At 41.4% G+C, this 72,089-nt stretch overlaps 3 long non-coding RNA genes across 3 annotated transcripts in view; all 3 read left to right on the top strand.

The window, feature by feature from the left end:
* The window catches only part of LOC104689762, a 5,625-nt gene extending 4,978 nt beyond the window's left edge, over nucleotides 1-647 (top strand). Inside the window, exon 3 of the long non-coding RNA XR_002045523.1 lies at nucleotides 1-647. This exon is cut by the window's left edge and continues 3,014 nt beyond it. This is a non-coding gene — a long non-coding RNA (uncharacterized LOC104689762).
* Nucleotides 648-27,947: 27,300 nt separating this feature from the next.
* On the top strand, nucleotides 27,948-50,428 carry LOC104689763. The gene is made up of 3 exons (XR_005603837.1): nucleotides 27,948-28,207; nucleotides 49,482-49,716; nucleotides 50,355-50,428. It is a non-coding gene; the product is annotated as an uncharacterized LOC104689763 (long non-coding RNA).
* Nucleotides 50,429-62,540: 12,112 nt separating this feature from the next.
* Nucleotides 62,541-70,442, top strand: LOC120411503. The gene is made up of 3 exons (XR_005603836.1): nucleotides 62,541-62,663; nucleotides 65,951-66,076; nucleotides 69,792-70,442. It is a non-coding gene; the product is annotated as an uncharacterized LOC120411503 (long non-coding RNA).
* The last annotated feature ends 1,647 nt before the right edge of the window (nucleotides 70,443-72,089 follow it).

Genomic DNA, 72,089 nt, shown 5'->3' with positions numbered 1-72,089 from the left:
TTGTTTAAGAGAATCTGTCCGTTGCATTCCTCTGGTATTTTTCAGGTTCTAGCAAACTTCAAGAATTTAACTCTTTTGACAAGAAGTATTACCAGCATAATGAGATGTTGTATGAGGAGCTACCTCTTCAGGATTATTTTGATCCTGGTCTCTCATTTTTCATGTAATACTTCTTGGAAGTCATGGTGACCTGGTGATCGCTCTTGAAGAGCTCACTTTCTTTTGCAGCTTCCATGTGACCTCACACATCACTTCTAAACATTCCCAGTCTGCTTTAGCCACTCTATGCTTTAGATATTTGAGAGCTTTTCAACAGCTCAGCAGAACAGAGATATTTTTCCTACTTCTGTCTTCGGTCCCTTTCTTGTGCTGTGGTCTCTGGCCAAAAAAAGGCATACAATTCTAAAGAAGATAACAGAAAATTACTGTTTTGCAAGGTGTCTTTCTGTGTGAATGAGTGTTTTAGGTTGCTCACAGAATCACCAGCAAAGGTACTGGCAAAAACAGTTTTAATATAAAAGTGAAATCATAATGAATAATAAAAAATTGGACTGAAACGTAAGATCAATTAATCTGAAACTAAAATCAACCAATGTTGGGGTCCCTCCCCCGCCGTGTAGCCCTGGGAGAGGGGTCCTGAGGGCACAGACACGGGGCTTCCCTGCCCCTGCTCAGCCTCGTTCCCATGGGTTGGTTTGTGTTCCCTGCGCGGGCAGAAGGACCCTTGGTCCCGTGACTGGAACAGTTCCTGGCAGAGCTCCGGCCATGCGGCTGGAGAAATAAACATCTCTGAAACAGCTCAAGAATCTGTCTGTCCATATATATTTCCTTTCCACGGGACTCCTGGTTTGATATATGCGTGTTGCAGTATCCCCACTGCAACAAATGGTGGAGAATTGAGAGCAGAACGATCCCCGATCCCTAAGCGACTGATTTTGTGTGAGTAAACCCTGGAAACTTTGGATTCCTCTTCTTGGTTTTGCTTTGCTATTCCGTATCTAAACTATGGAGGAACGGTGGGAAGACTCTTGGCTCTCAGAGCCGCATATGGACATTTATCTTAAACTTAAAATGATTCTTGAACAACGATTTGTAAATTTTAGCTTGATTCAAGCTCAAAAAGAACTGAAACACTTCCTGGCATGGTTGTTTAAGAACTTTTTCTATGTTTCTTGGGATTTAATTCTTACCAAGGGCTTTTGGAAAACCGTTTGGACACAGTTAATACTGGAGTCAAAATATATGCCGATGGAAGAATATTTTCGTGAATATTATTTAGTTACCGAGACTGTTGAGCAATGTCAGCTGTGTCCTGGCGAAGGGAAGCCTGGCGCAGGGACCGTGCGGCCCAGGCCACGTGCACCGAGCGCTCTGCGAGCAGCAGCGAGGCAGTTCCCGCGCGGGCGGAGCCACGCGAGCCGCAGTGTCGGTGGCGGAGCGAGGCGGCGGGAGCGGCGGGACCCGGCGGTGCCCCCGGCCCGCGCAGCGCGTGGTGGAGCGAGCCCCGTGAACGCCCGCCGAGAGGGCGGCGCGCGGGCGGCGGGGGGGTGGCGGTGGAGCGGAGCCGCGCCCAGCCGAAACGCGCGCTGGAGCAGGGCGCGGGGGGTCGTCGCTCGGGGGCCCGGCCGAGACGTGGGTGCAGCGCCCGGCAGCGGCAGCGAAGCTGCGACCAGAGGAGGCGACGCATGGAGAACTGAGCGGCGCGGCCCGGCCCGGCCCGCGCAGTCCCGAACGCGACCCGCGGGAAGAGCGCGCAGGCACCAGCAGCCCCGACAATTCCAACACGGGAGCGACCAAAGGAGAGAGGCAAAGACGCAGCGAGACAGAAACAGCAGCCACTCGGAAAAAGGAAAAGATCATAGTAACTAAGACCTTAGGGATAGTAAAAATGGTATAATGTTAAGCAAAATTATGGTTTTATAACAAGGTGTGACAACCAGCAAGACATATTCGTGCATAGAACTGCTATTAAAAAGAATAACCCTGAAAAATGCATCCCAAGCTTGGGAGATGGAGAAGTCGTGGAATTCAAAATTATACGAGGTAGAAAAGGGTTACAAGCATCGCAGGTCACTGGGCCCTGATGGTGTTCCTGTAAAAGGCAGTATATATGCAAAAAATCGTAGTCATGTTTAGACAATATCTCCATTGTAAGCCTCCCCTACAGTCTCCCTTTCCTAATCCCACCTTTCCCTTTTACCCTATGTCCTATTACCCCCAGTGTATTCCCAATCCGTTTTTTCATCCCATGGTTTCCCTCACAAAACCATGCTTTTGCCAATTGTTTCCCCAAAAATCCCTTTCCAATGCCGAGTGGGGGATGAAAAGGGGGAGGAAGAAGTTAAACCCTCTCCTGCCTCAGTTTCCCCACAAAGCATGCTCAGAGAGTTTCTGTCTCCCTTCTGTCAGCCCTAAGATGTTCCACAGAAATCTGTTTGGACATTTAAAGACTCAGGAGGGTGGCTTGTTTTGTTTTGAAACTGTTCTTGTTATGTTTATCCAGTTGTTTTCATTCTCCTTTTATTAAAATAAAACGGGTGAGGTGTTGGGGTCCCTCCCCCGCCGTGTAGCCCTGGGAGAGGGGCCCTGAGGGCACAGACACGGGGTTTCCCTGCCCCTGCTCAGCCTCGTTCCCATTGGTTGGTTTGTGTTCCCTGCGCGGGCAGAAGGACCCTTGGTCCCGTGACTGGAACAGTTCCTCGGCAGAGCTCCGGCCATGCGGCTGGAGAAATAAACATCTCTGAAACATCTAGCAAGAATCTGTCTGTCCATATATATTTCCTTTCCACGGGACTCCTGGTTTGATATATGCGTGTTGCAGGATCCCCACTGCAACAAACCAAAAATTATCTATGTGGAGCCTGGGGATGGAAAAGGGTAAGGATGGGAAAGGGTAAGGATTCAAAAAACAAGGGAGGTCATGCCACTGAGTCAGATGGCTCTCTTCTGTGCAAAACCTCGCCCTGGACTTGAACAGTAGTTTGTGCCTAAAGAGTTTAACAACACTAAAACAATGATCTAATTTAAACAATTTACAAAAGATTCTACAGAATTTACTTCAAGCCCTGTTTATAGCCCTAACTTACCTACCATCCTAAAGTACTTAAGAATCTAAGGTTCCAAGTAAATTTTCTGTAGCATATTCACACAGACCTAGAGTATGTACAAGGTACCTGTGAAAATTCTCCCTCAAACTCGGTGAAGTGCTCATGTCAGATGTCTTTGCATCTTCTCAACAGGCAAAGGGTTGAGCCTCAAGGAGTGGGGGTATCAGCCCAGGGTCTGTCATCGTTGTTCAACAGTGGTCATGCAGGTGCAGCAAATATGAGAGTTCTCTGGCTCTGTGAGTCCTTACTCAGATGGAGATGCTGGAAGTCAGAGGGTCTCACTTAGGACCTCTGTTTATAGGTTCATAAGAACGCTGGCTTTTAACACATTGACATCCTGGCCACAATCTGAGTTGGTAACTTTCTATTAAAGTTCAATAACAAAAATGTTATTCCTCTTGGGTTGTTATTCAGGTGAGAAAAATAAGTTTCCAATGGTGTTTGTTAAAACTAGGAGCTCATTAGACAGCACCAGTTCGTGGGAGCAGACCATGTTTCTCATAAACTCAAATGGAGCTAAGCTCAGGTGCTGTTCATCAAGACTAAGGCCTAATGAGCATTTCTGAGATCGTAGTGTGGCCCGAGGTTAAGGACAGTGAGAGATGTTACCAGGCTTTCTAATGCTTCTGGGGTGTTTTTTTTTCCAGTGGGTTTTGAGCATTTTTAGGTTTGAGTGGGTTTTAAATTGCTGTTGCTTTTGCTCTAATGGAGCAAAACTAACTTCTAACCTCTAATGGAAGAAAATTTGTGTAAAGGAAAACATTTTTCAGCCCTCAGTTTCCTTATTTTGATGGAAAAAAGAGACTATGGGCTGGAATACTGTATAATCACTTACAGCAAAAGAACTATTTTAAATGCTTTTTGCAACTTCAGAAGAAATTTTGCAAATGTTAGTTGAGGAATTTCCAATATACAGATTGGACTTGCTGTCATGTAAGCATCTGTTTTCTGTCAAATATTCCTTGACACACCTTCTGTCCATAATTAATCTCATGAATAGAGCAAATGCTAAAAAAGTGTTCTGCTTACAAGACAAAAGTCAGAAGTCTTGCACTAGTATAAACAATCTTCAAATGCAATTCAAACAACCATTTTCAGTAATCATCATTTTAATTCATAATGCAGTAGTAGAGTAAAATGCAAAATATTAGATATTATTATTATATTCACTTAATTGAAATGGAAAATTACAAGGGAAAATGAAATATCATTCTGATCTTTTTTATACTGTCACATCTAAAAGATTTTGTCCCTAATTACAGCAAGAAATATATTTGGAGAACACTATTTTGATGTCCTAAGCATCTTCACCTATGTATAAGGTTGATTCCTTTGCCAGATTCTTAGTCAGTTTTGTTTCCCCAGTCCAAAGTCCTCCTTTGTGGCAATCTTCATTTTTCCAGCCTATCTGGAATTCCTTATTACTGCCCCATGGGTTTTCACCAAACGTGGTCAGCACCTTTCAGAAGGACTATGCTCCAAGCAGATACACTTCTCTTAGTATTTATGCTAAGGCTTGCTGAAACAGAGTATTAGTCTTTTCCCCATCAGTGTTGGCTTTTCCCCAGCAGTCCAACACGACTCATGAAGCTTCATAGCTCCCAGGCTGCTTCAGACTTTGCAGAGTCTGGAATGGCACTGTGGTATTGTCCCCCCTGTTAGTTCCACTGGATGATTGTTTTGGGCCCTAGTCCATGTTCAAAGTCTTCCTTTGTTCATCCTTATCTGCTGGAATAGGAGGCGTGCTACCACAGATAGCTATCCTGCAAATTAGAGGACCAATAAACTTTGGTACTTAGTGGCAGGTGCTGATATGGGTCCTAATAGTAATTTTTGTGCCCCAGAAGACCCTTCCTATTCCCAATCAAGCCACCTGAAAGCTTCAGGGATGCTCAGAGTGCCATGGTCTAATGCACTGAAAATGCCACTTCTGATCCCTGACTTCTGCTCTTTGTCTGTTTACTGGAGATGAGCCTATAGCAACTACAGTGGTGAATGTGAATAGTTTAACAGATCATCCTGATGATGTGTGTGACTATTTCAAAGTAGACAGTTGTCTGGACATGCTTGGCATTGTTAATTGCTGTTTTATATGCCTAGAACAGATGTTATGCCTCAGAGCAGCAGCCTGTAGAAATAGAAATAATTAATCCACCTGCAGTATCCCAAGAATTGCCTGCAGCGTGTCCACAGAGCCCCAGGGCTCCATGCTGCTCCCATCAATACCTGGCTGTGAAGATAACATGCTTATAAATTGCAACCAGTTTGAGGCACCCACACTGAAATGCAGTGCTTAAGTGAAGAGAGAGGAGGGCATAAAGAGCAGTGGGGAAAGGCAATTTAAAAGGATGAAGTTGCTCTTGAACTGCTTGATTTACTTCTTTTTTTAGGGGTGAATTAGATTGAAGAACAGACCCTACAAGCCTTTTGCTAGTGTACGTCAGCATAAACTCCAGCCCTGAACCTCTACAGTGCAACAGCTTTTAAGCTGTCTAATTCCTCTGCCTTTCCTCTGGTGTGGTATAGCCACGTGATGTATGCACAGGACCAGCTGTCTGCTCAGGATTGCTCAGCTGTTGGGGACAGCTGTATGTATCCTGTGGCACAGGCAGGTGTCCTCATGGGTTTGCATTGCAGCATGTTATCTGGCACTACTCTGTTGGCCTCCACCAGGTCCTGCCACTGCAGTAGAGCATCAAAGTCTTTTCTCCTGCAAGGCCGCTCCTTTGTTTTCCCTTGACCAAATGAGGGTTCTCTTCCTAGTCATGGTCTTGAGGGAGTAGTACCAGGCCCTCCTACATTTGCAGGATCAAATTAACTCTGTTAATATTACCTGTTCTGTGGAGTCATATCCATTTTTGTCTCATCTGTGTAAGTTTAGTTAATCTTTATGGACTGTGAAGGATAGATTTCACCAGCTAGGGAGGACAAATTATGTGATGGTTAACTAATGTTGGTGTGTGTTAAGACTGAACCCTGTGCCTTACCAATAGCATTAAAATCCTTGTTTTATTTCTTGAATATTCTGATTTCAGACAGCTCCTCAGCTTGCATGAGAGGAGCTGTTTTCTAAAAGCATATAAGAAAAGGATGCAGGGGTCTCTCTTGAGCCTCTGAGCTGACATGGGAATACCAAGTGAAATGGATCCATAACGGACATAGTGCTAGACAAAGCAACAAACTGATTATAGCTTGTTGTTGTTTGGTGTTTTTTGCAAATATAAAACTACATCTCATACTCCACCCACAAAAAGATGTTAGTCCTTGTCAAAAATCCCTGGAAAAAAGGGAAATCATGCTGTTTTAATTTTTGCTAGTTGACCATTGCTTTTATTTATATAGGATAGAAAAGCTAGAGGTTGGAGAAATAAATGGGAATCATTATTTGTATAAAGCTGGTGAGCTGAAATTCCCATTGACTCTATTTCATTTACATTTCTTTCCTCCTCTTTTATTGCCCATTGTTTCTAGATTCAAAGAAAAGGCAATGTAGAATGAAATACTGCTAGTTCTGTAAGAAATACGTCATCCAGACCACAATGGATTAGAGGGACTATTAAGCTACACATGCTGGAAAAAGCAATTAATCTGCTGAGAAGTAATTTTCCAAGTGCGACATTTTTCACTGACTGCATGTTTTAAGAGGTATCTCATTATTTAGGTCTCCTATAGGTTAGCATGCTTCTCTCTTTATTGTAAATAAAGAGAGGCAGCCTAGATTCAGACTGTACACATTCCTCTTCCTGGAACTTAAGGAAAACTTCGATGCGTTGGAAGCACTTTCATTAACTGATTTTTTCTCAGAGTTTCTGCTGCTGACTCTGTGTCCTCCTTTCCATGGAAATTCAAGTCAGTGGTCCAGTTTGTCATGCTGTTAGTTTAGGATCATGTTAAGTCAGCCTCTGTGTCCTGACCTACATGTCATCTCACTGCTTCCTTCAGTCATCTAGAAGAGGCAGCCACAAAGCTGTTCTTTGGTTCTCCTTCTGTGTGCTGATTTGCCACTAATGAAGGTGTGTGGTGGTGTGCTCAATTCCAAGCCAAGTGTTTTCCCATGATTACTACCCTGCCAGCCCAGCTGTCTGCCTGCACCTGCTCTGTGTTCAGGCCGCTGTATTCCTCCTTCTGAAGCTTCCATTAAGTGTACTTTGTGAGAAGCTTTTTGCATCCGTGGTTTGGAGCAAACTTGCAAAAATGTATCTGGGGGCAGAGAATAAAAAGATGGTGAAGGGTACATCAGTCTTAATCAACCTGCTTTGGTCTGAACCAGCTCCAATCAACCAGAACTGGTAGTTTCCCCTCTCTTTCACTCAGTATAACTCACAGCAGGCATGCTGAACAGTCAGTGTACCACTTATTAACAGTGACTAGGCCAGGCTGTGACCTTTCACTGCCTGCATAAATGATACAACCAGGTCTCCAGATGCAACAAAAAAGGGAAGTTGCTTCTCTGCTCCAAGCTTCCACATTGTGTTAGAATTGGCTTTAGACAATCAATTCAGGGAGATCATAGCAAGAAAGCTTAAGGACTCCTGCTGAGAGAATGGGCAGTAATTTTGCTCTCTCTGTGAAAACAGTCCAGCAGCACTGTCAGTTCCCAGTACAGTCAGATGCGTAACACAAGTGTGTTCTCCTAGACAAATATGCATGCCTAGAGTGTTCCCTTTCTGTGGATGAATTTTTCTCAGTGCTTTCCTCCATCGTCTTTGGACAAGACAACTGCCTTATTCCTGTTGGTACTTTATGCATTCCATCATGTCCCTCCCAAATCAAATCTCATATCAAGATGTGGAAGGTGGAAGCAGGAGGGGCAGGCTTTAAACCCCTCTCACAGCTATGCCAAAAGCACTGGGCTATCTCAGCATTGTACATAGCAGATAAATTTTACAAAGAAAGAAACAAAAAAGTCTGGAATCACAGTAAAGGAATCACTGTAAGGGATCTCATGAAGAAGTTTCTGTGCTACCTGTGGACCAACTCCTCAGAGTGAAGACATCAAAATTCAGAGTAATAAATTACAAAAATTGCTGATGAGGATGTTCACATGGCATTTAGGTATGCAAGATGTAGCTAGTGAAGTTTTCTCCCCTCTGGAAGACAAATAGCATTTCCTTTCTTGTTCTGCTGTACAGAGTGAATCTGCTGTACTGGAAAGAAGTCCTGATTTCACGTCATCTTCCCAACATCAGAGACTTTAGACCTAGAAACCCTAAATATCTGTTGGGGTCCCTCCCCCGCCATGTAGCCCTGGGAGAGGGGCCCTGAGGGCACAGACACGGGGATTCCCTGCCCCTGCTCAGCCTCGTTCCCATGGGTTGGTTTGTGTTCCCTGCATGGGCAGAAGGACCCTTGGTCCCGTGACTGGGACAGTTCCTGGGCAGAGCTCTGGCCATGCGGCTGGAGAAATAAACTTATCTCTGAAACATCTAGCAAGAATCTGTGTGTCCATATATATTTCCTTTCCACGGGACTCCTGGTTTGATATATGCATGTTGCAGGATCCCCACTGCAACAAATGGTGGAGAATTGTGAGCAGAACGATCCCCGATCCCTAAGCGACTGATTTGTGCGAGTAAACCCTGAAAACTTTGGATTCCTCTTCTTGGTTTTGCTTTGCTATTCCATATCTAAACTATGGAGGAACGGTGGGAAGACTCTTGGCTCTCAGAGCCGCATATGGACATTTATCTTAAACTTGAAATGATTCTTGAACAACGATTTGTAATTTTAGCTTGATTCAAGCTCAAAAGAACTGAAACACTTCCTGGCATGGTTGTTTAAGAACTTTTTCTATGTTTCTTGGGATTTAATTCTTACCAAGGGCTTTTGGAAAACCGTTTGGACACAGTTAATACTGGAGCAAAAATATATGCCGATGGAAGAATATTTCCGTGAATATTATTTAGTTACCGAGACTGTTGAGCAATGTCAGCTGTGTCCTGGCGAAGGGAAGCCCGGCGCAGGGACTGTGCGGCCCCAGGCCACGTGCACCGAGCGCTCTGCGAGCAGCAGCGAGGCAGTTCCTGTGCGCGGGCGGAGCCACGCGAGCCGCAGTGTCGGTGGCAGAGCGAGGCGCGGCGGGAGCGGCGGGACCCGGCAGTGCCCGCCCGGCCGCGCGCAGCGCGTGGTGGAGCGAGCCCCGGGAACGCCTGACCGAGAGAGGCAATGCGTGGGCGGCGGCGGGCGGCGGTGGCGGTGGAATGGAGCCGCGCCCAGCCGAGACGTGCGCTGGAGCAGGACACGGGGGAGTCGTCGCTCGGGGCCCGGCCGAGACGTGGGTACAGCGCCCGGCAGCGGCAGCGAAGCTGCGACCAGAGGAGGCGACGCACGGAGAACTGAGCGGCGCGGCCCGGCCCGGCCCGCGCAGTCCCGAACGCGACCCCGGGAAGAGCGCGCAGGCACCAGCAGCCCCGACAATTCCAACACGGGAGCGACCAAAGAGAGAGCAAAGACGCAGCGAGACAGAAAACAGCAGCCACTCGGAAAAAGGAAAACATCATAGTAACTAAGATCTTAGGGGATAGTAAAATGGTATAATGTTAAGCAAAATTATGGTTTTATACAAGGTGTGACAACCAGCAAGACATATGCGTGCATAGAATGCTATTAAAAAGAATAACCCTGAAAAATGGATCCCAAGCTTGGGAGATGGAGAGGTGGTGGAATTTAATATTGTACTAGGTAGAAAAGGGTTACAAGCATCGCAGGTCACTGGGCCTGATGGTGTTTCTGTGAAAGGCAGTATATATGCAAAAATCGTAGTCATGTTAGACAATATCTCCATTGTAAACCCCCCCTACAGTCTCCCTTTCCTAATCCCACCTTTCCCTTTTACCCTATGTCCTATTACCCCAGTGTATTCCCAATCCCGTTTTTTCACCCATGGTTTCCCTCACAAAACCATGCTTTTGCCAATTGTTTCCCCAAAAATCCCTTTCCAATGCCGAGTGGGGGATGAAAAGGGGGAGGGAAGAAGTTAAACCCTCTCCTGCCTCAGTTTCCCCACAAAGCATGCTCAGAGAGTTCTGTCTCCCTTCTGTCAGCCCTAAGATGTTCCACAGAATCTGTTTGGACATTTAAAGACTCAGGAGGGTGGCTTGTTTTGTTTTGAATCTGTTCTTGTTATGTTTATCCAGTTGTTTTCATTCTCCTTTTATTAAAATAAAACGGGTGAGGTGTTGGGGTCCCTCCCCCGCCGTGTAGCCCTGGGAGAGGGGCCCTGAGGGCACAGACACGGGGTTTCCCTGCCCCTGCTCAGCCTCGTTCCCATGGGTTGGTTGTGTTCCCTGCGCGGGCAGAAGGACCCTTCGGTCCCGTGACTGGAACAGATCCTCAGCAGAGCTCCGGCCATGCGGCTGGAGAAATAAACATCTCTGAAACAGATATCAGAATCTGTCTGTCCATATATATTTCCTTTCCACGGGACTCCTGGTTTGATATATGCATGTTGCAGTATCCCCACTGCAACAAATATCCTCAGAGATTTCTTGAGCTGTATAGCACCCTCCCTTGCCAGGGCTGTGCGCAAGAGTGCAGCGTCTGTTGCTGTCCATTTCTTTTTGATAACTTCATATGCCAAACAGCTGAAGGGGTAAAAAAAATATTTGTTGATTTTTCCTGAACTGTGGTAGTTCATGCTGCACATTCCTTCAGTGGCTCTTTGGCATAGTGATGGCAAATTGAACTTGGTGTTGCTGGTATTTCCAAAGTGGAAAACAGCTTTCATTGCTTCAAATAGTTTTCAGTGTGCTTCACAGAAGGGCAATTTAAACAGAATGCAACGTTGAAATCAAACCAATTCTTCCACTGAGCACGACCACAAAGAGTAGAAAACACATCATGACTTTTCTGCTATGCACTGCCAGCTCTGTGCCTCATCTAGACAAACAGGAATCTTCTTTCTCTCTCAGAGAACCAGATTTTTTCTGCTAGACAAACTCCGGACATCATCTTTAGCAGCAACAACACACCTGTTCCTGGGATACAAATCACGTTAACCAGTTGTTGCCTGTGTTTCATGCTGTGTTGGGTTTGATTTATAATATCTGCATGACACAATTCATCCAAGTCATGAAATAGGTACAGTGAGTGCACACCATAAAATTGAACATGCCATCATTCATATTTCTCAAAAAGTCTGCACAAAACCTTCTGAAGGAACTAGCTGACCTTATGTGGAAAGAGGTTTAAACCGGAGTAGCACATTCATTGATGTGTGTGGAGAGAGTAAAAAAGGAAACTCAGATGAGTCTATGCAGTTTTCCCAAATTTTCTGAGGTTTATTCAAGGCAATACTTAACTCTAAAAAGGAAGTATAAAATTATTTTAATTTCTGGTAAACATTATAGAGCAAATAAAATTCTGTAGAAACACAGAGAAATGTTCCTGTCTTAAACCTTAATAATGCTAGCAAACAGCCCCACTCTTATCATCATGTCTCATCCATGTAATAGCCATGTGGTAAAATACATTTTTCCATGAGCGATGCAGTTGCTGTCTGCAACTTCCTTGGAAGATCCCTTTAGACTACATAAAAAAGTGGAGGGGAATTATGCTGAATAAAAGGTGATGTTCTTCTGAAAAACAACAGATTAACAGGGCCTTTTTGTACTTTAACAATCCACTTTAAATCTGCAGTCTTCTTTAGTTGGAGGCATTCTCCTTGATGACTGCAAGAGAAGCAGCCCTCAGATTGCTTGCTCACAAAATGAAACTTGTTTCTGTGCTGCAGAGGTACATTGGGTGGAAAGCCACAATGCTGAAGTGCTCTCATTGACTGCAGTTCTGTAGCCTAAGAGTGACTACAGAAGGGTGTGCAGAGAATGGCCCAGAACCTTGCCACCCTCCCTGACCATGTTAAAGGACAAATTGTAACAAAAAAATTCTTATAAATCATAAAAATTCAAAACAAAAATGAAACCAAAACCCTCAAGGTGTTATAATTGCAGCAATCATACCTACTGACTCTGGTCCTGTCGCTGAGCACCACTGAAAGAGCCTGGCTCTTGTTTTTAGCTTCCCTTCAGGTTTTTGCATATTGATGGAGGCCCTGCTGAGCCTTCTCTTCTGCAGGCTGAACAGTCCCAGCTTTCTCAGCCTTTCCTTGTAGGACAGGTGCCCCAGTCACTTACTCATCTTTGTGGCATTTTGCTGGTCTCTCCCCAGTACTATCGTACCCCTTACACCGGGGAGCCTACAACAGGACTCAGCCCTCCAGGTGTGGCCTCACCAGCGTAAGGAAAGGGGAGGGATCCTCTCCACTGACCTGCTAGCAACATTCTTTCCAGTGAAGCCCAGGACAACATTACCCTTCTTTGTTCAAGAAGTGCAAGAGTGCACCACTGGCTCATGTTCAGCTTGGTGTCCACCCAGAGCCCCAGGTCTTTTTCTGCCCAGCTGCTTCCCAAATTGTGCGGCTCTCAGCCTCTTCTGGTGCTTGGGGTTTTTTGTCCTCAGGTGTAGGACTTTTGCACTTGTCCTTGGTGAAATTTGTAAGGTTTCTGTCAGCCCACTTCTCCAGCCTGTTACCATCTCTCAGGATGCCAGTACAATCCTCTGGCATACCATTACTCCTCAGTTTTGTATCACTTGCAAACTTGCTGGGGATATACTCAGAGCCATCACTCAGATCACTAATGAAGATGCTGACTAGGATTGAACGTTATATTGACACCTGCGGTGCACTGCTATTTACTGACCTCCAAATACACCTTGTTCCACTGATCTCCATGTTCTTGACCTGGCCCTTCATTTGTTTTTCAATGCATCTCATTGCCTTTTCATCCAGCTTATACATTAATATCTTGTCTAAGAGGAATCTATGGGAGATAGTATTAAAAGCCTTATTGAAGTTCAGGTAGACAATATCCATTGCCCTCTTTTCTTCTACTGAACAGTTTGCCATCCTCCCATACCACTCCTCAGTCTTGAACTGAATTTTCCTCCTTGCTTCACTGATACCACATGCTAACAGCTGACTTCACATGAAAGGTTGTATCTTATTCATAGCAGGTGAGTGTAAATTGGTGTTTCACCACCAGGACAGTAGGGCAGCTCTGTTTACAAGTAAAATAATTTTTATCTGAAATCATTCAGCCAGACACTGAATAACAGACTAGTGTTGACCTGAATTCCTCCTTGGGTTTGTTATTCTTGCTAGCTATTGGAAGGACTGGCTGCGGAAGGTACCAGCAGCAGGAAGTAGTCTGTCTATCCCCCTTTAATTCTGATGACCAAACCATCTTTAGTACGGAATGCCGTACTTCCATGTACCTCTGCACTTCATAGCAACAGAGAAGCCGAAGGGAGGAGGAAAGCCAGGAAGATCTCAACAGGCTGTTAGCAGGAAGCTATGATGACTAAAGTGCAGATCAGACACAGGAGGGACACTGGTTTCAAAAGAAGCCTGGGTGCTGTCCAACCACCCTTTACCCTGTGCTGCTCCTTCTGAGGTAAGGGATTTGGCTGATACAAATTTCTTTGCTGCCTCCCTTAGTGTGAAGAAGAATCAAGAATGCAAATGTTCCCCCTCAAAATGACATTCCAGGGAAGAAATGAAACTGGATGCACTGTAGTTGCCTTGCTTTCATCTTTCATGAAGTCTTCATCTTTCAGGAAATTTCCCCATTGAAGGGGAAAAGTTCTCCAGCTGAAAAAACGTTAAGGAAGTTCATTTTCTTTTATGAACTACTGCCACCATGTTTGAACACTCTCCCCCCTCCACATAATTTCTTGAGATCATATCACAGCTTTTCATGAGACCTATTTTTGACTGGTGTCATGGTTTAGCACAGTTAAAGAGGGCCACGGAAGTGATTCTTTGCAAAGAGGTGCTTACAGCTTCCTCTATGACCTGACAGAACCAATCAATTGGCCAGTTTGAATATTGGCGACTTTTTAAGCCACTTAGGAAGCTTGACACGCCTCTGTGATCCACATTTAAGAATGAACAAAGCACGGGAAAGCTCTCTTGCTTCTGGCTTTCAGACAGGTAACTGGGGAGCCTGTGCAGCCCAGCGGGGCCGGGCCAGGCCCTTATTCGGCCCAGGCCGGCCAGGAGAGCCATCCTGGAGCCGTGCGGCCCTGCGCCACCCACAGCCCCTCAGTGCAGGCCAGGCCCGCGGCCCTGCTCCGTGCGGGCTCCGTGCGGGCGGCGTGGCCCGGCTCCTCACCCCTCCAGTGCGGCCGAAATTCATCTCAGGCCGCTGCCCGCAAAGAGCAGGTGACCAACAGCGATAAGGGAATTCCAGCTGCGGGGCCGGGTGACATTAACCCTTGTAGGGCTGCAAGCTCCCTCCAGAACAGATGACGCCTGCAGACATCAATCCTCTCCCAAGTCGGAGGAAGAAGAGAGGTGGAGGCAAGTGAAGAAAACACCATAAAGACACCAAAGTCAGTGAAGAAAGAAGAGCTGAAACTCTGAGAGAGGAGAAAGAGGAGATGCTTCAAGCCTAGAAGCTGAAATTCTGTTGTAAAGCTATGGTGATGGACTATGACACATCAGAGTACCCGTTGTATGAAAGCATGGGGGGGTGGAGCGTTCAAACTGCAATTGTGAGCAAAAGTACCTGTGCTGAAACCAGCAAATGATGAAGTAGCTGTGATTTGATGAGAAGCTTGAACAGAGAGAGATGAAAGTGATGAAGACCCTTGCTCCCAGGGAAGAAGAAGACCTCTGTTCCTAGAGATGAAGAAGCTCCCAGAGATAGGTGAAGAGAACCTTTGCTTCTGAACAGCTCAACCTTAAAATGGTACCCCATCAGCTCAAGATTGAACCCTTGAAAGCAGTTGTGGGGAAAGCTGTAAGACAAGGGAAGGGACTTTCACATGCGAGCAGAGAACCATCCTGGGTAGCTGTCTGGCTGTGACATTGAAGCCATGAGAGAACTGTTTCTTGTGGAGATGTCTCCATAGCATGAGCAAGAGAGACTCCTCTCCCTAAGTGAACTGAAAAAGGTTATTATGGAGGTGGTAAACTGACTGAAAATCTCTTGTCTTTTTACATTGTCAGTGGGAGAAGGGAGAAAGGTGGGGGGCAGAGAAGTGTTCTGAAGGTTTAGTCTGACTTTTTTTTCCTTTCTTTTAGGTCTGTTAATAAACTTCTTTATATTCTTTTAAGTGTTGTGCCTGCTTTGCTTTCTCCTAATTCTTATCTCACAGAAGGAAAATAAGTAAGTAATGGATATTTTGAGCCAAACCACTACAACTGTTTTCATTATAACAAGATCGTATCAAGTACAGTCACAGGGATAACTGGGTACCCTAACTGATGGCCTCAGCTAAGTTCAGTAAGTATTCTGTTAATATGCAGTGTGTGGCTGCCTATATTCATAACATTTATAATCAGATCAAATCCTCTTTTACAGTTGTAATATATTCACAGGAGGGTATTTAAATAGAAATTCCCTGGAGAGTCTTTGGGTTAATGTTATAAATAAAAAGGACTCATTCTAATAATATTGTTCATTGTGCCTTCATTACTTACATAAATCTTTTTCTTCCCCAACCACTTTTAGAGAACATTTTGTCTACATAAAACATTGATTTTATTTGGTGGTCTTACATCCTTTATAAAGGTTGAAATTTTTAAAATATTACTTTTAATATGATATTATAAAATTGTGAGTTGATATTACTGTGTATTGCTCGGCCATTTACATTTTGTGCTTGAGATCAGGCCCCCCCTCAGGACAAGATGTTGATCTTGTGTTCAAAACAGCTCTTGGGAGAATGGTTAAGAAACTATCAGACAAATGCCATAGGATTTTCAGAGTCTTCTCACACAGCCTGTGAAAACTAGTGTAATTTTCTCTCATCTTCATCTGTTTCAATGGATTGCCCAATGAGGCACCAATATGTGTAGTGACAGCTCTCATGGGTGTGATCCAGTTATTGTAAATATATGTTAATGGAGAGAGAAAAAAAATGGACACACCCAAGTTCCTTGTTAGACTGCAAGGGAACCATCCTGGTTATTCCTCCCCTCTCAATGAGTTTCTTGGTGATTTGGATTACATATTTTTCTAACGTCAGATGATCAGAAAGTGTTGGCTCTTTCTGTATTACCATGGCTGAGGGAAAGATATAATGGATGATGTATATATTGAGATCAGAAATCTTATAGCACTTGAGAATCTAGTCCATAATGAGGCATTAAAAAGATTCAAAAGCTCTGTTACCCTAATAGAATTATGAGAGGATATTTAACCTTCTCTCCTTCCCGTCCTGGTCTTATCTTTACTGAATGCTCTAGAATCACTGAGAATCTTTCCCACTTACCCTCTTCAAAGAGCACTAAAAAAAATTGCTATGTACTTTGACAGAGTTATAAATGTAATAAAATTGGCTTTAGAAATGTCATGTTTGTCTATAAAGTCTGCATTACTGGGAATATTTATTCTTGGAAAAAAAACCCAAAAACAAAGAGGAAGAGAAAGGAAACCAAATTACATTTTAAAAATAATCCAGTTTCATATGAGGTACAAGCTCAATCTTCTTTTATATGGAATTTATATGTTAATTCATTAATTTGTCCTAGGGCCTGGTTCAGCCAAGTTTAATATCCTCTAATTCTACATGCTTTAGTAGTCTTGCTAAAGTCTACAGGAATCAGTTATTTCATTGTAGATAAACTCTGTTTAATGATTTGTTAAGTTGGGATAGAAAGTACAGAATCAGACAGAAGAGGGCTGTAAAAGGGACATGTGGCCTACCTTTGTGTCTCACTGAAGGACTAACTCTAACACATCCTGGCACATCATTGCCTAGGTTGTCTTTAAAAGCTTCCAAGGGTGAAGATCACAATTCTCTACAGCACACTGATTTCCCTTAGTGCCTAACACACAGCTTCCTTATGTTGATTTAATTCCACTGCTTCCTGTCCTATCCACTTTGTACATAAGAAATGTTATTCTCTGCCTCTTTACAGCAGCCCTTTATGTGTCTGAAGCTGTTGGTGGAGCTCCTTTCAAGTCTTTTTTGGGAATCCCAGTTATGTAAACATCTGCTTGTTCTTTCTGCTTGCCTGAAGTGCTATATATATTTTTCAAAATGTCAGGTAATAATAATACTATAAATAGTATTCCTGCTGAAGCCTTAGTTGGAATTACATCTTGCTTTCTCTAGTCATGCATCTCAGAAGAGATTTTGGTTTTTAATGTTTAATTTTTTGTCAGTATTTAATCTATGGATGAGATGAAGCATTTATCATGATGTGGAAACAACCAGCAATTTGTATGTTACCGCTGATACAACAGTAAAATGCTGAGTTCCCTATAAGCTGGTTATGGCAGGCAGAATGGGAACTGTAGACAAATTTTATCAGAGAAAACCCTCCCATTGAGTCATGAGGTTCAGAAAGGACCCTCCTGCTTTCTAAAGTCCTTCTCACTTAGGATCCACACTTAGTCCCAGAAGGGAGAATTTCCACTGTAATCATATCTTCATGAGCATGTTTGAATCTAGACAGAAACTTTACCTTTCAAACATCTCCATATTCTTTAACACAGGTCCAATAAGTATAAAAAAAGGGAAAGCAGCAAGTGTAGGGAGCTTCCTTGCTCCAAACTCTCAGTCATAACGACAATAGAAAACGCCATTCTCTGGAAATTCTATCTAAAGGCATGAAAATTTTTTCTTTATTGAGAGGGTGGTCAAACATTGTCATAGGATGTCCAGAGAGGTTGTGTAGTCTCCATCTATGGAGATACCCAAAACCCAATTTGATACAGTTATGGGTAACCTGCTCTAGCTCACCCTGCTTCAGCAGGCAGGCTGGACTAGAGGATCACAAGACGACCCTTTCAAACTTAATTGTTCCGTGGTTCTGCAAATGAATGAGCTCTGTTCTGTGCCTTAACTGCCTGTTGCCTTTTGGTGCTGCCAGTTTTAGTTGGTTCTGACCCTTCTGAGCAACAGACTTGGATTTTACTTCCATTTTGCTGAGGGAAAAAGGCACTTTTCTGTTTAAATCCATGAACATTTACTGTTCATTGCTCCTTGCAAATTGTTGCTATTCATTGTCCTGCAATAAACAAGCTGTTACACTGGAAATCTTGTTCATGGATGAGAAGGAAGAACATTTCATTTATTAGTAAAGCCAAGAATCTAATATTTGTTTGACTGAAATATCAAGGGATTATTCAGTTTTAATCCAGCTCCAAGTTCTGCAAAAATAAATGAATAGAAATGAGAAATGCAGTTGGAGAACTGCTATGAAATTTTCATCACACATACATTCTCTCATTCATTTCACCCCTTTCTATGTTGTGCTCACCCTTCCACTGCTCCCCTGTCTCAAGAGGTTCCATGTGGGTGGAGGTCATGGGGGGATATCACTGGGAGCTGTCAGCATCCAGAATCCTTTGCCAGGAAGAATGTTCATGTCATGAGTTCTTCTTTGTCCCTCTAGGATCACTTGGGATAATTTGTATATGTTGATGAGACACTGCTCTCTTTCTACACTGGTCTGCAGCTCCATGTTATACCCAAATTTACTACACCCTGTGCCAGTATGTTGTCTCTCAGTATGTTCTCTCTTTGTTCTGTTCATTACCCCTGAACCCAGTTTGTCCAGCTGCAGGTTCATGCTTTAGCTGACCACAGGCAACCTGCTTGCAGCTGTGCTCCTCTGTGCCACATCCTGTGTCCTTCTCAAGGCCTCTGCTGTCCTATCAGGCCTGGGTTTGTCAGCACTTTGTCACCAAGTTGCTATTGTATAAATCTCACTGCACATCGAGTAGCAGCTTGTCATTGCTGTCTATGCAAAACTATGGTCATGCCACACCAAGAGAAGCAAAAGTAGAAGAGATGAGGCACAGGCACCTGATCAGCTGGAGGAGTTGCTGTCACAGCTGAGAGAGGCAAAACAAAGCTACAGGCAGGTTAAGGAAACTTCAGAGAGGGCAAACCTGAGAGGTCTCAGTTCACAGGTCTTGCACATTGCTTGCAAAGCTTGTAGTCTTTACTAAGAATGGCAGAGCTGTATCACAGGGCCACATGATTACCACACCACTGATATCTGGGTCTGACCACCCTGTTTAAAGTTGCTGGTGTACTGTTGCCAGTAGCAGTTGTCTCCTCATGCTGCAGTCCTGGGTCATCTTCAATCAATACCTGTTTCCCAGATGACACCTTCTGTTTAACAATTATGTCCTGGTGAGGGTTACTCTCTGGAAAACATTTCTTCAGCAGTATCTTCTAAAAAAACCCCACATCAGCTAGATGAGAGAAAGGATGCTTTTGCCTGGTAGTGGTACTTCTCCAACTCTCTTTTTCAAATAGCTATTTATTCATCTAGTTAATTCATGTACTTAGTTGGAGCAAAATGATTACCATAAGCCCTAAGGTCTTACCTGCTTATCTGCCATTGAATTCTCCTTTTATTTCCGTCATTATTTTTGGCAGACTTTGCCTATTGGCTGGTGTGCTCGTTTTCAACATAAAATGAACTAATACCCCATTTGCCTCCAGCCTGATAGTCCATTTGTTATTTGATACAGCACTGTCTACTGCTCCTGCAAACTATCGCTCTGCTGTTGTTTTCAGGCTCTTTGTACTACTCTGTTTTTAATGCCCAAAGAGACTCTTAGGGAGATGAAGCTCCTGCATCTTGTGCCAGCATAATCTCAGTCTGCACTGACTATTGTAGCAAAAATAAAAGCCCACATTGTTTTCTGTCTAATTGATACGTGGAAAAGACTCTACAACTCAAAAGTTGTAAAGCAGGTATGTTTATTGCGCCGCCAGACACATCGAGGGTAGCCCCAAAAAAACCATGTGTACCCGCTGTGGTACTCAGCTTGAAATATATCTGGTTACAAATTACATATGCATCAAGTTACGCAATACACCTATATATATTCATCGTCTGTCTCCACTTCGTATTATAATTAGCTTGTCATTCTATTATGCCTGCGCAGTGCCGCCTGGTGGTCATGGGCCGGGGTCTCTGGGATGAAGTAAAGTCATCTTCTGAGGAAGTAAACACTGTACCTCAGACTTAAAATTTTCACCTTGCTTCCTTGTGCATACTCTCTGAGGTTCTGGTCCAAGTCCAAACCCCAAAGCTGGTTCGAGCCTGTTCCAAGGTCTGAAAGCAAGAATTCTAGTCATGGTTTCTTCCTCTTATCAATGATCTGGCATCCTATCCTTATCCTCCCATACATCCTTCCCCTTTGCCTGGCTGGTATAACAAATGCTCATCAAGCAGTACATTGTTTAGCAAGCACCTGCAAAGTTTTGCAATACTAGCAGTACGCACAGCATTCAACTCCTAAAATCTAAGCCCCTTGTATCATTATGACCTCTGGATACCTTTCTGTCTTAGATATTTCCATTATTTAGACTCACATTTGAAATGGCAAAGCCTTGTGGTCCTCATTATAGACTTATCATGGATACCCAAGGTTTCCTCAGAATGTAAAATTATCAATGTTTGATCAAAAGTTAATTTGGGAACTTATATGATGTCTTCCTCTGCTGCCAACACCCTCCATCTCCCAAGAGTCCTATATGTCTGCTTTTCTATAACATCTACATGGTTCTAGCCCTACAAATTGAAAGACAGGTTCTCCAGTCTTCTGTCAATTGCAAAATTTCTTTCCTACCTGGCTTTTTCTTGTATTATATTAACAAAACAATTGTTTTCTGGATGTCCAGTACCATTCCAGCACATTTCGCTCACCCCATTACTTCAGAAGGGCTCTCCTTAATTCATTTCACTCTTGACAGCTTACACTGTCCAATAATCAGTCAGTACTAACTATTCCAGCAGAGATCTGGCCCTGCTGCTTTCTCAACATTTTCCTGAGAGGAGAGGTGTAGCCAGAGCCTCTTCAGAATACAGCAGCTGGTTCAAAGCCACTTCTGGGAGGGTGATATACAAATACACTTTCCCACCCTTTCTAGATTAGTAACAAAAGTAGATCGAAACATTTAATCTGGCTTTTCTTCTGATATTATATTATTCCCCTTAACAAAGACTTAGACTTTTATCTTATTTCTTAAAAAAAAAGCGCCGTATTTCTGTATTTACCCAGCTATTTTTTAACACTTCTCTGTTCTTTCTCACACTTAATTTTAAATTGGAAACAAACAGAATTGAAGTTGATTAAGGTACAAAGATCTCCAAGAGGAAAGAAATCCAAATACAATGTGCCTGGCTCAGGGAAAGGCATGTGGAACTCAGTCCTATTCAGAGGCAGCAGCCAGTTGGTCAGTAATCCTGTTTACACCAGCCAGTGCTCCAGGAGCTTCAGGTCAGCTGTGACACACACTGTCTCTAGCCCACTCAAGAGGGAGAAAGGAGCAATGAGGGGGAGGTGAGGGATGGTGGAGGATGAGAAAGGTGCTAATTTATGAGGAGCTATTAGGGCAGATGACACAGAAATCTCTGGACTGTTTGGCTGCATTTGTTTTGTGGCACTAGAAACTGCCCCTCCAAACTGGGGTGCAGAGAGACTGCACTGTGGTACGTGGCTGAACTTAGGGTTGTGGACAAGGGGGACAAGTCCTGGAAGCACTCTGGAAACCGTTTTTTACCCTTCTGTAAAATGGTATGGATACTGACTGCCTTGGACATGGGTTTGATTAGAAAATGTAGTGTTAGGTTGCAACTTCTGTCGTGCCTTACCTTTTTTGGTGCTGCTTTTCCTGTAGCATTTTGGTCATTCAGACGTAATTGCTGTCCTGAGCTTGATTCTTGAACATCTCTGAAACACAGCAACCAGTGTTTGCAGGAGGGGATCACTCATACTGGGGAAAAATAGTTTTGCTGAAAAATTCTTGCAGCCTCTAAGTTTAGAGATCTGAGCTAAGACAAAGAGATGTTTCTGACTCAAAGGGCTCCTTGGACAGCATTCAGGATTCACTAAATATGTGGGTGTGGGTACCTTCACTTTATCTATACTTGAAAAGAAATTGTGAGACTATACTGCTATTCAGCAGACCGCTTTGTGCCATCATCACGGGTTCCAAGCACAGAAGAATACAGAGTTACAAACACCATGAGCAATAGTGTGAAGTATTTTGTTGCATGCATTTTTGTCCCCCTTGCCAAATTTCCTGGGTAAGTAATAAAATGACTTGGACACCACTCCGCTAAATGAGGTGTAGATAATACACAGTTTGGTTAGCTCATGCATTGTAAATATAGCTCTCAACAGATATTTTAGTGGCTAGCACTCTACCTATTTATTTCTCAATTAAAGGCCATCTGTGACAAGTTTTCTTCATGTTATTTCATGAATTAGCTGTAAAAATGCCAGCACACTCTGCAAAACACCATTTGTCATGTTTCTTGCTAAATTAGACGTTGCTAAATTGGACTAATCAATGCAAATGTTTTCCACTTGTTCCTCGTAGAGTCTGTTTCACTGTGTTTCCACCTTGGCATCACTAGATTGAAAAAAACCAGGAAAAACCACTTAACTGTCCTCTGTGCTGGGGATGTCCAGAATCTGGATTCATCCTCATCCTATGCCTTGTTCAAGGTTAAACTTGTTCCACAGGGAAATCAGGAAAAGCCATAAATTAGTTCACACTCAGAGCAACCCATATTCTCTGATGTGGAGTGTGAATTTTCACAGCAGGGGTGCACTGAGCAATATGGTTCTGCTCTGGGTTGAGAACAGTGAGGTGACAGATAGCACTTTTCCTGTATTTCCATCCCTTGGGAAGCCCAGATGAAGACAGATCAATGGATCCCCCCATTTGCCTCTACCTGGCATTTATGATTATGTATGCAAGAAAAATTCCAGAGAAATAAGTTCATCCTTATTTGAAGGATCACATCTTGTGAGATACATCTGAGACAGCTGCCTTGGAGGTTAAAGGTACTTGATGCCCTCCCTATATTTTCAGTAGCTCATGAGAAGTATCAGATCTAATATGACTTATGCAAAGTGTGTTTCTTATTGCTTGGCTAAAAAGGTTAGGTTTGTCTCTGAGGAATGATTTTTAAAGGTTACTTTAATGTCAAATTAGTGGTTTTGATTTCATAGTAATACAATTTTCGGTGTTTGGTGGATTCTTTTAGTTAAAATAGCTATTGGGTGACATTTTAAAAGCAATCTGCTTTTTTGCCTAGCTGAGACTTTAAAGCATAGTGATTAAAAATGGAAGGTCACAAAAGCATAACTAAAACAGTTGCCCTTGATTTAAAATCCTGAAGTACAGTTTCACTCCCTGGACACTTTCTTCTCACATGCTTACCCATATCCATATCTTAAGCATTATGCAGCTTCAGCAGCTGCAAACCCTGACTCAGAATTGGATGCCCTCTTTGTGCTGGATACATGCACACACTTAGTGCCTTTCCCTGCTCCTGGAAATTTTCATATGTAAATTCAGAAGGGCTAGGAAAGAAATATGCTGAGAAATGGAGAGTAAATGGCTTGCATAAGGGCATGCTTCAGATGAGTAGCTGAATTTGGACTACAGATCTTTTACACCTTTAGCTAGTGTGCTAGCTACTCAATTCCTGGCTAAACTATGCAAGAATACATATCAATCACCACTGAATTAGAAAATTTATTTGCTGTATCAGAAATCCCTGGGCTGGTACAGCTGTTAAGAGAGTCACTTTCATTATATTTTTCAAAATAAATGGTTGATCTCCAATTTTTTTAAAGGAGTACCTGGTTTTGAAGACCAGAAGAGGTATGTATGAGCATAGCTTAGCATAGTCATGTGATCTAAAATGTAATTGTTGGGACTTAGTTTATCCCAGAAGTTCCAAGGACTCTGGACAGTTGTCCTCTCCGAAAGTATCTATTCACACAGTAAGAACCAGTCCCCAGGCTGTAGAATTTGAACCATGAGTAGCAAAACCAAAGCAAAACTTTCTCTCTCTTTTCCATGAAGACTTACTGGTCTGCTTAATAAGGTTCTTGAAACAATGAACGATTGTTACTGGTTCATTATCTTACATTGCTTAAATGGACAACTTCCTTTTTTAATTTCCTGCTTAGGAAGACTGAAAATCATCTTTGTTTGCATTATATTGTCATTTGGTCTACTGTCTGTAGGTACTTCAAAGCGCCAGTGATGTCCTGGGCAGAAAAATGAAACCTTACCAGTATCCAGCTTGTCTTCCCAAACATGTGGAGGCACAGGTAGGTTTGCCAAAGGTCTCCTGTGGGCATTGTGTGTGCTTGATCTGCATGTGCAGTCTCTCAGTTCGTACTCATGCATGTCAGATAGAAGTGCCTGCACAAATGTGGGAGTGGGGCTCATTAGCTTTACCTTGGGTGCCAGCTTAATTACTGAAAACTGGCCCAGGATGTAGTGATCTTGTGTGAGATTTTCTATTTAATAAATAATTGTACGGTAATAATATAAAAGTCCAGACAAAGATTTCTCCTTTAAAGCTTCCATTTAATTTCCTCTTCAGCTTGTCCATTGCAGACACAGGCAAGTAAGGCAGAAACTACAGCCATTTGCCCTATGAAATTTGTTTTTTCCCAATTCCCTATAAGCCTAATTTGCAGACTTGACATTACACAGTCCTTCCCAAGAGTGAAAGGATTCAGTCTTTGTTATTTCTCCACATCCAAATGAATGTGTTGTTAGAACAGCTCCATTTTGACATCCCTTGCCCTGACATGGCTTATTTGAAGATGGTATCAGTATCTCCAGTTCAGACAGTCTGTTATATCTGCAGGAAGACGTGTGGCAAGTGTAATTTCCAATCCCTAACTGAGCACACTGAATGACACATGTTGTATGTCCAGGCCAACTAGCCTTGTTGTGTTCTGTTCTTCTGTTGCAAGAAAATGTCTTTAGAGTTCCTGTCAGGCAGCAGCCCAGAACTATGTGTGTTTTGGAGGAAGTATGTCTTTGTCAATGCTATCTATTCTGTTTTACTTGTGACTGTGCTCCTCAGGTCCAGCTAAATTTTCCCAGCAAGTGTGTTTTCAGGCTACTCACAACCACAACAGCCCTAAGAAAACCAGTAATACATCTGCTTCAGATGCTTTAGAAAGCTTGCCCCTGGGCTAAAACAGAACAGCATTTTGCCTTATAGCTGAACAAAAAAGGAAAAGGAAAGCAAGAAATCTCTGTGTCTCTTCTGCCAGAGAGCACAAGGGCATGGACTTTACTAGGCAGTGTTTCCCGGAACACCCTGCAGACATGGAATGAGGGCTGTGCATGAAACTGGAACCAGTTGCAAAAATGAGACTTCTGGAACCTGTGCTGCAGGGGGCAAGCTCGGAAAGGAGATGCCTCTTCTGTCCAGGTCTGCACCTAATTGTAGTCTACAAGAAGAATCAGCACCTCTGTTTAGAGTGCCATAATTCAGCTCATATTAAAAAAGACAGTCAAAAAGAACAGAGTAGTCAAGATCTTAATGCCTCTGACATATGGAAAAAACCCCCATCTAGGTCAGAAGTAGTTTTGGGTCCAGAAGTTGGAAGTTAGGACCGAGTCAGTGCTCGTGGGTGATATACCATAGGCAATGCTTCACAGGATGACAGGCAGTTTCTGACATCTCTAGATGAATGACAGCTTTCCCTCAGTCATCCCACTGCCCAGGAGGTCCAGCTTCAGCAAGTGTTAGGCTCTGCATGATGTTGGTCTTAGATATGCCTTTCCACATCCCCTTGGGTGTATACAGAGGAGGCAGCTCAGATGTGCCTCTTGAATGACATGCATTTATGGTAAGTGACAACATCTGGAAACAGCATATCAGAGACCCAAGGTAGCTCTCACACTTTATCTGGGCAAGTGCCTGTGAACTGTCAGAAATATGAGTGCTGTCACAGGAAAGGAATGGCAACCTCGAAGGAAGTGGTAGTCTGACACTGGTGCTGCTATCGGGGACATTAAGAAATACGGTACCCTTCTGCCATAAAGATGACACTAATTTTTCTCCTTTACTGCCAGTCTGTACTTCTGGAATGTCCTTCTGCTCCCTTCTCTGATATTTCATAGATTACTCCTGATATTTTCACCCACCTGGGCTGCAATTCAAATCTTGGGGTGTTTCCACATACCTTATGAAACAGTGTCTGGTGCTCCTGTCATCAAGCTTTTCAGTGTGGCAGAAAAGTAGCCACAGAGGTGTCTTCTAATGTGGCAAGAACACCCAAGACACAAGTAGTTGTGCCTTACCAGGTTCTGCATTTAGTTTTGTTGTGGTTTTTTTCCCCCTGCCATTTTCACGGCTCTTCTTAATAATGAAAATGTTTGCAGAACAAAATTTTGCAAACTGCTTCTGAATGTTCTTTTTCTGGTCCCAAATTGGACTTTTCTTAGTGTTCTCTTGCTGAAATTGCTTGCATCTCTTGGAAACAATCACCGATGTCCTTGCTAAACCTCAAGCAGCAATGCAACCTCTCTCTTCAATGTATGTACATTTATACCTGTGTTTTGCTCTCATCACTCTGGGGTGATATTTGGCCCAGAGATCAAAAATGGCTTGTCACAACTGGCTGTTTATGTGCATTCTTTTAGCAACTCATGCTACCAGACAGGGAACCTTATCTCATTGCCACAGGTAGCTATGTTGAACAGAAAGATATAGTTGCATTTGGAGGCAAGACAGCACTGGTGGATGTGGATGGACATGGCATCACAAGAAGCAGTGGGTAGTTTTTATTAGCATAGTAGAGAGTTATGATTCATGCTCGTCTGTAGGCTGTGGCAAGTTTTAGAGGGATTTGTGGGAGAACAAAGGAACATTAAGACGGGTGTAAGGAACTCTTTTGGCTGTGAGAGGCTGAGGTTCCTTTATGGAAAACTCATTTTTCAGAATTGGATTCTGGTCCCTTTGTCAGAACTCATAACATGACATGACATGACACAGAAGAAGCTTTTAAAAAGATGCAGGCACCTTGGTTCTGAGCATAAGAGAAAGCAATGCAGTGAGCTGGAGAGCTTCTCTAAGAGTTATTATCATTCTGGTCTGTGTCAGAAAATGATCTGGATCTGTGCATGACACTGCAAATTGTCCTTTCAGAGATGTTCCTTTCCTTCCAGTCCTGTATTCAGAAGATGTAAGCACAAAAGCAAACTGAATTTTTTACTGTTTGTACTGCTACGACTTTGGGAGTGGATTCTCCTGTCTGTGCTGGATCTGGTGTTTCTGCAGACCTGCCAGTGGAAGGTCTCAATTCTGATCTATCAGGTTGTCGGGTCAGACCAGAGAAGCACAGCTTGAGTCATGAAAGGCAGAACATATTCCAAAAAAAGACAATTAAGATAATCTGTGCTAACTTTCTGAAGTTAAAGGTAAGCATGAAAGCCTGTGGACAAAAATACCCAGGCCAGAAAATGAGAAAAGAAACAAAAATGCATCTGGATTTCCTATGTTGTGAAATTGAAGTAGAAAATTACAGACAAGGCTAAAATAAGTATTTATCAAGGCAAATAAAAAGAATATTTCTTTCAGCTCACAGAAGTTTGTACTGTGGCTTAAAGAAATCCAATGACCTCCTGTCTGGAGTCATCTCTGCAGGTGTCATGGAGAACATTTTGTTTGCCCCAGTTTGAAAGCATTCAGTTTGCCAGATTTTTCTGTTCTGAGAATAATAAAGCAGCATTATTGAATATCTCCAGAAATAGTGCTAGTTTGAGGTATTGAAATGCCAGGAGCTATTATAAGAGAAATCAATCTGTTGGGCGGTATTTCCTGAAAGCGCCTGACTACTCTCTCGCATCTTGTTACCAGACCCAATTCAGCATTAAGAACCAAGAAGGAATGCCAAGAATGAGTATTTTTACTCAAAACCCCTTAACTATAGCAGTGCTTGGAACCTTAACTTCCCCAAAAGAAATGCCTCTGTCCTTTGCTATAGAGGAGAGTGCTTCTCTTGGACAGTAAGCAGACAGCATGGCAAGATGGGGTTTAGAATGTGCTTTGAGTGTTCTTTTATTCTGCACTTTCTGATTCTCTTTGTAATAACATTAGAGTCAAACCACATGAGTTAATAAATGGTAACCCCACAGACTTTAATGGAAGATGACGTTTCAGTGAGTCTATTTTTCCTGTAATGCAGCAAAGAGGGTTTAGGTAAGCTCATGTGATTGTATGTTCCAGTATTTCTTTCAGGTCTCTTCATGCTTGTGGCTGTGTATTCAAGTTTTTCAATCAAGAACAGGTAAGTCTTTCAATAATATTTGTGTTTCCTTCAAAGTCTCTCATGCCTGGGGATTTTTATTGAATTTTGTTTCTGTTTCATCCATTATCTGCTCTATGTGAAACATTTATTTTCTGTCAGTGGAACTCATCTTTTGAGAGAGCTGGGCAAGGAACAACTACAGTCTTCAGGTTTCAGTCCTGGGCTTGCTTCTATAAGTCTGAACTATACACCATCAGATTGGCCTTCCAGAGCACAACTCTGCTAGTTGACATAGAAATGCTGCAATTTGAAGGTGAGCCAAAGTGAGGTAGAAATGACAAATTGTTCGTGTCTGGTTACCAGTTTAAAGCCATTTTGGTGCCCTAGTTCAGCTGGCTGTATGACATGGGTCCTGAAACTCGACATGCTATTTGCTGTGCAAAGCTATTCAGTGCTGAAAAGGTTTGTCGGGAACTTCTTTCCATCAGAAAAAATGTGGTGATAAATGCAGTACAGGGCTTCCAAAGGTCCCACTGTCATCTTAGGGTTAATCCTTGAACATCGTTCAATTTGTCACAACAGACATCAAAGCGGAGTCACTCTACTATTTGAGTTTTGCATTGAAAAATTTAAGCTTTGCTTCAACAAAGCAATGCCCTTGAAGGTGACTGGGATGCTGAGCTCTGCCAGAAGCTCTTGTTTTGTTGCTGTCCTTTACTCAGCCTGTACAGACTGCAGCACTGTGGTAGGAGTGCGTCACACTGCAGTGCACGGTCATCAGCTCTCAATGCAGACTTTGGAGGCTGCAGTGTAAGACTGCAAGGCTAGACTGCAGAGATGCTGAGCTTTTGAAAAGCCGCAGTTAGAGCTGGTTGAACAAGCAAAGTGTTCACTGGCAGGATTAAGCCTGTTTTGCTGTTTGTCAGCAGATTGTGTTCTTTGCAAATGTTTCTGTAAGAGCCACAGGGCTAGAAGGAAAATGAACACTGTTTCCCTGTCAGGTGGGAGAAAAAGGGACTGGCTCTGGCAGCCTTCTTATATACATTTGAGTGCTGCCCCCGAGCAGTTTGCATGCTGCGTTGTTTGAAAAAACTATGCAGAAAGCCCCAAGATTTACCTTTCGTGGTACCCTACGGTATTGGTGAGAGACCAGCAGCAGCACAAAATAGGCAGCTGAAGCAGAGAAAGAAGTTCCTGCTCAATAGAACTGCTGAGAGTGTTTTATCTGAACAACCTGGCTTTCATCAGGAAAATCCAACAGGAATCTGTTTTTCCTGTATCTTTCTCAGGGCTAAGCAGGGCTGGTGCTGTGAGACCATGATGACAGATAGCTAGTTTGACAGGATGAGGAGCATTATAGCTGTCTTTTTGAGGTAAGAAAACTCCTTTTCTTCTACACACCCTTTACCATTACTAGTGGTCCTGATGGGTGAAAGCTGGCATGTTCAAAATAACAACTTCAAACTAGTTGTTGATCAGAGCTACTTGATGACAGTAAGACTCTGTGAGGATATTTGGACTGGAAGGAGATGAGGAGGGCACTATGGAGCAGACCACTGTTGTAGCATATTCTTTGCATATCTGCTAATTGCTCTTGTCAGGGACATCAAGGATTATGTTCTTGTAGCATCTTTGTAGGGTCTTGTTCTCCTAAAGCCAGTTATGTACCAAGAAGAAATCGCTGCAAGGTAGCTTATTATAAATTGAGGTAACCTGTCCTAGGATTGGCTTCAGATATTTATAATCTCTCCCTGTGCTCCTAATGAAGACAGCACAGAATGTTTTGATATATTTGAACAGCTATATTTAAAAACAGATGGGTCTTTACCTCTCCAAAAGCAGCAGAGATGGCTCCGTTCTACTCTTCAATTTACCATTCAGCCTTTTCCTGTTGCCATCCCCACATGGCATGTGGGGTGTTTAGACAAGGGCTTCTGTCATAGATATGTATATTCAGATGAAAAAAAGTCCAATTATATGCAACTGTACCCCTTTATACATGAGTATGGATAATTACGTAAAGCAGAGCTCTACTTCAGATGATCATACAAAGAGTACTGCTATGTGAGTTAAAGAAATAAAACCCAGGGTGATGCCTATGTTTCTCACCAGAAATAAGTTTCTCCTAAGAAAAAGGTCTGCAGAAGCCCCTGAAACCCACTGCTAAGAAGCAGAGGTCTGGGACTGCTGAAGATAGAAGCCATATATCTGAGAGGCGAGGATGATGTTACACAAACCTTGTTTTTGTAAATTCTCTGACATGACTGGTTCATAGGGGAGGTTCTGTGGCAGATGGGTGCTTGGTTAGACACAAGAAAGGCTGTTCTCAAGTTCTGCTGGCTGGTTTGGTTTGGTTTGGTTTGGTTTTTTATCAGAGTTAGACAGTAGCAGGAAACATTACATCCTTGTAAGACCAGAATCATCCAAGGAAAACAGGGCCTTTTTGCCCAGCACTATAAACGAAAAACCACCTGCATCGCTGGCTTCACCTGGAACAGCTCGAGAAGTACCTTTTAGTACCTTGCTAAAAGGGTCAGAGACAAGATCTGACTGCAGAGTGATGATTTCTCCTGTGAATTGTGCACAAAGATCCCTTCTTCAGAAACCTATTTTTAATACACAGTCTGTTTTTCAAGCTAGTAAGAGCCAGTCTCGCCTTTCTAACACAATGGATAGCTCAAAATAAGATGCATGTGCAGCTTCAGTCCTGCACATTTGTAGTTCAATTGTTGTTTACATAACACATTCAGAAGGGATTATCCCTCTATTTGGCTCTTAAATGTTTAAAAAATATTTAATCTGCGATCCATCAGTTGCCAAGGACAGGAAATAAATAGACTGTTACCTTGTTAGTGTGCTTGCTTTTGTATTACCTGTGTAAGCTTAACAGTGGTCTTTAAGAGAGATGTTAAAAAAGAGCAAAGCTTGTAAAATATAAACCGGAAAATAAATTTTTTTTGCCATTTAAAAAAATAGCATAGAATTGGATAAATAAAAGAAATCAGAAGATCAGATTATGGTCAAATGTTGGAATTAATTATGTTTATGAGACCTCTCAGTCTTTATACCAAAGTAGAATCCCACCAAACCTGTTTAAAAGAAACGGATTGTTATTTTAGCACATTTGCAGGTACAAAATTGAAATGGCTATGGTGATTCTCTGAGAGTCTAGTTACAAGTGCAAGTATATAAGGATTTTTGTCTCTTTCTTGTGCTGGCTTTCAGTCTTGAGGAATATTCAAAACAGCTGCAAAGACCTTTCCTTTAAGGGTGCTGGTTTATGGTGAAGTTGTAATCGGAGGGTTCTGACGCAAGTTTCAGTGTCAGGTTTTTTGCAAAGAGATTTGTCATCTTAAAACAAGAAGACATGAATAATTCCCGTAAGACTAAATGTCCTAAACAAGGAAAGAGGCTACCGTTGGTAGCAAGTATATTTGGATGCTTGTAAACTGTTTTCTGTTGCCAGAAAAATCATGAAGTCCTTTTAGTACATTCAAGAGAACCAGTCTGTGCTAGAAATGTTGATTCTGTGCTCTGGTAAAAGGAAAGGTAGAGCAAAGCAAATTAAATATGGATTGAAAGTACATTAGTTTAATGGTCAATCAATAAAAGGAGAATATTTTAATTGAAATACCTTTTCTAAGGCATTCTTTTAATTATACACTTTAAGGGTGTTCATTATTGTAACTTTTTCTAGATAGAACTTTCTTCCATTTATTTCTATTTGTTTTCATTTATTTAATTCCTTCCTACCCCATAAAAAACACCCTTGTTAGTGGTAAGTTTTATTTCTGGTAAAAAAGTCACTTGGAAATATACCTTCTGTTCATGATAAAATTTTCCTGGTAACAAACATCAAAATTTTGTTTGCATAGAATATTCTAATCATAGAATCAGTTGGAAGGGGCCTTTAAAGGTCATCTAGTACAACTTCTCTGCAGGGAATAGACATTTGAATATTTCCAGGGACGGAGTGTCCAGCACCTCTCTGTCCCCATGCCTCACCACCCTCATACAAAGGAATTTCTTCCTTCTGTTTAGTTGGAAACTACCCTCCTTTAGTTTAAAACCTCTTGTCCTATTGCTACAGACTTTGTTAAAGAGCCTGCTTCCATCTTTTGTGTAAGATCTTTCTAAGTACTTCCTCATGATCCCTCTGATCATTTTTTAGCCCTCCTCTGAACCTGCCCCAACAATTACATTCTTTCAACCCATGTATGAGTTGAAATACTCTTTGCTTTATTATTAGACCAAACTTTTTGCAAAGGAGAAGAAAAAGCCAAACACTTTGATGACAGTATTATTCATTGTTCATGTACCTTACTTCCATGTGAGACAGACCTGTTTGTACACTGTGTAAGAAAAGTATGTCCCAGTTTGTGTCAGAGTGAGTTTTTTCCTTCGGGACAAAAGAGTGGAACAGGTGCCTGCCAGAGGTTGCATGCAGCTCCCCTCAGTGTGGCTCCCAATTATATCCAAACTGAGGTGCCTAAATTTCTACATCTGTACCCGAGCAGTGACCAAATTTTAAAAAAGCACTGACTGGGATACTTTTCCTCAGACACAGGAACCTTTTACCAGTTTAATTCCTTCGGGCCTGTGACATGCTCCTTACTGAATTAAAACATTTTTCTATTCCTGTGAGCTGCAGAGATTAGATAAAACTTCATCTCCTTTTTTTGTATTGCCTGATATAAGCCTAAAAGAAGAGGGAAATCAAAGGAACCTTGTGCTGTTTCTATTGACATGTGGGCAATTTTTGGAAGCCAGCTTTTTGGAACAGGAAGCCTGATACTGGATTGTAAGATACTCAATGGGAATGATGTGTTTGGTCACAAAACCCTTTAGGTATGGGAGCTTTAGAAAACAAGGCCACTCACATAAGCATGTAAAAAAGGGCATCAAAAGCCTGGCTATCACCAAATACCAGTTTTGCCTTTGCCTCAGATGAGGTCATAGGTAGAAAGGCTTCCAGAATGGCCACTGAATACAGAGATGGATTCTGGCTATGCAGAACACAGCTTTCACATTTGTGGCACATTTGTGAGAGCATAGCCCTTCTTCCCATGCTGCATTCCCTCCATCATCTGCCTTCTACTTTTTTCAAAGCTCCTCTATCAGCAAGGAACAGTGACATCTCACTGGAACCTACAGGGAAGGAGCAAAACTATGGCTAGTAGCAAGTGTCAGTTTGTGTTACAAAAAGAATAAGCTACATACAGGATACTCCCCTGGTCTTTCCAAATGTCTCTATTAAGAATGGTTCCATTATTTAAAAATAAAAACATTTCCATAATGCAGGAGAAGAGTGCCTGGTTGAAAACCATTTTTTCTTGCACTTTTCCCCCCAGTCACTGTAAGAATAAATACATAAAGTTCTGATAAGATTGAAAGCCTTTTCCCACAAGTGTAGCTTTTAACAAAATACTGTATGAAATGGGGGTCAAAAGTCTGTATTTTGAAAATGTCTAACTTGGTGGGAGATACTTCTACATAGTATGGAAGAGAAATCACTTTAGATTCCAGGAGAGAGTGGACTCACTTTCTCCATTCCCTCCACAGTAAAAACCAGTCAGGGAAAATCAAACAAACCAAAAAAATTCAGTGAATTAATCGTTCATCCTCTGCAGAGATACAATAGGAGATAAAGAAGTACACACTAGCATAGGACATTGGCTCTGTTGAATCTCAACTTTTACTTTCTACCTTAGAGAAATTAAGAGTATACTGCTAGTCAATTTATTATAAATCTGCATGGACAATTTACTCCATTTAGTAATTTTAATACTTATTGTTCACTGCTGGTACGAATGAAGACTCCAACGACATTTAATTTTAATCCGTTTTTAGGAAATTTTTTTAGGAAAACTTTATTTTAGGAGGCCAGATAGAGGAGCATATAAGTCTTCTTGTGACTTGAAGGAAGCGTGCTAAAAAACCCCCCAAACTTCTCTTTATTATCTTCAGAGATTATGCTCAGAATGGTACCTCTCACAGTGTCATTCTTACTCAAAGTAGAGTTTGTGGGCTTAAAAGAACCTTGCTTTTCACCCATCTGCCATATGAACCTGTGAAAGGGATTTGGAATAGTACAGTTCAGATGCAGTGCAGATAAATCTGGAGGCAGGCTTCAGTTTATCCAATGTTCCATCATGTTTGTTTCCACAAGTTTTTGACTACATGGTGTACTATGGTGATTTTCCCTAATGAAGCCCTGTTCTTTTCTCTAATTTGATTCTATCTGTTTCCCATCTGTACTCTCATTGTTTTGCTTTAATTTCATTAGAATGTAGAGAGGTTTTTATAGCTCCTTAAGAAATGAAACATGGAATCACTTGGTTTTTCATTTCCCTTGAAAAATGAGTTCCCATTTTGAGTGTACACAACTCATTAGAGTATCATTAGCAGATTTAACATAAATAATGGAGGCAACTGAGGATTAAGTGTAGCCATAAATATGATAAGTAGGTGACTTAAGGAAAAATTTGTAAGTCTGAAGCATGTTCTGATTTTCTGAGTTCTTTCAGTTCTAAGATATAAAATTCATTGTCTCAGATGGGGATGATTTTTACTTTCACTGATCATGTTGAAGCCTTTGTATTCAGGGCACAATATAAGCTCCTAATTACATGTGATTACAGAGGACGTTATAGAGATTCTCTCTGTGACTGAATTTTCAAATGTCAATAGTTACACATAAGGAATAAGATGGCAAAGCTCTGTTCTTCATTTCTTATTTTGCTCTGTGATTTCTATCCCGTCAACCCTAAATCTTTTGCATGCTTGACATGTTTCTGGCTTCAGTTTCTTCGTGGCAAACTTCAGATCAACTGCAGCACAGTGTCTATGACTAAAGATAGCAAATATAATCATTGGCTGCATCATTCACAAAACCTTACAATCTTGCTACAACAATAAATTTTCTTAGCCTGTATAAAGTGTGATTGTTACTAACTCTTCGTCTTGTGGTGCCTTGTGGTGGAAACACAATTATTCCCTCTGAGATGGAAGACCTTCTATGAATTAAATCCAAGGTGTTTAATTCAAGTTCCTGGTGTCCTGATCAGCTTGCCTGCCTGTTAAACATTTCTTGCTTCCCTCACTTTGTGTTGTCATATACATTCCATTGCAAAATGGCAGCTGGAATTCAGCCCTAAATGAAAATTAATTTTTCAGCTTTAATATTTCAGTTTAATTTCCATACAACACCCTTCTTGAGAAAGATACGTACAAATGTCTTATGTTGAGGCAATGGATACTTTATGTGGTGTAGAATTATTCCATGATTCCATGATCCTCATTCAGAGGACTGATGTAGCTATAAGAAAAGTAATGACACCAGAATTCGCCTTTTTTTTTTTTGTGGTTGGAGGAATAAAGCGGAATTCATATCTCTCCCCCTTTTAACAAGCCCAGGATGAAAAAGCCTGTTTATTTCTTGAAGTATTTGATGCAATGAGGAGAGAACCTCCACTTTTCTGCACATAAAGGATGAGGCATGTGGCTTACAACTGAGTCAGATGATCTGTGGAATTTGCAATTATCATTTGCCACACCACTTGGACAATAAACTCTGGTAGGCTTGGCAGCCTGGATCTGCTGTGGCTGGATATGGCAGGTCCCTTCAGAGAACATTCTTTGCTAGTGGCCTTTGAGAGTGTTACCTCTTTATACAAAACTGTGCTATGACTTTTCACCACACAGCTTCCACTCTGGTGGTTTCTCGGGAGAGGAAGGATTAGCCCTGATCCTTGTCAGAATGACAAAGCTTGTGTAAGGCTGGACAGGCTGGTGAGGCTCCTCAGAGTCTGGGAAATCAGGAAGCCAGATAATAGATATTATTTATTTCTCATTCCTTGCAAGATTCATAGAATCCTACATTTGATTCATAGGTATATAATCCAATTTCATCCTCAAAGCAGGACTAATACTGAATTCAGACCAGGTTACAAGGCTTTATCCAAAAAGTCTTGTAAACCTCCGAGAATGAAGATTGGACATTTTCTCTAGAAAAACTCTTCCATTTCTTTTCCTTATATCCCTCTGAACCTCCACTGACTTAATTTTTGATAACTGTCTCTGATTTTTCTTCCACACACTGCTGTGAAGAGTCTTGCTATGTCCTCTTTATGATCTTGTAGGTACTGAAAGACAATTATGAGATACCTCCAAAGGTGTCTTTTTCTCCAGGCTGAATGAGCTTTTTTCACAGGTGCAGAACTCCTCATTTATCTTCACTGAATTTCATTATGTTTCTGCAAGCCCATTTCTCTGGTTTATTTATGTCTCTATGAATGGCAGGTCTGCCCTCAAATGTATGAGCTACAACTCCAATTTGAGGTCATCCTCAGTTGTGATGAGATGCATTGTCGACACATGTAGGTCATAGGTAACAATGCCAATATCAGATAGGGCCCAGGAAAAATACCTGAGAAAAGCCACCTATCATTCTGCCCAAGTGGAGTACACATCAGCCACTTTGTTTTGAACCCAGTGATCCTCTCAATATTTCACCCAGGCAATTATCTGCCTGACTAAACCTTTAAGTTCCTTCTTGGATGAAAGGATATTGTAAGAAACGATGTTGAAAATCTTGCTAAGTTCAAGGTCAGTGGCATTCAATGATTTTCCTGTATCTGTACCCTTATCCCAGTTGTCTTTTTTATCATGATCCAAAATATCATGATCTTTTCATCAATATACCTGGAAAATATCTAGTTTTCTATAGAAGTTCTTCTCTAAATCTGGACCATTAGTGAAACACTAATGTCACCAGTAAATCCCACGCATAACACACAGATACAGCCATCTTTTACTCACCCTTTCTGGACATTGCTTCCTTTTGTTCATTCTCTTCATGACACCTGTCTCTGAAAGATTTCTGATTTGTGATGACAAAGTCTTCTGCTCAAATGGGAACAACAGAGATGGAGAAACAGAGGGATGGGAAACAGATTAGTTCCTGACAGGTTTGACATTAGTCAGGCATATGTCTCATAAGACACTGAGCCCATTCTGAAGTGAAGGCCCAAGGATGGGCCTTCATGCCTTATGAAAATGGCACTTTATTTTTACCTTGGAGTAAGTACTCTGAGCATAAGTTTTCTTAAAAAGAAGTAAGATACTAAGTGGTTTCATTTTGCCACAAGGCTAACTGTCCTGAGGGTTATGGAAGAACTGAGGTGAGTTGATTCATCTTGTAACAGAACTGTCACTCCTTGTGTTAATTTCTGTTTGTGCACCAGGACAGCTGAGAATCTCTGGTTGTGCTGTGGTAATGAGCATTGCTTTCTGTTTTCCTCTTAACCAAAGAAAAAAACCCAAGGAACTGAATTACTTTAAGACGGTTGGAGAGACAGCTTTTACATTCAATATTTTCCCAGAGTATAATGTCACTATCTTTCATATATGTGCTAACTCTTTAATTTACTTTCTTTTACATAAAACCCACTTCTGCTGCTTCTGACCTCAGCCAAGTTACTCTGTGTTGCTAACCTTGCATTACTGAGTATCTGACAGAAGCAAGCCATAGTGCACCAAGAGGTGCTGGATCTTTCCTGCTCTGCTTCATATTTCCATGAAAAGATGACAGTTGGCAGAAGATGCAAGTTGTCACATTATACGTGAAACTACTACAAACTGCTTTCATAGCAAAATGTCACAAAGCACATGTTGTTTGGGGAAAGAGAAAAGGGAAAGCAAATACTGGAAAGGTACTGAGTAATCAAACTTCAGTTGCTTTACACTAGATACTGAGTGGTGCGAAGAAGAGATGCCAACAGTTTTAGCCCTTTCCTGAGACTCACAATGGGGTAATTCCTATTTTTATTTCTTGGCTTTAGTCCCAATATCTTGATAATGTTTCTGCATTCTTGTTGTACCTGGTCTGTAAAGCAACATTTCCACAGGAAAGGAACTTCAGAAAATTAAACCTGGAGTTCCAGAGTTTGCTGTAATTTTTTTCCCACTCTCCCTTAGAAAGGTTTTTAAAATACATTAATATGATTATTTAGACTTTTCGGACTTCTTTAGCTAGCTGGTGGCTGTTCAAACCTACACAGAAACTTGAGGTTTCCAGGAAATTTTAATTAGAAGGATAAAGTCTTTCTAAAGACTTTCAAAAGAATTTTCTTTCCAAAGTGGGTGTTGCTTGCTTTTTTTTTCCTGCCCTGTAATCTGTAACAAGACTGCCCATAGAAAGAAAATGGTGCCCATTTCTTGCAACTGAAACCAAAGCAGAAACATTACACCCCTGCTGATATATCCACTCAAAGAGATCTACCAAAAGCTGAAATACCTGTCCGGAATAGCTGTTGTTGCTCCAGTACCTGAAAATCCCTCTAGCATCCATCCTTAGCAGTAGATGTCGTAGCTGCAAATGGACCCAGATGGAAGAAATCTTCAGACAATTAGCTCTGTTACAGGAGGAGTTCAACAGGCAGTGCAGTACCTGGGAACGTGAGAGGAGGTCAATAAGTGGTGTTGTGCGCTGTTTCAGACTGTCCAACAGCCTTGCCTTAAGGTGTACAAAGTAATCTAACCTCAAACTTTCTGACACTAGCAACTCATGAGATAAAGGAGATTGCACAATTTTCTCTGCATGGAGTACCTTCCCCTGAAGTGTCTCTACACAACAGATACTGTGCAGTGGGCATGCAGAATGAAGGTCACAGTAATAGTGGACAGGATCCAGGAAACACCAACCATTCAATTTCATCACTTGTGAGAGAAACAGCAGCTTCAGAAAAAGATCTAATTGGAGATTCCTGGCTGTGAAGCACCAAAGCACCTATTTCCCATCCAGACTTTTTCTCTAGAGAGGTTCGCTGCCTATCAACAGATTGCATTCGCAGTGCCACTGAGAGGCTGCTAAACCTAGTGAACCTTACAAATTACCATCTGCTCCAATACCATTCTATGTAGGGTCTGTGGTAAGGCAACTTTGAACACTCAGAAAAGACTGTATATCCCTCAGCAATACCAAATCACCTGGAGCACAGGTTATGTTCTCCTCTGTCCTCCTCAGATATAGGAGTTCAGGAAAGAGGAGTCAAATTGAAAGATGAATGCCTGGCTGTGTGGCTGATGTCATACTCAAGGTTTTGGCTTTTATGATAGTGGGCCTGCCTTTTCAAGCTGGGTTTGTTTTGAGCTTGTGAGATTCACCTGACAAAGTGGGGCAGAATGTTGGTCACCAACAGATTTACACGGAGAGCATTAAATTAGATTTAGTGGGGAAGGGATGAAGTTTTGAGCAATAGACAAAAACTAGGGGCTGCTAATGTATTCAAAACCAACACAGAAACACCTGTGGGATGCCTCAAAGGCACTGGGGAGTATTCACCTAAATAGGTGAAACAACCTGTAACTCAGGTGGAGGGCCCGTGTAGGAACACCCACAGCATGGGTAACAAACAGCAACATCTGGAAGCCACTGTGCAGCTGGAACACTGTGGTCAATCACTGTCACTGAAACGTGGCGGGACAAATTGCATGGCTGCAGCACTGCATCAGTGGCTATAAACTGTTCAAAAGGGACAGGCAAGGAAGGAGGAGCGGGCAGCAGTGGGGAGGATGTTACCCTCTGTGTAAAAAATGGATGAACTACACAGAGCTGCTGTGGAAAACCAACAATATACAGACAAAATGGATAAAAATTTGTGGGTAAAAATTGCGGTCCAGTCAACAAGGGAAACCTCATGGCTGATGTTTACTACAGGCCACCAGATCTAGGGGAGGATGTTAATGAAGTGTTTTTACTTCAGCTACAGGAAGATTCACACTCCAGGCTCTGATCCTGATGGGGGGGCTTCAACCACTCTGAATTTACTGGAAAAGTACACAGAAAGCCATAAGCAGTCCAGGAAGCTCCTGGAATGTGTTGAGGATAATTTGTTAATCCAGGTGACAGACAGCCCAACCAGAGGAGAAACATTACCAGACCTGTAATTTACCAACATAGATGAAGTAATTACAGATGTCAAAATTGGTGTCGGCCTGGCCTGCAGTGATCATTTTTTGATTGAATTTACTGTCTTGAGGGATATGGGCCAGATGAAGAATCCTTTTCTTTAGGAAAGCAATAGTTTTTGAGGACCTAGTGCATTGAGAGCCTGGGAAACTACCCTCAGGGATAAAGGAGATAAAAATTGCTGACAGCTCCTTAAGGACACTCTTCTCAGAGTGCAAGAGGCCTTGTTTCCCTGTAGATTACTATGAAAGGAAGGTAGGAGGCCAGCATGGCTCAGTTTGGCTTCCCAGTCCAACTAAAGACAGAAACGCAAAGGACAGATCCCCATCTTGGGAAGAATATAGACACCGTCTAGATGTATGAAGAAAGGAACAGGAAAGCTAAGGCACAGCCAGAGCTACAGTTTTTGAGAGATTCAACGAATAATAAGGGCTTCTACAGGTATGCTGGATAGAAGAGAAAGAGTAAGGAAAATGTGCCCCCTCCACAAATAAGACAGGAGAACTAGTGGCAATCAATGTGAAGAAGTTGAGCTACTCAGCAATTATTTTTGCTTCAGTTTTAAATGTTAAACTGTCTTCCAGCATTTCTAAAGCCCCTGAACCTCAAGGCAGGAACTAGGGGAATGAAGTTCAGCTTTGGGACCAGCTGAGGAACCGGAACATAAATAAGTCCATGTCACTCAATGAGCAATAACCCTCCAGGACACAAAGCCTACTTTGCTCTAGCTTTCAGTGCTGTAGCATTTCCGGTCTCAAGAGAGACTCAAGATTAATTTTCCTAAGAATGTGGAAGCAGATTTTTTGTTGAATATTTCATACAGAAGCATGGCAGTATTCACCAAGAAATTATCCTCTTGGGAAATACTAACAATAAAGATTGGTTTTGTTTCATTAAGTTTCCTTTAGGTCCTACAGCAGAGTTCTATCTGTATTTTGTTGGATTACTCAATCAACCTCAATTCCACTTGCCTTCAATTAGTTTTGCACTTAAAATTCATGCATTTCTGGAGTTGGCTACAAGAGTATGAAGACGGGAGCTGGGATTGGGAATTGATACTAGTCCTCAAGGAGGATTTAACAGTGAAGAAGTAAAATTATTTCACCGTTACCTTTGTGAGGAGTAAAAGAACATTAAATGACTGGAAACTAGCTTCATTTTCTTCCCCTTTGGCACTGACATTTCCACTGTCTTAATAGTCACTTAAGAGAAACCAAAGAAATGTGCAAAAGGTACTACCTATGCTGTAGGTTCATGGTGAAGGAGTTTTGAAATGCACAAATGTGGTGTCACCTCTCTACTGTTCATTATTCAGGGCCCAGTAGATTTGCAGAGAAAGAGGGAAGCATTTTACCTAGATATGACAAGGATCCTGTGTTAGGGTGGTGCCAACATCCAGAGCACATGTTGCTTCCAAGATGGCTTGTACCCAAGTTAACATCCACCTAGGAAGCATGTGTACAAAGGCAGGGAAACTGAGGCAGCAGAAACTGCAGCACTGGCTATAATGCTAGCAGGCCTTTAGCAGGTTATCAGATGGATTTACTGTGTGAAATTCATGCTGCTTTTCTGCCTATCACATACATTATGCAGTTACCTCTCTTACTTCAAAATAAACATGGTGAGCAGCTCATAAACTTTATACTTCATTATTGAATTAATGAAAATTTTTGTGCCCATGGGAGAACTCCCTGTTTAGCTTGGAGTTCAATACAATCCATCTGTATTGCTGAAAAGCAATAGCTTTTCAGGTATTGTTCAGGCAGCCAATTGCTTCCTGTTTGTATACAGCACCAACGATAATTAGAAAATATGACAAGAGAAGAAATCTTGCAGGCTCATGCACAGTTACCTTCCTTCCCATCCGCCTAAGGAGCTGGATGTCCTGCCTTTGTTGCTTATAAACTGTTAAGTCCAAGTATGCTGTTTACGAGTGAGATGGAAGGGGAAGGCAACACTTTAAAGGGCACAGCCAACAGTTTTCAGGTCCTACGATGTCATTGAGCAGGTTAAGAGGGGAACCTTTCTTAAAGCTCCAACATCTTGCCTAGGAAAAGGAAGAGCAGAACACTGGGATTTTCTCTTAAAAAAATTTTAATGTAGCTTCCATGACTGATAAGAATATTTGAAAGCAAACTATAACGTACACCTTAGTATACCATACAAAGCAGCAAGCATGAACTGGATGGCAAAAGGAAAGACCACCCAAATTCCACATTTTAAAGGCACTTGATGAATTTTCAGATTTGAATTGGAAGGACAATGCTGATTTTACGTGAAAATCCTGACAAATGTTTCCATTTTCATGGCCTAAATCCAAGATCTGTCCTCCCCATAGGTATTTGCGACTCACCTTTCTGCACTTCTATCACTTTTCCTCATCTCTGTCTACAATGACATCCTGTAGGGACATGGTTTCTAAAGCGAAGAAACACTGAGTGTGGGATGCTCTGAAAGGGTTGCACAAAACAATCCACTAGTTTGCATGAAGAAAATACTTTCTGTATCATTTATAAATAAAATAAAATTAAACAAAAATTAAAATATTTTGATTTTTTTTCAATATCTATTCTACTCCATGTTTTATAATGTATCTAGCATTTTATTACAGTAATACATTTATATAACTGATAAATAAACAAACATATACACAAATATTGAGGTTGTGTGCTCAAAAACTGGTTTTTAATAGGGTTGTTGGAGAACACTGGCCTGTCTTTTCTTTGTATTGGGGGCTAAGAAAGGAAAATAAAAATCCATGTAGACTTTATTTATTCCAGGAAGAATAATTTTCTAGTTCAAGATTCCGAGTACTCTTGAGCCTTTGTATTTGATTAAACAATGAAAAGTATAAGTAACATTATTTCCCCAATGATGCTTGAGACAAGATTGTCTCCTGTTTGTACTTGTTGTTATACCCAACATTAATCTCTCTGCAAATATCAGATTAAATTCATATTTCGTGCTTTATTGTCCTAGTACCCTTAGATCAAACTTCTCTGTCCTATATTTTCCTGGAGAAGGCTGAATTTTGCAGAATGGTCTTTGACCTATGTTTCAAAATTTTAGTGGTCGTATTTCCATGACAATCCGAGGTGTTTTATGAATGACAGTTTTAAAGTTTACATCTTTTGTTTGTGAGATTGTATGGGGCACAGAGAAAACACAATTCTTAATGTTTAGTGATGTAAGTTTTTCTTTTTGATGTAATTCTAGTAATGTCCTGATCCCAGCCTTGACATAATATGCATAAAACACTTATATCCAGTTTTAGATGCACAGATTAAAAAAAGATTGTTACTTTGTCTTTTCCTGAGACTTTGAAGGCAATTCTCATGGTACCACCTCCATCTTCCCATCCTAGTAGTCAGTAGTGCATGAAACAATTATTTCATACAGCCATCCATCCATCCATCCATCCATCCATCCATCCATCCATCCATCCATCCTCTGCTTCTTGGAGCTGGACTTGTATGTAAGTGAATATCTCTCCATGTCTTGGTATGTTGTCAAAAAGCACAAATAAGTATTTGTTATGTACTATGACGAGAATTCCAGAATATATTTTTGTCATTTGTGTATATTCTGAGATTGTTTTTTGATTTCAAAGTTTTGGCAACATACTTTTGGTTCTGGCTTACAAAAGAGAGAATGTAATTCTGTGGTGATGAAGTTTGAAATAATATTGAGACCACTGAATATAATGCACTATACTGTGTCATCAAGACATAATACACACATCAAATCAAATCAAGATTTTACCTTTTTTTATGGATGAGGATTTTCTTGTAAGGGAGAGAACTCAAATTTTGCAGATGGAACTAAAATATAAACCTACTTTTTAAATACTCCTGGTATAGAAACTTCCATGGAAATTTGATATAACTAAAGGAAAACAAATATGTTTTTCTTGTGAATGTGAATAAAAAATCAAAACCAAAAGAATAAGATAGAGGTTATCACCCCAAGCTCATCTTCTCCTCAGTCAGAGGGGACATGAGTATTCTTTGGAGGAAGACTATCATTTTTGCCAGGAGTGGCATCCAGCACCATCTTCCAGGCTATGGTTAAGACTGCAGTCCCACTACTCTAACAGTTGCTGGAAATGGTAAAACCTAGGGAAAAAAAGGAGGACAGAAAACATTCAATTAAATCTGAAGAAACCTATTTCTTCCTCCCAGTTAAATCAGTGAAAAGGTCAGGAACCAGGAACGTGATAACAATCCATGAGACCCACAGGTCTGCATGACCAAGGATTCTGCTGGAAGAAGCCAGTGCTTGGAAAATACAGCTAGACTGTATTCAGATTAGAAATGAGGTTCCCTCTTTTCAAGGTGCAGGGTACTCGAACATTTCAGCAACTTGTTAAAAGATATGGCAGCATCTATATCTCATGCATATAATTTAGTACCTTAAATGAAGTCTGGTGATCCAACCAGAAAATTCCTAACAATATCATGACCTTTATCTGTGTTGAGGGTGTGACAACTGGTTAGATCCCCTGTGCAGATCCACATCAAAGAGGAAGGCTAGCTGACTCTTTGTGCAGAGCAATGAAGTTAGGTACAGGTTTTAACAGACAATAAAACATACATAGATATAGGTATAGATATATTATATTATCCATGTATTAGATATCTTGTATGTATTATGTAAGTATGATTAAAACATATATAAAATTTTTTTTTGTGTGATTTGTCCTGTTGCACTGATTTAGACGTGATTTTAAACATCATGCTTGGACAATGAATAAATCATGCCATGTTGCCATGGTCACTGTCCTGACATATATGATCTTTCAGTCCTGGTAATCGATAGAAGAGAAATCAAAGGCTGAACACAAAAACAGACTCTCTGAAAGGCTTAAGGTTCTTTGAAGACTGTTGCATTAACAGAACAGAGAATGAAATTCTGTCACAGCTTGAAAAGAAAAAGAAATCACAGAAATACTTATTAAATATGTGCTTCTTCAGTATTTTAAGTCACTGGTGTTCTTTTTTCCTTTAGTTTATCCCAGGGCTTGGAATTCAATTACTCAGTGAATCTTGAGGAACTGATTTACAGCACAAGCCGCTGAGTGATAGGTACCAACTAACTGAGTTGCATCAGAAAGGGTTGCCTGCAGGACAGTTGGGACAGAGTCCCTGGCTGCCTCAATAACCTCAAAGGGATTCATTCACATCATTACTGCCAGTGCTGTCCCATCTGATGGCTCTGAAATTATTTTTTTTTAATCACAGAGAACTAAATATTAGCCAGTTATCACTAATTGAACTGGAGGAGAGGGCACTCAGAGTGGCAATATCCCTTAAGCAGCTCCTGAGATCCAATTCTTCACTACCAGATTTTATTACTAGGGACACAGGAGACCAAAATACAGTAATTAATGAGTCAAAAAGGCTGAAGGAATTCCCAGGAGCCCAGGAAGGTCAGGCATCTTACCTCTTTCTAAAAAGGGGAAATGGGAACATAGGGACAACTTGAACCTGGGGAAAAATTCTTAGGCATATTATTGATAATTCCATCTAGAAGCACCCAAAAGCATGCTGCAAGGATATAAAGCAACTGGTATGGATTTGTCAAGAATAAATCATATCAAGTGATACAATTTTCTCCTTTGACAGCAGGTCTGGCCTTACAGGTAAGAGGAAAGTTGCCAGCATGATAGCTCCTGATATCAGCAAAGCCTCTGAACCTGGTTTCCCTGGACTTCTTTGAAAGAAAACGTGGAGGACAAAAAGCCCTCCAGGCAGTGAGAGGAATCACTGTGATTCATCCCATGGAGCAATTTGGATTGCCTTCTGGAACAGGACTGTTTCTGCTGACTGGCAACTTCTTTGTTTGAAGGTCTCTCAGGCTACTGATCTTCTAAGCTGTGTCTAACCATTTACACTCCTCAAGTGAGGTAGAAAAGTCTGTGCCACTGCAAGACACCTATCTTGCCCTTGATAACTGTCAATAGCAGGCTGAGCTATCAGGCCTGGATGATCCATGCGCAGCCAAAGAGCAACTCTGGTTGCAATGGAGCAGCAATGGAGACAAAGCTGACTTCTCCATCACTGGCCACTGAATCAGAACATGGCTTTCAAGGGAGAGAGAAAGACGTTGTGAGTTAGGGTTAGGAAAGCTCTCATGAGAAAGTGGCTGAGCTAGGGATAACTGTCGTTCCCTATTAAATTCAGCCCTGCACTCTTAGGATCATTTTTTATTGCTGTCAAGTAGGAAAGCCTTATATGAGTCACTTCACAGCTCAGATCTGAAAATTGACTGGCAGCCTAAGTGAAGCTAACTGGTCATTGTTGTGTGATGTGCTTGTTAAGATGACAGCAGCAGCAAGCTGGAGTGTACTCAGAAACAGGCTTAGCAGCAAAAGTCTGTATTCTCTCAAAATCCTTCTCTTGTGTGTTCCTACATATCTAGCCCTTATCCAGGCTGTGCTCAGCCTTTCTGTGCAGGTCAGGAGCTGCAAAAGACTTATTCATTACGATGAACAATTCACGCTCTGAAGAATTTTCAAAAGAAGTCAGTAAGCAACATAGCTACCCCAAGCAGCAAAGATCGGAGTATGCGTCAGGCTCGGCTGGAGAAGGTATTGCCATTAAATGGAAGATTAAGTCCCACTGGAGATAAGATTCTTCTGTGTCCACCAGAATATAAAATTAATTGCATATAATTTTAACCCTGTGTGTGGCTTACTTTGCATTTATGATGAAATGATTTCTTCCCACTTCTTCTATTTATTTCAAGTATTAGCGAAGCAGTACCTCAATGGCTGTAGGCAATTCAGTAGTTTAGAGATGTACTGATGCCTGGTTTGAATTTAGTGGTCTTTCATCTATTGCTTGTGGCATAGGAAAGTATAGTAGGCTGCAAGAACTCTACTCTCCAGGTTTTTCCTCCTTTTCCAAGGCTTATTGGCATCCAGTGTTTGTCCCACTGGCAGTGGGTGAAGGCTAGGGTGTCAAGTAAGCTTTTCTTTTTGCTCTATCAAACTTGAGGTGTATTTGAGTCGTCTGTGCTACAAAGCTCAGGAGACAGAGACTCTCTAGTTCTTGGTTTTGAGGCTTGAAATGTTACTTTGTATCTTGTGGGGGGTTTTTTTTGGTTCAGTTGAGTCTATCAAGAAATAAGACCAAAATCATTCAGGCTACAGCATATCATAATACCTCAGACACTGTTATATCATGAAGGCAACACGAATCCTGAAGTCTCCTCTTCTGCTAGACTCATGCCAGCATCAGTGAAACCTATCCTGTGTCACCTGTTCGAGGTGCAGATACTTCAGGGAAGGGTTTTTTTCTGACTGTATCTCCTTGGTGTCTTACCAGAGACACTTCCCCTCTCCATGCTGTCATAATGTCAAGAGAATAACAGACTCAAGTTTAATGGTTACTGATATGACAATTCACATTTTATAGCTTAGTTCTGTCTGCAGGTGGTATCTCATACACACCATAAAGTCTTAGAAAGAACCCTGAATTTCTTGTAGGTTGCAGATTATTACAAATTATTTTTCACTATGGTTTTTTCTTGGTGGAGATGCTGATGCTTGTTTTCATTTGGGGGCTGGGGAGGAGGGCACTGGACCCTGCTGATGAAACTGAAGCTGTTGTCTGGTCTTTTGACAGTGAAATGGGACATGATCAGGCAATGTAGCTAGAACTGTGAGGCATACACCATTATTGCCTCAAACTTTTTGTTTCCAGTCACTGAGAAGTGATCATCCATTGACATTAAGCTGTGTGCCAGAAACCAGAAAAGCCTAGAAATACACTAGGAAATTCAATTTGCACTAGATAGTAGGGCCTTTACAGTAACCACAAAACTCTTTGTTACACCTGATGATTTTGACAGAAAAAAAAGGAGACCAGATGATGCAGTACCAGGTAATAGTAATGCCTTTCATCACCTAAGTGGAGTTAGTCACTAGGAAGAAAAAAACAACTATTAGCTTACCCCCCAACATTAATTAAATCACACCTGAGGGTGTAAAACTGTCAAACAAATCTGATCCTCTGAATAAAGCATGAGTTGAGTCTTAAACCTTATTACTCAGATATAGCAGGTAGTTGCAACCTCTTTAGCATTGTCTCAGAAGGAATAAGAAAGATTTTGTGCAGTGAATTGTCAAGTGCATCTTCTGAGCTATGTTGGTAATACATTATGCAAATTCTGTGTAACCTGCTCCCATGGTTCTCCCTGGGATTACTAACTCTCCAATACAGGTGAGTGAGTCTTGCAAGCATGGTGTAATGGCTAGAGATCTGTTCCTGAAGAGATGTGAAGCAATACAGAATGATTGGCACTTCGCATTTCATCAGATGTCCTGTCTTAAAACACCAGTTTCTGAAGTTACGAGATTATTTCCTTTTTTCATTTAAATAACGGGCTTTTAGAGGTCTCCAGCACACAGAAAGCTTGAGAACCTAACATTTTCAACTTTTCAAGACTCCAACCAGCGAAAAAAAATCACAAAGTCGAAAAGGGAAATGATACCTCATTTCAAAATGTTTCTTTTTAAGCAAACCTGATGCATACAAACTGTTTCAGATGCCAAAATTAAACACTTTTAAATGTTAGAACACAGAGCTTTAGGTCTTTATTCCTATAACTGTAGGAAAACTGTTGGTTAGCTCTTTGTTAGTGGAAGCTGATTTTTCATCTCATGATGCTACTGCAGGGACTAGAGCTAAAGATGAGCTCAGACCCTGGGATCAAAGCATGAAAACTGTGAATGGTTTGGACTGACAAAGCTTTTGAAGAACTTCAAAATCAGAGAAAAAACTACTTGTATTTTAACAAATTAAATTATTTTCCATATCAAAGAAACATGATAGGAAATGCTGCCTAGACCATACTCAGCAGTAATTCACAGTGTATTGAAATGTAAAACAGTAGGCTGAAATGCACTGCTGTCATGATCACCTCCTAGTAACGTGATCAGCTCTCACACCTACTTCCAGGATCCTCCCATGCTTTGAGGTCCATTTTGGCTGGTTTTGTATTCTCTCTTCAGCCCTCGAGGAGAAAACTTTCTCCACCAAGTAGAAAGCACTCGCTCTTGCTTCTATCTTTCTAAGCTGAGACTTTTACTTTCTCCAGTCACCTCTGTCGTGTTGGCCTAATTTGGATTTCCATGAAATGTTCTATATAGGACTCTGAATTCACTTTGAAAGTTTCAGCTTGTGCAAAAAAACCCTTCAGCTCAGTCTTGCAGATGTGTTTCTGGGCAACAAAACATAAGATGCTTGTTCTTGCTCCTTTCATGTGGTTCTTTGAGAATCTCTTTTGCTAAATATGTAAGGAAATGATTATTCCAGCACTTGTAATTCTTTTCAACAGCTGATCCTGTTACTAACACTTGCTCAGTAATGGAGCCTGCTTGTCTCCTTCTGTGACCAAGACATTTTCTTCAGTGCAGCTGTAGTTATGAAGACCCTGCAGAGCTGAGTGTGGCATCCTGGTTTGACAGCTGGGCAGACTGCAATACTTGCAGACGAAAACAAATGGTAACATTTCACACAGATGCTCAGGGATATAGCATTACTGCTGTTTTTCTCACAGAAAATGCTTCAAGGTACCTGTCCTTTCCTCTTTGTTTTTGCTGGGCCAGTTGGAGTAAACACTGTGGTTCACTGCGGTTTACAGTTAATTAATTAATTTGTAAGGACCAGAAACCCACTGTGGACACTGTTGCAACTCCTGTGCAGATTCGGGTGTTCTTCTGATAAGAGAAATAGTTGTCTTGTGATTACTCAGTTGACCTGAAGTACAGCCCACAATTTGCTATTTTGGGACTTTATTCCACTTTAGTCAAGCTCATGCCGCAGTGTGCCCACACATATGCACACAAATCAAATGGTAGGAAAGGAGTGAGAGTCCTTGCAGATGCTTAGCAGGTTCTTGGACGATTTTGCTGGAAGAAGTCTGGGAAGGTAGGAAAAACAGTCAGTTCTGAAGTGAAAATCTGAATTATATGAAGCACAAACATTTTGGATCCCTCTCTTGCTCATGCATCTATAACTCAATAAAGCAAATAAGCTCTGTTGATAGTGTGCAATTTAGTTGTTATTCAGGCACCAGGTGCGGGAAGAATGCATTAAAATGCATGCTGACTGGTAGGAACATAATCATGGAAGTTGTACAAAATTTGCATGTATTTGCACAATGCATTAATTTCATTCTTAAGTGTACTGCACAACATCTCTCTTACAGATCAGAGTGTGATGCAAAATCCTTTGGAGGAAATGTGAAGAACCCTCTTGATCCTGGACAAGTATGGATTGGTGTCTCTATGTGTAACTATCATTTGATAATTTCACTCAATAAACTTAGGAAGTTTCATTAGTCTCTGTCAGAAAAAGAAGCTAAAAGAGCTTCTGGTAATGAGGTCCATAGAGGAGGTAGCAGTTTATGAAGAGACAACAGATAAAACAGCTGTGGGAATTATTAGACTATTTAAAATCTTATTCCAGGCAGATTCACTATTATGTGTCTCTCACATACAATAACTAGACAGAGAACTTCCATTCATTTTCCCAATAAATAGTTATGCTATTGTGGTTTTGGCTTCAACTGCAGAGGTGCCATATCTTTGTCTGAGTCATTTATTTTCACCTGTGAGTGGACACTAACTCCGTGTGGTAATGCCATTCTTTGAAACTGGAAGCAGTGCCCCATCCCTCCTCTAATCACAACCATAAAGTATTGCTGCCTCCACAATAAGGCTTCCAGCATGATCTTTTAATTTTTTTTAAATTGTTTTTCCTGCCCATGAAGAAAGTTGCATGTTATGACTCCTGCTTCTTGCCCAAACCTCGCAACACCTGAAGCAAACAGCAGATGGTCATCTCCACAGCAGAATCCCTTCTCCACTCCATGACTGATGTGGAACTCATATCAGTGGATTTGTAAGGATATGCAGATTTCAGTTACACTGGATAAATTATAATTTTGAGAAGTTTTATTACTGGAATGAACCTATCAAACATAATCTGGCATTGTAAAAAACAACTGACAAAGACAGTTTTTTCTTTACAAACAGAAACATTTTTCTACTTTTTCAGTATAAGGCAAAAATTCTTTGAGTAGAAAGGTGCAAAATGGTGCTTTCTTATGGTTCAATGGATTAAGCAATATTCTTCTGCCATCTCAACCCTTTTTAACATGGACTCTAGTGTTTCCCTGAAGATGCATGGCAACATAATTACATATCCTACAGCATCATATCCTATATCTCTGAGGAGTCCTAGTAATGATAGTTCATTTCAGGATTTGGAGTGGAAAATACAGATAAAGGAATGACAGGACTCAGCACCTGAAGGGTTTGGTTTTTTATAAACCCTGTATGAAAGATTCTCAGACTCTGTAAAGTACTACTTAAAATTGTATTTTTTAGAGGTAGTACCACTAAGAAACAAATCAAAGTATAGACAAACTTACTTCTGGTGCTGGTAATGTCAAATTGGGCAGTGTAGAATGGGTGTGGCATGCTGTGCAGATCCACCTATGGGAAGTTTATTCATTTTTTGTTCCTCTAACAGTATTTTCCTTCAAGGAAAATAATCCTATTCAACACTTTCATTGTTCAAGAATATGGGGTTCCTACATGAGCTTGTTGCTTTACTGTTAGACAAAGACAAGGGCATGCAAGTGGTATAATCACCAATATAAAGTGGGACCTGCCTGTAGGCTTCTCTGCTACAGTCACCCAGGTATCTTTGTCCTGTAGTTAATAGATACAGCTCAAGACAGTCTGAAGGCCAGGCTGTGTATGTCACACAGCAGAGCAGAGCAGAGCACAGCCCTGGCTTTTGTCCACTCACACTGCCTATTTCATGGATCACTAGCTCTTCTGTGTACAACAGTCTTCCAATTAGGATCGTTACATGGAGTTTGCTGATTCGGCAGCACAGGGCTTTCCTTTGTTTATGCTTTTGTTTTAAACACGGTAGTGGTTTGGTTCAAAATATCCATTACTTACTTATTTTCCTTCTGTGAGATAAGAATTAGGAGAAAGCAAAGCAGGCACAACACTTAAAAGAATATAAAGAAGTTTATTAACAGACCTAAAAGAAAGAAAAAAAAAAGTCAGACTAAACCTTCAGAACACTTCTTTGTCCCCCATCTTTCTCCCTTCTCCCACTGACAATGTAAAAAGACAATCCTTGAGGTTTTCAGTCAGTTTACCACCTCCATAATAATCTGTTTCAGTTCATTTAGAGAGAGGAGTCTCTCTTGCTCATGCTATGGAGACATCTCCACAAGAAACAGTTCTCTCATGGCTTCAATGTCACAGTCAGACAGCTACCCAGGATGGTTCTCTGCTCGCATGTGAAAGTCCCTTCCCTTGTCTTACAGCTTTCCCCACAACTGCTTTCGAGGGTTCAATCTTGAGCTGATGGGGTACCATTTTAAGGTTGAGCTGTTCAGAAGCAAAGGTTCTCTTCACCTATCTCTGGGAGCTTCTTCATCTCTAGGAACAGAGAGGTCTTCTTCTTCCCTGGGAGCAAGGGTCTTCATCACTTTCATCTCTCTCTGTTCAAGCTTCTCATCAAATCACAGCTACTTCATTATTTGTTTATTTCAGCACAGATACTTTTGCTCACAATCACAGTTTGAACGCTCCACCCCCCCATGCTTTCATGAAATTACAACAGGTACTCTGATGTGTCATAGTCCATCACCATAGCTTTACAACAGAATTTCAGCTTCTAGGCTTGAAGCATCTCCTCTTTCTCCTCTCTCAGAGTTTCAGCTCTTCTTTCTTCACTGACTTTGGTGTCTTTATGGTGTTTTCTTCACGTGCCTTCACCTTTCCTTTTCCTCTGACTTGGGAGAGGATTGATGTCTGCAGGCATCATCATTCCCTCTGCAGGAGGGAGCTTACAGCCCTACAAGGGTTAATGTCACCCGGCCCCGCAGCTGGAATTCCCTTATCGCTGTTGGTCACCTGCTCTTTGCCGGGCAGCGGCCTGAGATGAATTTCGGCCGCACTGGAGGGGTGAGGGCCGGCCTGGCCGAGCCGCGCCGCGGGGCCGCCCGCACGGAGCAGGGCCGCGGTGGAACAGGGCCCCGTGGCTCCGGGGTGGCTCTGTCCCGGCCAGCCCGGCCCGCACTGAGGGGCTGCAGCTGAGATCTCAGCCAAGCCGTGACGCGGGCCCCCAGTTACCTGTCTGAAAGCCAGAAGCAAGAGAGCTTTCCCGGGCTTTGTTCGTTCTTAAATGTGGATCACAGAGGTGTGTCAAGCTTCTCAAGTGGCTGAACAAAGTTGCCAATATTCAAACTGGCCAGTTGATTGGTTCTATTGGGTCTAGAGGAAGCTGTAAGCACCTCTTTGCAAAGAATCACTTCTGTGGCTGATGGAGCCCTCTTTAACTAAAAACCCAAACTATGCTAAGCCATGACAATACTCAGAGTATCTGAGTATCTCAGGTCGATGCTACTCAGTTTATTTACACTTTACTTTTGTGAGTAATGTAGCATGGTAGGACTCCATGTGCAGCAGGTAAGGAAGGGATGGATATTTCTGAACAGGGAGACAAAAACTTCATATCTTGGGTGAAATGCGGTCTTTAAGCTCATCATTACAAGGAGCTGCCAGAAGTGTGTGTCCTCTAAGTGAGGACTCAGTCTCTACCTCTGCAGATCCTGATCTCAGAATCCTCTGGCCTAGAACAGGACCTATGTCTTTTTGAAGGATATACAAGGTCCCACTAATTTTGGTATGGGAAATGCCAGCCATGCTTTCCATACTACATTTGACTGCTAATGACATTTCCTAGTGAGATGGGGGGAATCAAGTTTAGTGAAACTCAACTGGAGCATTAGGAAGACATTAGCAAATTACTCATGCTCTATACATCTTTTTGGAAGTGAAATTAACTCAGCTTTTTCCAGCTTTCTCTGAGATGCCATATTTTCTGAGCCTCTCTGGATTTTTCGGTTTTTCTTCATCTTTCTTGGGCTCTGGAATCTCCCTGGAAAAGTGTGGAGCTGTATTTTCCCCACTGCTTTTCCTATTAAAGGTCTGCCCCTTCCATGTAGGCAACCCCTTCCCCTAGCCTTGGTCACTCCCTCGGGTTCTCTCCTGTACCCCAACTCCACCCCTGTGCTCTGAGAAAACCCCCCTGTGCCCTGATCATGGGGTCTCTCTCGGTCACTCTGCCTCTGGGAACCGGTGGACCAACATGTAGCAATAAAGTTTCTCAATGGAGAGACCCTTCTCGCCTCCTTTACTATCACCGTGTTGCAGGGCCCAGCTAGCCGGAGCAGGAGCTCGGGGCCATCCAAAAGGACTATGGGAGGGCGGAATGGCTGCCCTGCCCTAAGCAGCCCCACTGTGGTCTCTGGGAAGGTTGCAGCTTGCTAAACCAAACCAAGCATTGCAACAGAAAAGTACTGACTTATCCAGTTAACACAACTTAGAAATGGACCAGAAGAATGTAATTGCCTCTCAGATATAGCAATGTAGTCTTAATATACATCAGTGCCAAGCTGCATCTCTCTGACATAAATAAACTTAATTTTTTTCCAATATAACTCAGAATCCTTTTCTGTCTTTCTGTTGACTAAATGATACTTCCCCATTTATTTGCTTATTTAACTCTTCCTTCATTATTTTCGGAATCCATTATTGTGTTTGCTGTCATCAGAGCCAGTGACTAGCTCTTCTGTTGGGATCATGGCTCCTGAGGCCAGATGGCTGGTATAAACGTTCCTCTTACTTTTGGATGGGTACAACTTTTGCAGGTTGCATTATTCAAGTTGATAATTAAAATACTGAGAAGAATGGGATCAGAGTGTCACCCAGTGGGGTCTCATAGACTTCTACCCTTTTAATTTAACAGCTTATCAATGGGAACTTCTGTTTCAAGACACATTTTGAAACAGCTCTAGTCTCATCTCAAAGTGCTTGTATGTATCCGAATGCACACTCTGGAAGGAAAGCTTAGCATCAGGTTTCTGGGCTCAACTCCTTCCTCATCTCTGCAGACTTAGATGACACTATTGGAAAGAGACGCTTTCGGAACAGGGATTATCTCTCATCTTTCATTAAGGAGTCTTTGCAGTTTCATCTACAGAACTTTCCACATGTCACTGAAAGAGTCTTGAATTGAAAGAGTCAAGATATAAAATAGCTAGATGGGTGAGCTTAGTGCAGACCTGTACATTTTTGTGTTCCCTTGTCATGCATTGTTTTTCTGGCAAATATTTAGCAGAATTCACTAGAGAATATGTTGTTATACCAATGAGTGAAAGAACTTCAGTGACAGTGGGAAAGGTCCTTAAACCAGACAGTACATGTATGGGTCTGACTTTGCTCTTCTTCTGAAGCACAACTGTAGGCCTTGAAAAGATAACATCAGTAAGCTAGTTCACAGTTTCATGCATAAGTTTGGTCCTCTGACGTTCTATGTAATTCTCATATTTAAACATTTTTCATGATCCTACAATGCAAAAATCTTTGTCCTTCTCCTCAAATTCAGGTAAGATTTTGTCATCCTTCCACTTTGTGAGAACAAAGAAAGCAATGAGAGCTCATCAGAACAAAGGGAATGGAAAGGGAACTGTTTAGAATATAAATAGAAAAGTAACATTGTCTACAGCTTCTGCTAGTACTGTAATATGGAAATCACAGTGTGCTTCAAAGAAGCATGTTTTCCAAATTTCAGTTTGCATAAGGGTTGTTGTCATAGGCTCTTAGAAAAAAAACAAATGACAGTTAGAAGCAATTTGAAAAGAATGCAGTGTTTTTATATTGTATGTTTCTTTCATATCAGAATTATAGGGTTTTACAAGCTGGTTGAAGAGAAAAATGTACACAATGCTGTTCTTCAAATAAAACTAACAAGAATACTTGTGATGGGTCGAGGTTTGGGCAAGCTCTCAGTATGAGTAGAGGTAGGCAAAAGAAGCTTATGGATAATTGGTTATACTCTTACTGTGCTTCAAGTGTTTCTGTCTTTCCTTTTAGCTCTCTTGTTTGGTTTAAAGTGGCCTTTTTTTTTTGCAGTTTTCTCAGCTTTATATGTATTACAGGAACTCAAAAGATTTTATCCATATCAGATAAAAATCACACCTCCTAAGGAGACTGACAGAAATGGCTGTGGAGCAGGAGTGGGTTTCAACAGTTAAGCTACAGGACTGAGAAACAATTACAGGCTTGGTTTAACTTGATTAGCATGATTATCAGGAGAAAGTTATAACAGATGAGATATTTGTATAAGCGACCGGGCTGCAGAGGGAACAGCAAATTAGTCAAACAAAGAACTGCTTAAATCAGATAGAACAAATGGGCTATACTAGTGGAAGTACTTACACAGGATCCAAATCAGATCTCATTATTTTAGAAATTTTGCTGGCCCTTCTGCTAAATATTGTTTTAAGATGATACAAAATGGAGCATGTGAACAATGGGAAATAAAACTGTTCATTATTTTGGAAGTACTAAAAAGCAGGGTTAAAAGAGATGTCAGCAAGAGACCAATAGGGTGTGAAAGGTGGGAGCTCATACGGCACAGCATGCTGTGAAATTGAGACAGATAAGAGAAAGACCCACATTCCATTTATAGAAATGTGAAAACCATGAATTAATTTTTCTGAGCAATCGTGTATGTAAGTGACCAAATATAAACCAATCACATTTGGCAGTAATTATTAAGTAACTCTTAGTAATTATGCAGGTGACCTCATTCTACACTAGCATGAAACTCTTTATTTCCTGGGAGTTTTTCCTCCTAGTAAAGTAAACAGTAATTCATTTAGAGACAATGCTGTTTGCTACAATTTTGGCCCATATTTATAAACAGTTTAGGCATCACTGGGGGTTTTGTTTTCATTTTTGGTGGTTTTTTTAATAAATCTTCTATACACTGACAGAAGGATTTTTAATGCTGAAGCAGATATTCCAGAGGTCAAAGGCATCATTGCTTTATGCAGATATAACAAGAACAGATTAAGTATTTGGAGGAAGATTGCCATGGGCCACATTCTGTAATGTTTAGCTCTGTAGAAGCAGCTGCTGAATAGTTGGAACAATGTTTTGTTTCTAAATGCTGTGATCTGATAAATATCTTCCAGTGGTGAAGTGTGAATGGTGGTGCTTTGTACATTAAACTCTCTAAAGGGTGGTGTGTGTACACTCCTATTAACATATTGTAGGGTCTACAAATGACATAAATGACGCCAGTAACCTCTCCACAGAAGGCTTCTGTATGTTAATATAAAATTAACTTAAACTCTTAACTTGAATTGGCATAAAAATGACACTATGCAATACTTACCTCTGTCTAATCAGTGGTTTTGCATTTCTAGGGCAGAAATCAGGAAAAAAGTGACTTCCACACCACGATCCACCTCACAGAATCACAAAGTCACATAACAGCTACAAGAGCTGATGTTGGTGGGAACAACTGGAGACTGTCTAATTCACTCTCTCATGTATGATCTGCTGGAATAGGTTGCCCAGTTTGTCTGTGACAGTTGGCAAGGTTGGAGCCTCCACAATCTCTCTGGGCAGCCTGTTTGTGTGCTCAACCCCAGCCAGAGCAAAAATGTGTGTTCTTACATATGTCTGTGCTCATTACCTCTTATCCTGTCACTGGGCACCACCAAGAGGAGTCAGTCTCCCTGTTCTTGATTCCCTCTGTTTCGTTATTTAAACATATTGGTAACATCCCCCTGAGCTTTCACCTCTCTGGGCTGAACAGTCACAGCTCTTTCATACTTTTCTTGTACAAAAGATGCTCGGGTCCTTTAACTATCTGTCTGGTCCTTCATGGCTCATGGACAGCTTGTTGTCCACCAGGACCCCAGGTCCTTCTCCACAGAGCTGCTTTCCAGTATGTCACCCTAGCCTGTGCTGGTGCCTGGGGTTATTCTTCCCCAGGTGCAGGACCCTGCATTGCCCTTGGTTGAATTTCAGATAGTTCTTCTCTGCCCAGCTCTCCAACCTACTGGGGTCCTTATGAAGGGCTGCAGAGCCCTCTGGGGTGTTGGTCATCAGGCGAACTTGGTGAGGAGGAATTCTGTCTTCGGCCTTCTGGCAGCTCTTGTCCTTGAACCCTCCTGAGGGCCCACTGCAGGCTCATGGTCCGGTTGCTGTCCATCTGGACCCCTGGGTCCTTCTGTGTGGTCCTGCTATCCAGCTGGTTGCCCCAGAGCATGTGAATCTTTTCCTCTCCATGGGCAGGACTTTGCATTTTCCCTTCTTGCCCTACATCAGATTGTTGTTGGTCCAGTTTTCCAGTTCCCTATGAATTGTGACATAATCACCTGATTTATCAGTCGTCCCTGGCAGCTTACAATAGTGGCATTTCTTATGGATTTAATACTAGCCTACTGCATGCATAATAAGTTTTTATTTGTCTTCTTGCTTGCTCTTCTGGGGAAGGGGGACTGTCATTTTCTGTTTAACACTTATTCAGATTATCCTTTCACTGGGAAAACACACATCTTTTTATAATTTGGAAACATTAAATATAATTTTATTCAGAAAACATAACTGAATTAAAATACTAGGGTTAAGAATCAGTCCTATATTATGTTTCTCTCCCAAAACTTTCTTCTAGCCTTAATTTTTAAAGGTTTTTTTATTTTTAACTAACTGCAGTGTAATTTTGCTTTTGCCTAAGCATGTTTTTTTTCTGCTTGCTTACCTTCTTCAACAGAAAAAAAAATATTTCCTACACAAAGCCTGAATCTAAGAGAGATTTCCTACCACTAACGTCTCCAATGACTTAGTTATACTGACAAAATTTTTTCCTGTGCTGCAGCTTTGCTTAATGCAGGAGAGAACAAGTCCAGCAGTGTGAGAGACCATAAGGCATACCTCAACCCTATTCCATGCATCAGTTAAGACAATGTAAGAAACTACACTTGGAAGTTTGCTGATAGCCAGATAGTGCTGCACAGGAAACATGCTGCTTGGTTGTGAATTTCAACGACTTGGTAGTTTTCTCAAGAACTTATCTGAGGTAATTATTTCTATTCCAAGTTACCATCACTTGGTTAGATGTCTGTAAAGACATAGCGACATGGCCAAAACACAGCTGAATAATCCAAGGATCCCCTTTGTTGACTCCTTTACACCCAGTATCAGAGACTGTGTTTTTAATTCACTGTGTCATAGTGATTATTGAGATACTTAGAGATATTTTCATTATCTTACTTCTTCAGTTTAGCACTGATTTTGTAAATAATATTATCTGTATCTATTTTAATGGGTCTGGATTTGTAGGGGAGCATTCCTGGAACATATTTTCAGGGACTGATAGACTACAATCCATGTTTCTCATTAGCTGAACACTGTCCCAAATAGGATCTTTTAGGGAACATTTGCCACAGGCACTTGGCATCCAGCCACTCGCTGTGGAAACTAAGGTAGTTTACTAAGGGGTCAACTCCTGCCATGCTGCTAGAGATACCTGGGATATTCCTGGGCTAACTTACAAGGATGAGTGCAGCCTTCTGGCCTGATTTGAACACTGAGCAGTCTCACAGTATCTGTTACACCTACCTGTATACATAATGTTGAAGACTCCAGTGGATATTTGCCAGCGTGGCGCTACAGTGTGGGTGACTAAAGCCATGCCATCTATTGTTTTCTAATGACGATCCATAAAGCATTATCTTTTAGCCTCTAACACATCTTCAGGAAGATTTTAATTTAACCCATATGTCACTGTTCTGTGGGTTCTTTTCCTGATGCTGGGATGCAAAGGGAAGTCAGGGTCTACAGCATCTAACTCTGCTTTTATTCACAGGTCAGCAAGCTTTACATCTCCTTCAAATATTTATCACTGATAATTTACTGAGGATCCTGCAGCTTCTTTTCTCTGGTGACTCCAATTTCTGTTCCTGTTAAAAGCTTTGACATTTAAAAACAAACAACAGGAGGATACCTATTGTGGAATCACATGCAAAGGTACCTCTTGTTTTCTGACTTTGGGTTGATTCCTGGAAACTTTCTTCTCTCTGAATGCCTGTAGAGCTTCTATTGCTAAGATCTTGTAGTGGATAGCTCTGCTCCACTCTGCTTTTCTTGCCTGAAATTAGGAGAGGGATAACCCGTGCTCTCTGAAGTGGATGTTAGCAGATTAGAGGAATGGAAGGACCTTCTCCAAGGAAATTTGTCACCTGGCGAAGGCTGGAGACATCCCTGAATGAAATGTAATTGCACATCATTCATAGTTCACTGGTAAAAGTGATGCCTGTCTACCTAACCTCACCCCAGTAGTGTTGTTCCTACAGCAGGTTTGCCTTAACCACCAAGATACCCTCATTGCTGTTGCACAGCCAGCACTGACAGAATTCCTGTGTACTTGAGTGCCTCTCTCTGTTTCATTTCCCACATGCAACTTCTGACAACACTCTACTTCCTAGCATCCTCTCCACCCTCTATCCTGCCTGGCCATTTGTGCCCAGACTACAGTTTCCTACAAGGCACATGTCCTGATCTGGTACTCTGTAGTTTCAGCATGTTAAACTTTTGGCATGTGCCATTTCCCTGGCACATTTCACACGCCTTGTGAACCATTTCAAAGCTCATATGCACTGACCTGCAGTGGATTGGAGCACATATGCACCACATTAAATTGTGATCTCTGCCTATCCACGTTCTGTGACATCTCACATGCTTTCCTGATTGATGCTGTAATTTGAAAGAACAAGGAAGGAATTTCAGTCCTCTCCACAGATTTCCCTCTACATTTCCATTTATGATGCATGAGTCCCCAAAAGGGGCAGCTTAAAACAATGAAAGAAGCAACAGAAAGATGTCATAAACATCTAGGAATGGGGCAGATTAGGATACTGGTTGCAAGTGAATGCTTTGCAGTTACCTGAGTTACTTAATTTTAATTCAGTTGTTCAGCTGCTCTTGCAGAGACTGAGGATATTGTATGCAATATTCTTCCTTTCACCAGCAGCTCAGAGTCACAGCAACATTATCTGACCATCTTTGCTTTTAGGGCTTCCTTTGGGGATTTTATGCTTTACAGTTTGGGCATACACTTTAGGAATACCTGCCACATCATGTACCTGAACATGGCTATTCTGGCTATTCCTGCCTTGTGGAAGTCTGTTCTAGACTAGGGAAAGGAACGTAAGATTTCTGTGGTATGGGTCACTTCTTCTGTGACAAGGCAGTGGGTATGAGTTGAATTCAAACAAGGCAGTGGTTTATGGAATGACCCAAAGCAGAGCAGAGCACCAAAAGACAACTGCTCAGAGTCCAGAGAGAAGAATCAGTATGGGGCCGGAATGAGACATCTGTCTCTGGGTTACAGTGACACACTTTTGTCTCTGCACGAATGCATTAAGGGTACTTGTCAGACTTCCTACTCTGATCATCTCATTAACCAGTTCTCCCCAGAAAGAAACTGTGTTCTTCAGGCGGGCTTGGAAATGTGACTTTCTTATGGCACATATTGCTAGAGTCACCAAGAAACCTTGCTTAGGCTTCATAGACATCTCCCTCACCATTTTGGAGTTTAGAAATAGAATGATTGTTTCCAATTTTATTCCATTTATCAGGACATGAGAGTTTCAATCTGGTTGTCAGAAACTTAAATGGATTAAGAATCGTTTTTGAAGTCAAAAATTATTACAGTCCCACACCTTTGTGAGAGAAAAGAATCAGGATACTTGAGGGAAATGGATTTGTTAGGATGGGAAAAAGACATCTTTGCTGGTGATTCACACTATAATGATGTCTGACTCTTTTATTCTGAGCAGGAGCTACACAGAGATGTTTTATTGAAGAGATTCAGTGAGGACATACCAGCACAGCTAGGACTTATTTTTCTCTTTTTCTGTGTTCCCTCAGACACAATTTTCTAGGTTTCACATTTTACAAACAAATTTTTCCTGTGAGTCAAGACAATACTTAAGCAAGAGGTGAGCTACTAAAGACAATATGCAGTCATGTTACAGGATCATGTATTGGACAGGTTTGTAAAAGATTGCGACTTTCAGATTCCTTAAAGGACATCAAACAGAATATAATTTTATTTGTATGGGATGAAAACTGGGTGACCTATGGCAATATTTATGCTATTTAGTCACTGTAAATTTGTGATCTCTGATGGGGAAGAAGGGCAACTCTCAGACAGGCCATGTTGCTGGACATGCCATAAATCTCTTCTCTTTTTCGGGTAATAGCATGCAGTGAGAACAGAGTTCAAAGTGGGTGATGCTCTTGGAAGTGAAGAGTAGAAAATCTGCTATTCTCTAAACCAGAAACTTTCCAAGCCTGATTTCTGCAGTCAGCCTGCAAGGTCTTCTGTGCCAAGTGTCTTACTGCCAATGAAAACTAGCATTTTCTATAGGAAATCTTCTGATAATCATATTTACTCTTTCCCCATTAAATCTAGTGTAATTTGACCAAGCACAATGCAGCCTTCCAAGAGCTACTAACTGCAATTCTTCCACTATCATTCACTGAATTTCAGATGGATGAGATTATTGCACTGGCCAAGAAAAAATATTTAAGACTTGCACTGGATTTCCAGCCTGAATGGGGTAAGCTTGGGATGGCAACCTGCCTAGAGACATTATCCATAACTAGGTGTTTATTATTTTTCTTGATGTGTTCATATGCTTCCAGGTAAACACAAATGTTAAAATGTTAAAATGAATAGTTAATCAGAGGAACTACTAGCCATAACAACAAGAATACTGTGATAGCAACAACGGTTTTGTGATGGAGCACTAATGTCTCCTGTCTCCTCTGTTTGTGTAGACTGTTCAAAGAGTAAGAACTATCTCTTCCTCACATTTACCAATCTGCTCCAGGTGGGGACTCTGAAGGAATGGAGTGAAAGTAATATCAAAGAAATTATTCAAAATTTGTTCATGAAGAAAACAAGCTTCAGAGGGACAGGGGATGTTCTGACTCACTTTCCTTCCCAGCAGCTTTTCCATAATTCAAATGTCATAGGCTAGATCAGTATATCTACAATGAGCTCTTCAGTCTCTTCTTTCAAGGATCTTGCCTCTTCCAAAAGGGAGGTGTGACAGTTTCAAGTGGAATGGTTCTTGCAGGTGATTTTCTTTAAAAGGTTGAAGAAAATCCAACAAAACCAGAACATAATAAACCCCAGTTACCCCATGAAGAGAATAAACTAGTCTTTGGTCTTTTTTTGACTTTCTGGAAGAAGACAAAAAGACCAGGGCTATCTCGTCAGATATCCTGGCAGTTGCTACAGACTGTACAGTTTGACTGCATCAGGAAAAGAAAGTCTATTTTTACACATGGCTGAAAGTTTCGTTCTTCAAGTGTCTGAGTCCAGAAGGTGAAAGCGAACCAGAAAATAAAATTGTGGAACAGATCAGTTGGAAGCATCATAATGTTAGTTCCTACTCATTAGAGCAGTGAAAGCTTCAACAAATCTTTTACAAACTGAAGTCAGAGTATAATGAAATGTCATAGAACTCTGCAGGACTAAGAGAGGCTTTTCCAGAACAGTAGAATCCCTGAGAGGGAATCTATATTTGAAAAACAAAAAACAGGGATAAATGGCTTCTACTCTTTCTTTCTCTCTCTATAAAATTTCCCCTGAATGCCTGGGTTTTAGTCCAGCATCTAAATCACGCATCAAAAAAAAAAAAAAAAGAACCATTGCAAATTGTCTGGGGGTTTTTCCTGACTGAAGAAAAACAAGTGTTTTTTCTGTTGCACATTAGCTGTAATAATTTGCACTTTTTTAAGAAGTGGTAGTTCAAAAGAAGTGAAGAGTAGATCTCATTTTTTTCAGGATATTACACATTAGAAGTCTTTATGAGAAGTAGGGGGACTCATATGCCTTCATCAAAGGAAGACAAACTGCCTTGCACAGTGTAGTCAACATCCTAGGTTCCAGTTAAAAAGGAGGTAACACCATTGCTGTGGAGTTAAGATTTGGAACTTCAGTTTACTGCAGATCCTTGGTTTCTTGGCTATTCTAGCAAGATAGCAGAATGATATGGGTCAGAGGATGCCTTTTTGTTATGAAGAAAAAGCAAAGAATCCTGGGCCTGTTTTTACACAGATGGACTTTGTCATGACTTTGGCAAGGACCCTTTGGGCCTGTTACTAATGGGTTTGAATTAAATGGGTTTGCATCACTGAACTAACGCATGAGGTATTCTTCCATTCTGTTTTATAACTGACAGTAGACAATCTCTCCACTCATAGCAGAGTCTGAAAAACCAAGATATCCCAGTGCATTTCCTGTTGGACTGTGAATGTCTGCAAAGTTGGAGACTTCACAATCTGTCTGGGCAGCCCATTCCACTCTTTGATCATCCTCATAAATAAATTTATTTTTTCTTATGCTTTAATGAAATTTCTCATGTTTCAGCTTGCTCCCATTACCTCTGATTCTGTCACTGGGTAACACCGAGAATTTTCAGGCTCCCTCTTCTTTATTCCCTTCACTCAACTATTTACACACATTGGTAATGCTCTCCTGAGCCTTCACTTCTCTGGGCTGAACAGTCACAGTTCTCTCATCCTCTTCTTGTACAAGAGATGCTCCAGTGCCTTCATTGAACTTTCTTCAGAAAGCAAATGTCTCTGTTGTACTGGGGAATGTGGAATTGAACCCCCACATTCCAGTCATGGCTTCAACACTGCTGAGAGAAAGAAGGGAAGGATCTCATCCCTTGCCCTGCTGACAGTTCTGTTCCTTGTGCAGTCCAGGCTGCTGGTGGCCTGAGGGTTCACGGCTGGCTCACGGTCAGCTTGCTATCCACCAGGACCCCCAGGTCCTTCTCTGCAATGGTGCTGTCCAGCAGCTCCCACCATTTGAATCCCTGATCCCTTCTTTCTTCTTCTCAAATGTCAAACACAGTGAAGCACCCACCCTTGTTCATTCCTCAGTTATGCAAATTATGAAGTTATGACACTCCTGGACTCTTGTTCGTAGTTAGGTCACCATACTTTATGTGGTAGCTCCCCATTAACTCCTTAAAAGAAAGAAAGTAAGATAATGGGTTGGATACGGCTATTTGTATTTGTGTCACTATTGAAAAATGAACAATTTCTATGGATAAAAAAGCAAAAATATGTTATCCCAGAAAGAGACAAAGCCCATACTGATAAATCCTCTTTCTTGAATTGATATTATTTCCTATCTTTCGTATTTTAGGCAGAAACTGATAGAAAAGACACTGTCAAGTTATTAACCATCTCTCATGTTACTTAGAATGAATGTTTCATGTTTAGTCACAATTGTTTTGCATTTCAAGGACCTTTTTGATGAAAATTAGAAAACAAATTCTCTGAATCTCTGATTCTTTCTCTTTTCAAAGTGATTTTCTTCATTACAAGGTCACACCCACAGTGCTGTATCAAGCCCCTAATTATGGCCCTGATTTAATTCATCTACAGAGGAACAGGGCACTCTGTCATGAGTAATTTCAGAACCTTGGAGTTACACAAACTCCAACAATGCATTTATAGATGCTCAGTTCTTTGAGCATCTCACCAACAGTCAGGTAATATCCCACACAATATGCTATGCATTACTAGTTGTGCGGTTGTGGACCAAAAATTGGTCTCTGCTCCTGAGACCTGCTAGTGAAAATTGCAAGGACACACCAATATGGACTTGTCCACCTTTGTACATTTGAGGGAGCAACTTGTTTCTGGCAGAGACTGGGGAATTGTAATAGAATTCTGTTGTTTTGTTTTCCATCTCAAATGCAACTGTGTGAAACATGTTCTTACATAGTTTTCCTGCTTATATCTACCCATCTGAGCCTGCATATGATGTTTAGGCTGCAGGATTCCCTGCTACTCTAATAACCACTTTTTTGCAACTCAGAATATGCACTGAGAGGATTTCCCACACCGATCCAAGATGGATTGCAGGAGGAGAACTAGTGCGAAGATGCAAGTATTGTCTTCATCAGCTGTTGTCAAGGTCATTTTTGGTCTTCCTCCTAACCAGGTGAAATTTCTACTCTCCTTATATACAGCCCAATATTATCCTCCTACAGTTCTTTACATATAGCATGATCTAGACAGAGACTTAAGCAATAAAGTCATATATGTGGTAGCATGTACTTCATAAAGATTATTAGCATATGATACATTTTAATATTTAAATAACCCTGAGTGAGGCAAAAGTTCATTTTGGTCTGTAGCATACTTCAATTTTCTGGTCATACAATTTTTTTAGTTCTGCTCAGCTCTTCAGAGACAGAAAGAGGACCATTCTGTCTCCACCAGACCAGGTCCTCCAGCTACGTCATATTTTCTCCATGTCAGTTATGTGTATCTCCACCTGCAAAGATAACGCAGTGGTACACAGGACAGGTTGCAGATAGTAAGGCTTAGCCCTTTCCTGGGCCCTTGGTCTTCATCCCACATAGGGGTATTTCAGCAGTACAAGTGATTACACATCATAACCAACCTGAAATGTTACACTTTGGCCTTCTCCCAACTCCACTGTAAGAGGCTGAATGTTCACAAACTAAGAGGCATTTTAAATGCACTGTTCTTCCCTCTGACAGAAAAGCTGTTCGTAATTACTGCCATTTCTTAAGTTAACGGCAACAATATTCTGATGGGAGGTGTTCTTTCATCTGGCATTAGCCAAAGGAAATGACTTTACAGCTACATTAATTTACATATATATTAAGCTCATGACAAAGCAAATTATAAAGATAAAACACCATCATCATGTCTCTGCTTCCACTGCCTGTGCACTTCTTTCTTGTCCTTCAGTTTGACCATCAGATCTCAACTCATCCATGGTGGTCTCTTGCCTGCCTTTCCTGGTTTCTTATACTTGGAGATGAAGGATGAGTGTAGCAAGATGGAAGCAGCTTAAAAAATGGGAAGAAAAAGATATTCATGTAAGCCATGACACAAGGCACTTTTCCAAAATGCATGTTATTTTTGCAGTTTGTCAGAACCACTCAGCACAGACATTAACTGAAAACTGCCTAATCTGCTTTCCTCCTTTGTTGATCATCCTTAGAGAAAGAGCCTTGGTGTTGGTGCTCTCCTCTTAACACTTAGACCAATAATCAGTGGTCAGTCAGCTACTGTTCAGAGTGTACATACAGCCAGCACTGTAAAAGAAAAAGTATGTGCAAGGATGTGCCATGTGAGCATATGTCATGACATCCAGAATGCAAAGTAAATAAAGGGCACCAGAATAGAGTACATCTGTCCATCTGTCTGTCTATGTCCAAATTTGTAAATCAACCAAAGAGCAACTGCTGATTGGAAATTAGATTTGTAGGTCAAGAAAGAAACCTGCTTTAAGACCTGACTAAATTATTTTCTGTCAGTTGAATTAGATGAAACTCTTAAACCAAATCAACGGATGCTGAAGAGACACAGCAGCATTTGAAGAGGCCAGAGGCCATAGTGAATGTTTTGTAAGTCGTGCCAGTGCCTCAGATAATAATGAAAATAATCAAAGGCTTTTCAGCTAGAATAACTTTCTCCTCCAGGAAAAACACTACTGACAGAACTAATGGGCTTTAGAAAAGCGAACACAAGCTGGGACAGTGTATTTAAAGAAACTGTTGGTGAAAAACAATATAATTAGAACTCTGTGTTTGCTTTACAGTCACAAATTGTTGCAATTTGCTTTGCTCTCTGGTTTCCTAGGAGGTAAAAGGAAGAAGAACAGGAATAAATCTCCCTCCAGGCCTTGCTATTTTAGCTGAGCCAGTCTTGATCAGACTTTGCTCTTTATAGTGAAGCTATCTCACCCATGGACATTAGAAGGGTGTATGACACCTGTTCTTTATTTAGAAAGAAGATATTTGGATTTATTATAATTTCATTTTAACTCCCTTCCTTCCTTCCTTCCTTCCTGCCTTCCTGCCTTCCTTCCTGCCTTCTTGCCTTCCTGCCTTCTTTCCTTCCTTCCTTCTCCATCTTTTGTCCTTTATTTCCTCTACATTTTTTTATGCCTAATCCCCAACCAGCACAAATGCTTATATGGATATAAATGCAAGCAGCTATTTAAGCTCAATAATTCAGTTAGTTCCCCTTGGAAAAAATTAGCTCACACATTAGCATCTTTCCTAATCTAAAGAGTTGACAATGGATCCCTGTGCACTATCCCTCCTTCCCTCCTCAGAAAGGTACCACCTCCTTATGTCAGAGTGTATTGGGTCTGGCAGAGGTGGATTTCATTTTCACACAGCAGCCCTCACGGTGCTGTGCTTTGCATTAGTGGCTGGAAAGGTGTTGACAACACAGCAGTGCCTTGGCTGCTGCCGAGCAGTGCTGGCACAGCACCAGCCTCTCTCTCCAGTTCCACCCCACACAGGCCAGGAGGCTGGGGGTGGGCAGGATCGTGGGAGGGGACACGGCTGGGACAGCCAACCCAAACTCACCAAAGGGGTATTCCACATCACAGGATGTCTGTCCAGGTACAAAACCTAAGGGAAAGGAGGAGGAAGGTGTGGCATTCATTGCCCATGGTGTTTGCCTTTTGGAGCATCTGCTAACATGTATTGAAACCCTGCTTCCCAGGAAGTGGCCAGACATCGCTTGCTGGTGGGAAGTAGAAAATAAAATCCTTTGTGTTTTTTAATGTTCTGGTTTGGGTTTTTCTTTCTTTTTTCTGTGCTTGCATGCCCAAAAGATTTGCTTTAGCTTTATTTGTGCTTTTACAGTGCTGCGCTCTGTATTGGTAGGCAGCATGTACACCACACAGAGTGAATGCTCCTGGAGGTTGCCTACAAAAGAATATTCCTGATGCTTTTTTGTTTTCAGCAGAATTAACACAGAGGGTTTTTTTCCCCACAGGCTCTGGGAAATCTCCCTGAAAGTGGAAGTATTTGTTCCTCATGGCAGGAATCAGCCCCAGACAAAATGCAAGGGAAGCCTCTTCCTGATGCAAGGCCTATAATACCATGTTTGTAAACATCCAGCTTTACATTCACCAAAAGGTGTCCTTTTAAAAAAATATCCAGTGAGTAGCTCTGAAGCTGTTAGGACATAATCAGAATCAGGACATAGGGTCACACAGAGACAAGAGTAGCCAATGGAAGCCTTATGTCTTTGGGAAAGGCAGTAAAATATGCTGTCTTTTTTACAAAATACAGGAAAATAGAAGTTACGCTCCTAAAAACAAAGAAGCACACTCACATGTGGTAAATGACTAAGTATTTATGAAGTAATTAATGAATCTTCCATTAAAGTAAAAACAAACCTTGAAACAGTAAAGACTAGTGTTTCAGCGTGGCCTTGAGGATGGGAATTGATACAAGTATTAAAATCATAAATAAAATCAATGGTGCAAGACACGAGACCCCAGCCTACTCTTACACCCAGAACAGTTTATCCATGGGTAATATATTTAACCTTATACAAGAAAAAAGGATTTCATTCATGAAACAAGCCAAAAAGAAGAAAATATTAAATTGGAAGCTTGATCTCTCCCAGCCCCGGTATCAATCCACATGGAATAGAATCATAGTGTGCTGGGGGTTGGAGTGCACCTTTCCAGATCACCAGGTTCCTACCTCCCTGTCATAGGGGAAGTCTATAGATCTGCTAAATAACACTAACCAGGGAAAAAGTAATTTAATAACCAGATTTTGTTTGTCATTCAATTTTCTTTACTATAAGTGGGGGAAAGATTCTGCAACTTTTTATGTAAACCTCTTTCGATACGATTAATGTTTTCCCAGCTGCTATCTCAGCTTCTGAAGAGATTAAAATGCAAAGAATGATAACAGCATGGTTACATCAGCAGAACATTTATTGCCTTGAGAGAGGTGACACTGTGGCTGGGCTGGAGCTGCAATCAAGAAAATGGAGGTGGAACAAGCAGAGTCAAAGGCAAGTACAGGCAAACGTATGACAAGGTTCTTCTGTCTATAGTTTGTGCTAGTTCAGGAAGGGCAGCAATGACATAGAAGTGTGGTTTTGTACAGTGCTTTATAATTGCTGTGGACATATGGTCCTAATGAGGAACACATCAACAACAAAGTATTATAACCTGCAATCATCTCTTTCCTTGCTCAACTGCTAAAACATCTGTGTTAGGTAAATGAATTTTTCTGCCTGACTGTGGATGCTAGAAAGCAATCAAAAGACATTCTTAATTTTACCTGAAAACCTGCTTTCTTCATTGGTAGGTAAACTGAGTAGATCAGTAAGAAAAAATCTGCATTATTTCACTGACATAAAAGTGGTTTCTGAGTTGTTTCAATGACCTGAGAAACTGGCCTATGCACCCACGTGAGGAATCCAAAGGTGTAGGGACCGGGAGAACCTCTTCAACAGTGAGAAGATGTTGTGGGTAGTTAGAATTACTGTTGAAATGGTGAAAACAGTGTCTTCAGTTATACAAGAAGTCACCTAATTTTGGTGTTTCCAGAGTTATTTCATATTATTTCATATTTCATATTATTTCATATTATCTCAACTGTATGCTATTTCATATTAGCTCAAATGAAGTGCTCAATGTAGTATTCTGGCTGACTCTTAGATCTGTGACAAGAAAAGGTAACGTATTTGTCTAAGTTAATAAAACTGGCAGGAAATTAGGAACTGAGGGTGACCTGTGGAAATGAATTGACTGCAGAAACCAATTGATATTAGCTGACTGCTAAACCAGGCTCAGCCAGCTGACATTTTACATTCAACTTACTCCTGTTAAAAAAATTTTGCCTTAAAACAGAAAGCTTGAGAAAGAAGGAATTGGAGGAAACAATGCAATGTGTAACAGCAGACATCTGCATTTCATTTCCACATTTTTCTTCAAGTAAAGAAGACTGTGTGTCACTCACCTGTGGCCAGTTCTCAGACCGAAGGCAAACATGAAAGTCTGATGGGAGGTAGATGTCTTCAGACTGAACAGAAATGTCACCTTGGAAGTAAAGGAGCTGTTTTCTAGCCTGCCAGCGGGTCAAACAAAGACAACTGAGATGAGAAATCTCTGAAATCACTTTAGCTGCATTGAGAAGTTTGGAAATATTGAGAAACCCAGAAGATTTCTTAGCAGTTGCAGAGGCAGTGGGAGAACACACAGCAGTGTGAGCAAAGGAGAGACCTTACAATGTTTCTAGCAGGTGCTCTTTTAAAGCCTTCAGCCTGTGACCACGTCGCAGTCTTCACAGCCTTTTTTCAGAACAAGGAACCTTTCAGAGCTCAGAGAAGAAGTTGTTCAGAAATTAGCACCTTTCCAACGGCAAGATGCAGGAATTTTATGGAGAGGAGTCTGTTGGGGAGGCGAGTGGAAAGGTATTAACTGCAGTAAAGCCCACGGTTTGTGTGCCAGATATCAGGAAGGCTGATGATCTTCATGCAGCACATGGCCTGCATCACATCAAGAGAGAACCTAATGCCTAAAGCATGGGGCAGCAGTCCAGAGGACATAAACTCTAATTTTGATTTGATTGGACATGTAGTCAAGGTCATGACTACATCTCCTACTAGTCAGTGGTGGTATTCCTGCACGTCCTGAGAGTACATAGACAGTAAATTCCACAGTAGCGTGACAGCTCATGCATCCAGACTGCTGAGCCCATGACTTTTACCACTGTGCTAGTGCTGTGGTACTCACCTATTGTTCCTCCTTATGAACTCCCTTGAGAGTTAAGGAAACTGTTTTTCTCTTTTTACCTGAAAGAAAGTTGTACCAAGGTGGGTGTTGATCTATTTTCCTGGATAGCAAATGATAGGATGAGAGGAAAAAATGAGGTTGCGCAAGGGGAGGTTTAGATTGGATATCGGGAAATATTTCATCACTGAAAGATTTGTCAAGCATTGAACAGGCTGTCCAGGGGAGTGTTTGAGTCACCATCCCTGGAGGTATTTAAAAGCTGTGTAGATAGAGCACTAAGGGACATGGCTTCATCATGGACATGGCAGTGTTGGGTTAACAATTTGACTGGATGATCCTAGAGGTCTTTTCCAACTTAAATGATTCTGTGACTCTGTGATTCTATGATGACTCATTTGCCACCATCTCAGACTGCTGG

Source organism: Corvus cornix, chromosome Z (assembly GCF_000738735.6).
Source record: "Corvus cornix cornix isolate S_Up_H32 chromosome Z, ASM73873v5, whole genome shotgun sequence".
Classification (NCBI taxonomy): Eukaryota; Metazoa; Chordata; class Aves; order Passeriformes; family Corvidae; genus Corvus; species Corvus cornix.
This window is presented reverse-complemented; position numbering and strand designations above follow the sequence as displayed.